This window comes from Pelophylax lessonae, assembly GCF_965119305.1.
Source record: "Pelophylax lessonae genome assembly, chromosome: 11".
NCBI lineage: Eukaryota > Metazoa > Chordata > Amphibia > Anura > Ranidae > Pelophylax > Pelophylax lessonae.
In genome coordinates this window covers 127,061,618-127,133,706 of record NC_138778.1, presented here as the reverse complement: position 1 = coordinate 127,133,706, position 72,089 = coordinate 127,061,618, and the positions used below count along the sequence as shown (strand labels likewise).

Genomic DNA, 72,089 nt, shown 5'->3' with positions numbered 1-72,089 from the left:
GTAAATTTATCGAACTGGGCTCTCGGAAGAAGAAAGAGAGGTCTCTCCTACTGAATGCCCTGCTGTCTGAGATCCGTAACTTAGAACGTAGTCATAAAGCATCTCTGTCTGGGGCAACTTTCCACACTTTAACACAGAAGAGAGAGGATCTTAAGACACTTCTATATGCACAACACAAACAGCTATATAAGCGTGTCTCTCAACGCCAATACGAATGGGGTAGTAAACCGGGTAGGCAACTGGCCAATTCCCTTAGAAAACAGAAATCTGCTTCTTTTATCCCTAAAATTAAGAGAGCCAATGATACACTGGCGCATGATTCCACTTCCATAGCCTCTGTGTTCCAGTCCTTTTACCAAACCCTATATAACGTTCCTAAAACTATTACTGATCAGGACCACCGCCGCTCCTTGATCGCAGAATATTTGGCCCAGGCTAATCTTCCTCAACTTTCAAACGTGGCCACTTCCTCCTTAGACCAAGATATCACTGTTTTAGAACTCAAAAATGCATTGTCTTCCATGCCCACGGGCAAGGCACCCGGCCCTGACGGGTTCTCTGTCTCTTACTATAAAAAACATATGCTGACACTCTGTTACCGCACCTGGCCTCGTACGTTAATCTTCTCCCTGATGGGGGGGGCGTCCTTCACCCAGAGACGTTGCATGCTCATGTTACCGTACTTCCCAAGGAGGGCAAAGATCCCAGTCTCTGTAGCAGTTACTGCCCCATCTCTCTCTTAAATATAGACGTAAAGGTCTACGCTAAAGCACTTGCGGCTAGACTGCTCCCATTTTTATCAGATCTTATTGACAAAAGCCAAACGGGTTTTGTTTCTGGCCGAGAGGCCAGAGATAATGTCTCCCGTACGCTTTCTCTGCTATCCCATGTTGGAGGGACCTCCTAGCCCACCCTACTGCTTTCCACAGATGCTGAGAAGGCGTTTGATAGGGTGGACTGGGAGTTTCTTATGTCCACTCTCCAGGTTATGGGCGTGGGCCCCAGACTCCTTCACATGATAGGTGCCCTTTACCGTTTCGCTACTGCACAGATCCGTGTGAATGGTTTTCTTAGTTCCCCTTTTACGTTATTTAATGGCACATGACAGGGATGCCCTTTATCTCCCATTCTTTTTGTTGTTTCTTGAGAACCCTTTCTGGCTCATATTTGAGCTAATCCCTCTGTTCATGGTATTATTATAGGACCTTCTGAACATAAATATGCGGCATATGCTGTTAATATTTTATTTTATGTTCAGTAGCCCCTTATTTCTCTCCCCAATCTCCTATCAGAACTTCATAGATATGGCGTCCTTTCTAATTTTAAGATGAATTTATCAAATCAGAGATATTGAACGTCTCTTCCCCATTCTGTGGTTGATAGACTCCGACCATCTTTTCCATTTGCGTGGCTATCTTGCTCCATTAAATATTTAGGTGTTCACCTCACTGCGAACATCTGGGATACCTCGGTGGCAAATTACGTTCCTCTCCTTAATGAAGTTAGGGCCGACCTGAATAAGTGGAATCATTTGGCGACCTCTTCGACTGGGAGAGTGAACGTGGTCAAGATGAACGTGCTACCCAGGGTGCTTTTTTTGTTTCAAATGTTACCTTTTAATGTTCCAAAGAATTTTGTGAAGTTGCTATCCTCCCTAGTGATGTCTTATATCTGGCGCCGATCAGCCCCCCGAATAGCTGGAAATATTTTGATGCGTGCCAAGCTGCATGGTGGACTGGCGGTACCAGATTTTGAGAAATATCTACAAGCATCTATTATGACCCGGATTCTAGACTGGAAATATAACTTAGGTACTAAGTTGTGGGTGCAGTTGGAATATGATCTTGCTGAGACTTCTTTGTATCGTCAACTTTGGATTCCTCCTAAGTGTAGGATTTACGCATCTGGAACGTCTCCCTTATCCACCTCTGTTTTCCATACCTGGGACACATGGCATAAACGTTTCAAGCTACACTACAATTCACCCTTGATGCCTCTCCTAGGCCATAATTATTTCATCCCGGGCCTACACGATCTATCTTTCCAACATTGGCTGCCGTATTCTATAAATACTTTGTTACACCATGTCTCCTCCTCTCAGGGTATACTCCCTGTATCCAATTTTCCTCGTTACTCTGCATCATCTTTTTGAGACCTGTGGCAATATAACCAACTGAGGCAGTTCATCAAAAGCCTTCCACAACCTCTACGTACGCTGAGCTCATTAAACCCGGTAGAAAAAGTCCTGGCCTCTGATCATTCTCAAAAAGGTGCTTTGTCCCAAATGTATAAAGCGCTTATTGCCATGGAGCCTATCCAACAGTTGCCCTCTTTGCAACGCTGGGAAACTGACTGGCAACTGCCACTTATGGACATCGTGATTAATTCTATACTTACCCTTTGCCAATCTTCTGCAATCTCTGCTAAAACAGCGGAGATGAATTACAAACTTCTAATGAGATGGCATTTATCCCCGATGAGATTGCATTTATCCCCTCTGTACTGGAGGGGTTGTGGACAGCCTGCCACCCATGTTCATATATGGTGGTCGTGCCCGATCATACGTACTTATTGGTCCTCGGTGTTAGCACTTATAGAAACTATCCAGGGTTTCCCTGTTGCAGCTGACCCTTGGTCTGTCCTATTTCATGGTACGACACTCCTGCCCCATAGGTATAGAAGGTCAATTACACCTCATCTCCTCAATGCGGCTAAGGCTCTTATTCCTTTATATTGGAAGAACCCAGTAGCTCCACCTATAGCTCTTTGGCTGCAGTCGGTTGACCATATGTACCGCCTGTAGGACATGACCTATGATTTCAGGGGTCATGCCCCTCAGGCTCATAAGATTTGGGCATGCTGGCTTGCCTTCACCCAGTCTAAGAATTACGCTAAGCTTGTAGACGAGTAGTCACGATTTGATATTTTGCCATGTTGCAACTTTTTGGTTACACCATGAGTCTTCCTTTTTTTTCCTATCCTTTCCCCTTTTCGTCCCTCCATTTTTTTTTTTTTTTTTTTTGTCGTTTGTTGTTTGTCCTGCCTGTGGTTGTGGTCTCTTTGTTCTTGGGCTTCTTAGTACCTCCTGTCATCTGTGTTGCCTGATGGGCAAACCATCTGATACATATAAACCTGGTTTATGCCGTTGCAGAGATTCAGGATCACGTAAGAGTTATTTGTTTGATATGGGCAATGTATGGCTGTTCGTCATTGGACGATGAAATTTTCATGGCCCGTAAATAATGGTTTTACTTGTTTCGTTTAAATGTTTTCTTATCTGGATGCTATTCTTGGTAGTTCATTGTGTATCAGATTTGTAAAATTTTCTAAAAAATCAGTTTTTCAATATGTAGGTTCCTATTGTTATTATTTATTTATTTGAAGACCATTCCCCTTCCCCCCCCTTCTTTTTTTTTTTTTCCCCCCTTTGCTTAGGAATTATTAAGATGCAGTAAAGCTGGTATTTGACACAGATGTATAGAGGTAGAGACCTAATTTTACTTGTCATTTGTTGTTCTTTTTTCTGATTTTTTTCCTTTCATGATTCTATGGATTGTCAAAAAATTTAATAAAAATATATATTTAAAAAAAACGGTAAATGGCACGGTGGACTGTGTTCACGGAAAATGTTTTCTGGAAGTATTCCTGAGCCCATGTTGTTATTTCCATTACAGTAGCATTCCTGTATGTGATGCAGTGCCGTCTAAGGGCCCGAAGATCACAGGCATCCAGTATGGTTTTCCGGCCTTGACCCTTACGCACAGAGATTGTTCCAGATTCTCTGAATCTTTGGATGATATTATGCATTGTAGATGATGATAACTTCAAACTCTTTGCAATTTTTCTCTGAGAAACTCCTTTCTGATATTGCTCCACTATTTTTCACCATAGCATTGGGGGAATTGGTGATCCTCTGCCCATCATGACTTCTGAGAGACACTGCCACTCTGAGAGGCTCTTTTTATATCATGTTGCCAATTGACTTAATAAGTTGCAAATTGGTCCTCCAGCTCTTCCATATATGTACATTTAACTTTTCCGGCCTCTTATTGCCACCCGTCCCAACTTTTTTGGAATGTGTAGCTCTCATGAAATCCAAAATGTGCCAATATTTGACATGACATTTCAAAATGTCTCACTTTCAACATTTGATATGTTATCTATATTATATTGTGACTAAAATACAAGTTTATGACATTTGTAAATTAGTCCATTCCTTTTTTACTCACAATTTGTACAGTGTCCCAACTTTTTTTGGAAATGGGTTTGTATTTCCTCGTCTTCTTGAACTCTACCCACTTAACCCACTTGTTTGAGAAACTCTCCATCTGGTCTTCCGGTCTGCTTCCCATGTATTCCATATTGTATAATCAACTCTTTTATACCAATCTCTAATTGTAAGACTTTTTAAGTTTTAGCCAATTTTTTGGAATTGCCCCCTTTGCTGCATTCAATAAATTGGGACTATCGTGCTTTTATACTGTTTTTTTTATTTACCAGTTTTGTGAAATAAGCAAACCTACGGGTCATTAGTAATATCTCCTAAAGCGGACGTCAACGGAGACAGATCTCCTGTCTCCGTTGACGTCTGCTTTAGGAGGAAACGCGTCAGAGAGGAGCGCCACATCGTCATCATTCATCGACGCGGACCGCGCTGCAGGCGGCCGCGGTTACCTCTCTTCGGTCCAGTTCCGATGTTTTGCTAAAGACGTTTTATGTAAGTGCACCCTTATTGTCTATTATTAAATGGTTGGAAGGTACTGCACTATTGTTTGGTCTTTATTTTATAAAACACCGTGAGACATTGAAAGGCACCAGAGTGGATACATCCAGACCTAGGCTGCCCAGGAAGGAGGCTATTCATCATCAGGAGAGTTTGTGAACAGCTCTATACCAATAATCATCTGGTAAGAGGCTTATCCTCCCTTCTGAGTGGTGGTTTTCAGCTGTTATCCTCACATGGGTAATCTCCTTCATCTGGATTCTATTACCTATACGCCCTTACATTTCCATTTTCTGGTAAGGAGCCAATCCAGACATGGTGGTGGGATCACCTGCACCTTAGTTGCTGTGAATCTGACACTGAGAAGTCACTGTATATCACATCATATCACGGACTTTGTTTGGATTTGTTTGCACCTTACTTGAATTGCTATTTATAATTTTTTTGTCATTTATATCAAAGTGTGATTCTATGTATTTTCACTGTTGATTTATATTTGGTCCTTTGAGGCTCAGTTATACTATTTAGTATTCATTGTGGCACCCCCTATTAGTTTTATCCAACAATCCTGTTATCACGTTATTGGTTTATCTCAACCTGAGTGGTTGACCTATACAGGGCCGTCTTTAACCACTTAAGCCCCGGAAGATTTTACCCCCTTCCTGACCAGGGTTTTTTTTGCGATTTTTTACTGCGTGACTTTAACGGACAATTGCGCGGTCGTGCGACGCTGTACCTAAACAAATTTCACGTCCTTTTTTTCCCACACACAGAGCTTTCTTTTGGTGGTATTTGATCACCTGTGCGATTTTTTGATCATGCGCTATAAACAAAAAAAGAGCATAATTTTTGCAAAAATAACAATATTTTTCACTTTTTTTATATGAAATTCCCCCCCCCCAAAAAAGTAAAATCAAAATGTTTTAACATTTTCAGCCAAATTGTTTTATGCTACATATGTTTGGTAAAAAAAAATCGCAAAAATCGTATTTTGATTGGTTTGCGCAAAAGTTATCGCGTTTACTAACAAAGGGAAAGATTTTTGTCATTTTTGGTGTTTATTTAACGAGTAATGGCGGCGATCTGCGATTTTTTTTGCGGTATTGCGACATTGCGGCGGACAGATCGGACCCTTGACTGACATTTTTGACACTTTTGGGGGTACCAGTGACATTACTGCAGTAATCAGTGCTATACATATGCACTGTTACTGTAAAAATGACACTGGCAGGGAAGGGGTTAACTGTATTGGACAGGGAGGGGTTAAGTGTGTCCTAGGGGCGTGATTCTAACTGTAGTGGGACATGGCTATTGGTGTAAAAACAGAGATCAACATAGTAGAACCGTCTGATCTGCATTTTTACACAGGGGAGAATGACAGGCGGCTTGTTTACATAAGCCGCTCTGCCTTTCTCCCGCTGTACCGACGATCGTAGTGTGACCGGCGGACATCGGGTCTGCCGGTCACACACCCGCACTCCTCCCTGAATGAGCCTCAGCGGGCGCGTGCTCACCCGCTATTGGCTCAAATCCCAGTGACAGGCGAGCGACATAGATCTACGTCACTCTGCCTGGCCGGGGCTGACTGCCGCAGTAAATATACTGTGCGCAGTCGGCAACCGGTTAATATTGATTGGACCCTGGGCAAACTTTATCTTGGGCCCCCCATGCAATTTCGCTCTCCACCTTCTCTAAGATATACAATAAACAGCAGCTAGACTCAAAATCAGTTTACTTAATCAGATCAGGCAGCAATTGCGATTGGTTGCCAGAGGTTACAGTGTATCATTACTGCTCACTGACCGACTGCTAGAGGTTACAGCACACACTATGGCTCACTGTTTATTTGGTCGAGGATACAGCACAGCACATGACTACTGCTTGTTGATTGGTTTCTAGAGATTACTGTACAATAATACTGCTCACTGATTGGTTGCTAGAGGTTACTGAACATCCTTACCACTCACTAATTGGTTACTAGAGGTTACTGCACATTATTACTGCTCACTGATTGGTTGCTAGAGGTTACTGCACATCCTTACCAATCAATAATTGGTTGCAAGAGGTTAGTGCACATCAATACTGCCCACTGATTGGTTGCTTGCCTGCACACCATGGACTGGGGAGGTGAGGGGACCCATCAATAGATTGAAAACTCTTAGGGATACTAGGACTCCTGGGATCAGTGGCATTGCTGGGGAAGGGGGGGTGATCAGTGGCAATGCTGAGGGGTAGATAGTGGCAGTGGTGGGGGGATGGGATTAGTCAGGAGTAGTGTTGAGCGAACACGGACTGTATTATTCGTGTTTGTACCGAATAATTGAATTTTTGTTACCCGAACACGGACACGGACACTTTACTGTATATTCGGGTAAAAATCCATGTTCGGTCGTTTTATTTCCGGGTTTTGCATGCTTTGGCGCGCTTTTCATGGCGGGCTTTCAACAGCCAATCAACAAGCGTTTAACTGGTGTGCCTAAGCCATCCCAGCCATGCCTGCAAATGTATCAGTAGCTGTGATTGGCCGCCTGAAGCATGTGACCAAGTCTTTATAAGTTCGAGGCAGCGCCGCAGCGGCGTCATTCTGCTGCTTAGATCAGGGAGAGAGCACACATCAACGTGCTGGCTGCTGATTAGGGACAGACAGGCAGGAAAAAAACATTTGTGTCCGGATAGAATTGAGGGACAGGTCGGGGTGTTTTAGGCAGGGCGAGTTGTAGGCATTTTAGGGAGAGGCTGCTGCTGATTTTTAGGGAAATTGTGTTCTACAAACTACAATCGATATTGCTGTGTGGGGTGGGGTCTGCACTTAGTCCTGATCTACGATCTCTTATCAATCCTGTTAGGGATAGAGTCTGCTGAATTTTAGGGAAAGTGTGTTCTACAAACTACAATCGATATTGCTGTGTGGGGTGGGGTCTGCACTTTGCACTCAGTCCCGATCTACGATCTCTTATCAATCCTGTTAGGGATAGAGTCTGCTGAATTTTAGGGAAAGTGTGTTCTACAAACTACAATCGATATTGCTGTGTGGGGTGGGGTCTGCACTCTGCACTCAGTCCCGATCTACGATCTCTTATCAATCCTGTTAGGGATAGAGTTTGCTGATTTTTAGGGAAAGTGTGTTCTACAAACTACAATCGATATTGCTGTGTGGTGTGGGATAGGAGATAGGCAGGTGTCAGTGATCCACATCCATTTTGCTGTGTGTGGGCTGCAGTGAGCACAATCTTTTTGGGGTGCAGTGAACACAATCTTTTTGGGGTGCAGTGAACACAATCTTGGTGCAGTGAACACAATCTTTTTGGGGTGCAGTGAACGAAATCCTTTTGGGGTGCAGTGAATACAATCTTTGTGGGGTGCAGTGAACACAATCTTTTTGGGGTGCAGTGAACAAAATCCTTTTGGGGTGCAGTGAACACAATCTTTGTGGGGTGCAGTGAACACAATCTTTTTGGGGTGCAGTGAACAAAATCCTTTTGGGGTGCAGTGAACACAATCTTTGTGGGGTGCAGTGAACACAATCTTTGTGGGGTGCAGTGAACAAAATCATTTTGGGGTGCAGTGAACACAATCTTTGTGGGGTGCAGTGAACACAATCTTTTTTGGGTACAGTGAACACAATCTTTGTGGGGTACAGTGAACACAATCTTTGTGGGGTGCAGTGAACAAAATCCCTTTGGGGTGCAGTGAACACAATCTTTGTGGGGTGCAGTGAACACAATCTTTTTGAGGTGCAGTGAACACAATCTTTGTGGGGTACAGTGAACACAATATTTGTGGGGTGCAGTGAACACAATCTTTTTGGGGTGCAGTGAACAAAATCCTTTTGGGGTGCAGTGAACACAATCTTTGTGGGGTGCAGTGAACACAATCTTTTTTGGGTGCAGTGAACACAATCTTTGTGGGGTACAGTGAACACAATCTTTGTGGGGTGCAGTGAACAAGATCCTTTTGGGGTGCAGTGAACACAATCTTTGTGGGGTGCAGTGAACAAAATCTTTGTGGGGTGCACTCCTCTTCCTCATCCTGCCTTTAGGGTACAAAAAATTGTAATCGGGGCCTAGTCTGTGTTTGTACGTGTGAGATACACTGTATTATAAAATTTTTCCTATTCCGCTATTCAATATACACCCTTTTGGAGTGTAAAAAATTAAATTACGGCATAGTCTGTATCGGTACGTGTGAGATACACCTTTTAAGTTAGTTTGGCGCATCTCCTTCCCCCGCCAAGGATTGCAGGGCGCTTCAGTTTGCCTCCTGTTCCCAACTCCTCCTACTCCTCTTCCTCATCCTCCCTTTAGGGTAGAAAAAAATTTAATCGGGCCTAGTCTGTGTTTGTACGTGTGAGATACACAGTTTTTTATCCTATTCCGCTATTCAATATACACCCTTTTGGTGTAAAAAACATTAAATTGCAGCATAGTTTGAATATTGGACTGTGAGATACACCCGTGCGATACTGTTGTTGTTTTCTTCCGCTATTCAATAAACACCTTTCTAGGGCAAGATCTTAAATTACAGAAATATGAGGAGACCGTCAAATAAGGGCCGTGGCCTGGGTCGTGGTGCTGCTGGTAGAGCTCCTGTTGCAAGGAGAGGACGTGGTCGATCTGTGCCAGCTACACGCACAAGTCAAACACCTTCCTCAAGTGTGAGTAGGCGACAGAACCTGCATCAGTATTTGGTAGGGCATCATACGCCACTAGAAGTGATGAGGCCAGAACACAGAGAGGCAATAGTAGATTGGTTTGCTGCTGACAGTGCCTCCAGTTCCTTCACATTGTCTCCCACCCAGTCTACTGCAGAAAGGTCAGAGTTGGCACCTGCAGCCGACGTCCAACCGTCTTTCACCTCACCCCCTAGCAAATCAGTCAAGCAGTCTGAGCCCCAAGCCATACAGCAGTCTCTTCTTCTTTTTGAGGACTCTGTCAGCAGGGTTTCCCAGGGCCATCCACCTAGCCCTGCCCCAGAAGTGGAAGAGATTGAGTGCAGCGATGCCCAACCACTTATTTCTCAAGATGAGTACATGCAAGGACCATCGCAGCACGTCTCCGATGATGACGAAACGCAGGTGCCAACTGCTGCGGGGTTCAGCATTGTGGAGACCGACAAGGAGGGCAGGGGTGAAGACTGGGTGGAAGATGATGTGGAGGACGATGAGGTCCTCGACCCCACATAGAATGAACGTCATGCAGGTGACCTGAGTAGTTTGGAGGAAGAGGCGGTGGTCGCACAGAGCCACCAGCACAGCAGAAGAGGGAGCAGGGTGCAGAAGCGGAGCGGCCGTGCCCTAGACACTACGCCTGCTACTGCCCAACGCAGCAAGGGAACGAGCGCACCAAAGTCAGCTCAAAGGAGTTCTCTAGCGTGGAAGTTCTTTAGAAAATGTGCTGATGACAGGACACGAGTGGTTTGCACCCTGTGCAATCAGAGCCTGAAGCGAGGCATAAACCTTCTCAACCTGAGCACAACCTGCATGATCAGGCATCTAAGTGCAAAGCATGAGCTGCAGTGGAGTACACACCTTCAAAACCAAGAAACGTCTCTGGCTCATCCTGCTTCCTCTTCTGCTGCAGTCTCGGCCACTCCAGCCACATCTGTAGTGATACCGGCACCTGCCACCCCGCAAACAGACGATCTGTCAGCAACACCACCACCTGGGTCACCAACAACCATCTCCACAATGTCCCGTGGAAGCGTTCAGCTTTCCATCTCCCAAAAACTTGAGAGGAAGAGGAAGTACCCCCCTACCCACCCGCGATCCCTGGCCCTGAATGCCAGCATTTCAAAATTATTGGCCTTTGAAATGCTGTCATTCCGTCTGGTGGAGACGCACAGTTTTAAAAACCTTATGTCGGTGGCTGTCCCACAGTACGTCGTGCCCAGCCGCCACTACTTTTCCAGGCAAGCCATCCCTTCCCTGCACAACCAAGTGGGGGAAAAAATCAGGTGTGCACTGCGCAACGCCATCTGTGCCAAGGTCCACCGAACTACCGATACGTGGACCAGTAAGCACGGTCAGGGGCGTTATATCTCCCTAACGGCACACTGGGTAAATGCAGTGGCGGATGGACCTGAGGCGGATAGCAATTTGGCGCATGTCCTTCCACCACCGAGGATTGCAGGGCGCTTCAGTTTGCCTCCTGTTCCTAACTCCTCCTACTCCGCTTCCTCATCCTCTACCACCTCCTCATCCGGACAGCGTAACACCTTCACCACCAACTTTAGCACGGCCAGGGGTAAACGACAGCAGGCAGTTTTACAACTTGCCTGTTTGGGGGACAAACCACACACCGCGCAGGAGTTGTGGAGGAGCATGTAACAGCAGACAAATGAGTGGTTGCTGCCAGCGAGCCTCAAGCCCGGCCTGGTGGTGTGCGATAACGGGCGAAATCTCATAGCAGCTCTGGGCCTAGCCGGTTTGACGCACATCCCTTGCCTGGCGCATGTGCTGAATTTGGTGGTGCAGAGGTTCCTTAAAAACTACCCCGATATGTCAGAGCTGCTGCAGAAAGTGCGGGCCATCTGTGCGCACTTTCGGCGTTCTCACCCTGCTGCTGCTCGCCTGTCAGCGCTGCAGCGTAACTTCGGCCTTCCCCCTCACCGCCTCATATGTGACGTGCCCACAAGGTGGAACTCCACCTTGCACATGCTGCAAAGACTGTGCGAGCAGCAGCAGGCCATAGTGGAGTTTCAGCTGCAGCACGCACGCGTGAGTCGCTCTGCGGAACAGCACCACTTCACCACCAATAACTGGGCCTCCATGCGAGACCTGTGTGCCTTGTTGCGCTGTTTTGAGTACTCCACCAACATGGCCAGTGGCGATGACGCCGTTCTAAGCTTAACTATCCCACTTCTATGCCTCCTTGAAAAAACAATTCGGGCGATGATGGAAGAGGATGTGGCACAGGATGAGGAGGAGGAGGAGGAGGAGGATGAACAGGTAACATTTCCAAGGCTTTCAGGGCAGTCATTCGCAAGGGGATCCGAGGGTGGGTTCCTGCACACACAAACGCCAGGGACACAATTGTCCAGCAGGGGCACAGTTCTGGAGGATGAGGAGGATGAGGAGGAGGAGGAGCTGGAGGAGGAGATGGAACCATGTTCACAGCAGGGTGGCACCCAGGCCAGCTCATGGCCATCACTGGTGCGTGGCTGGGGGGATACAGAGGACACGGATGATACACCTCCCACAGAGGGCAGCCTTTCGTTGCCTCTGGGCAGCCTGGCACACATGAGCGATTACATGCTGCAGTGTCTCCACAACGACCGCCGAGTTGCCCACATTCTAACTTGTGCTGATTACTGGGTGGCCACGCTGCTGGATCCCCGTTACAAGGACAACGTACCGTCCTTAATTCACTCACTGGAGCGCGATCGCAAGATGCGCGAGTACAAGCGCACGCTGGTAGACGCGATGCTGCTGGCATTACCATCTGACAGCGGGGCCACAGTGGAAGCACAAGGCAGAGGAGGAGGAGGAGGAGGTCGCCAACGCAACCAGGGCACCGCCAGCACCTCAGAAGGCAGGGTTAGCATGGCCGAAATGTGGAAAAGCTTTGTCAGCACGCCACAACAAACAGCAGCACCAGCAGCTCAGATGGAACGTCTTAGCAGGAGGCAGCATTTTACCAACATGGTGGAGCAGTATGTGTGCACACGCCTACATGTAGTGAATGACGGGTCTGCCCCCTTCAACTTCTGGGTCTCCAAATTGGGCACATGGCCTGAGCTTGCCCTTTACGCCTTGGAGGTGCTGGCGTGCCCTGCAGCCAGTGTATTATCTGAACGGGTATTTAGCACGGCTGGGGGCGTTATAACAGACAAGCGCAGCCGCCTGTCCAGAGACAATGTGGACAAGCTCACGTTCATTAAAATGAACCAGGCATGGATCCCACGGGACTTTTCCGTACCTTGTGCAGAATAGCAATGGATACCGACCTTACCCACCCATTGTTCCATTTTTGCTCTTTTTCACTCTTTTGGGGTGTACCCTCATTTAAAATTTGTGAAAAGAAGCAGTGTTGGCTACCTCGTCCTCCTCCTCCTCCACCACCGCTTCCACCTACACCGCCCATAGGTGTGCGCAGGCTATTGCATTAGGGTGTGCACCCCAAAGTTTAAATACACATGCATGTGTTTGCCTACATGCACATGGCCCGATACATTACTCTCCCTGCTGACAAAGAGAAATAGAGCAGAGCAGGTCCGAGGGAGATCTTTCCCATCTCCTCACTGGCAAACAGAGTGATAATGCTATGTGCCCTAGGTGATTAGGGTGTGCCCAGGCACACCCGGCACACCCTGTGCGCACGCCTATGACACCGCCACATCCACCACCACCTCAACCTCCCTCCTACTCCATATGAGCCTCGTCCTTCAGAGATGAAGAACATTGTTTTATTTTTCTGTTTTTTTTTTTGTTTTAAGTTATTTCCCTATCCACATTTGTTTGCAGAGCACTTGCCATGCTCTTAATTATGTTTTGCTGCCATTTGCAGCACTCTAGCCCTTTCCTTTGGTGTTTTAGAGCCATTTTAGTGCCTGAAAGTTCGGGTCCCCATTGACTTCAATGGGGTTCGGTGTCCGGGAAAAGTTCGGCAAAAGTCCGGGACACGGACCCGGACTTTTTTTTAAAGTTCGGCCGAACCCGTCGAACACGGACATCCAGGTGTCCGCTCAACTCTAGTCAGGAGGCAGTACACTGTGGCAAATTCTGAATCATGTTGAGCAAAGCAGGAAATCTTTGGCAAGTATATAGTGGGGGATTCTACACTGACCACCAATGTGAGGGGAGATTCTACACTAACCACCAATGTGAGGGGCAATTTGCACTGACCACAATGTAATGGGTGATTTTACGCCCCCCACCAATATAAAGAGGGATTTCTACACTGACACCAATGTAATAGGAGCATTTATACCAACCACCAGTGTAAGAGGGAATATACAATGACCTCCATGTAAGGGGGAGTTTACACTGACAACCATTGTTGAGGAGATTTGTACTGACCACCAATGTAAGGTGACACTTTTACACCGACCACCAATGTTAGGGGGGATTTACACTGACCACCAATGTAAGGGCAATTCTGCACTTACCACCACTGTAAAGGGAAATGTACACTGATCACCAATGTAATGAAGAGGTTACACTGACAACCAACGTAAGGGGGACATTTACACTGGCCACTAGTGTGAATGAAAGGATTTTTCACCAAGCCCCAATGTAATGAGAAGATTTACACTGACCACCAATGTAACTGAGACTTTAGGCTGCATTCACATTTCTTGTGTCAGGAAAACATGCAAAATTGCTTTCCTGACACCACAGAAATGAAATGACACCACAGGGTCTGCAGGTGAGTCATCTGTACATGGCAATAGGGCAGAGCTGGGCAGCTATGGGACTAAAACTTTAAGGGAATTTAAACAGGGATAGTTGGCAAGTATGAGGCAGCTGCTTTGGGCACCACAACAATGATGGGGCCCAGGGCAGCTGCCCATTTGGCCCTGCCTTAAAGACGGCCCTGGACCTATATGAGTTTAGCGCACCTGCTTTTCTATTTCACTATTATTATCCCAATTGGTTCTAAGGTTGCAGCTCTACTTTATTTATTTATCCAGCGCACTTTTTCTATATTAATTAGTAATATCTACAGATGTAATTTCCTCAATGTATTGTTGAACCTCCTGCCTTATCCCTATTAATAAAACACAGACCTGACCAGAGAGGTGAGGAGGATTCTGGGAGATCACATGACATCACAATTATCTCTATTAATAAAACACAGATCTGGCCCGATTCTCAGAAGATTCTTAGAAGGACACAAGGATCTCTATGAGGACGTCATGATGGAGAATCAGCCGCCCCTCACATCTCCGGGTAAGAGGAGACTTTATTGTAAAGGAGAGAGCAGTACGGAGGCTCCACCTAGATCCCTCATCATCTGATAAACACATAGAAACAATGTATTCAGTCAGTGTGTGTGTTTCCTACAGATGGATCCAGTAATGGGAACCCACCAGAGAGATGTCCCAGTCCTCTGTATTCCAGGGATTCCACACAGGAAGGTCCCACCATCCCTCACCATCATCAGGTAGGTGAAGATGAATGTCAAGATCGTAAAAGTGACCCGACTGTATGAATATATATTCCACTTTTAGGTATAAGGTTATTTGTGCTCACATTTTAAAGAAACCATTCCCTGCTATTTTTTTGTTTAGAATGAAAATTTTATGGATATAAAAGATGAGGTTAAAGAGGAAGAAGAGACGTATGTGATGGGTGATCAGCAGTTCAGGGAAGAGGTTGGGATGATGGACAAAGTTAAACAGGAGGAATTTTCTAAAGACATCAGCACAGGTGAGTGATGGCCACCTGTCACGATTCGCCACGCCAATGGCGACTAGCTAACCGAGACGTGGTAAACCGTGACTGGGGGGGTATACGGGAATAAGGGAAATTCCTACTGAGTAATAAGATACTTTCACAGCCCGCACTGCCTTTGGTCACCACTAGAGGGAGACTCCACTCCAATCCAGCTGGCTGACCACACACAGGCATATACAAATCTTACATACAATCTGGTGCACTCTAAGGGTTAGGGAGCAGTCTAGCAATTATCACACACTACTAGGATTCCTCCAGCTATCCTACAAGCTAGAACCCCTGTGTTAATCACTCTTCCCACTGTCCCCACACCACAAACGATAGCCTGCCACCACCCAACAGTTTGTCCGCCGACTGGTCTGCTGGGACACCACACACACACAGATCTCCGTCTGGTTTACAATCTGCATGCAATCTGCCAACACACAGTGCAATTGCATACAGATTGGCATGTAGCGTAGACCAAGCAATTAGGCACTAAAATGCAACAATCTCTCTAAAGATATGAGTCCTAGCTTAGTACACAGAAGTCACTTATTAATTTTATAATTTAATATCCCGAAAGTGGGCAGTGCATAAAAAATATATACAAAGCAAAAGCAGTTACCAAAATACAAAAAAGATAAAAAGACACACAATTGGCAATTTGCTATGAAAATAAAAAGGAATAAAACAGAAATAAACTTTACCAACGCTTATTCCGTTGGCAGAAGTATACCAGAAATCGTGCGGGAACTCCCCAGTTCAGAACTGGCTTCAAGGAAGAACAATGAACATATCTCAGGTGTCCCAATTTATTGGAATATTGATGTGGGCTGGACTTTAGCCCTTGACCAATCAACCTCAGGGGGTGTCCCCGGCTCAGCCCACACGATGTGGTTCTGAACTGACCAGAGTTGAATTGGCCCAGAACGGCGCTGACCGCTGGGTCAGGGATAGGAGTTCTGACACCAGCGTATCGGTCTGATCGCGACAGTACCAAACACTGCTTGCCTGTCACAATCAGGTGCCATACAACGGTTTTGTGCAATTCTCCAGGACCCCACACATGCAACAGACACAGATTTACATGTACTTGTAGCCCCACACGTGAGCCACAAGAAGGAATTATTTTCATCTCTCTGCCACTAATATTTTAACTTTTATGAGAGTTATAATACATTCCTTTAATCTGATGATTGCAATAACAGCTCGCAGATTGTTGGGAGCCTTCCACCACCCCCTGCGGATTTCCACAGACAAAATGATTTGAAGCTTCCCGGAAGGTGACAGTTTTTGTCCATATGTCTGGGAGGCTTCATTGGCATGTAGGTGTCAACTCTATCCTAGAGAATGGTCCTGTCTCTTTCAGATGCTAATAACAGGACATGTGTGTCTGACTGATACTACATACTACAATTCTTAATAACCCAAAATGACACTACATCTACAATTCACTATTTCCACAGATCACTTTATATTTCGCCAATGCAAAGCTACCCTATATCTGACATTAATGTTACACCACTAAATACAAAAACTGTTTGGGTGTATAGATTGATGTTTGAGGATCTGTAGAGCCATTTTTACAAGGACGTCATGATGGAGAATCAGCCGCTCCTCACATCAGCGAGTAAGAGTAGACTTTATTGTAAAGGAGAGAGCAACATGGAGGGTCCACCTAGATCCCCCATCATATGATAAACACATAGAAACAATGTATTCAGTCAGTGTGTGTGTTTCCTACAGATGGATCCAGCAATAGGAACCACCCAGAGAGATGTTCCCTTCCTCTGTATTCCCGAGATTCCACACAGGCCAACAATAAAGAAGAGATAAAAGAGGATGATGATGAGGATTATGTGGTGGAGGAGGCAGAGTTTCGAAAAGGACACAGGAAGCAGTACCGGGACACCATGGTGGAGTCATCCAGTTACAGAAATCCACCAGAGAGATGTCCCCGTCCTCTGTATTCCCGGGATTCCACACAGGAAGATCACACCATCCCTCACCATCAACAGGTAGATGAGAATGAGACTATGGGAAAGTGATCCCAAGCCCTAAGAGATCCAAAAATAAAAAAATAAAAATTATAATAGAAGAATGTTAATATTATTTCTGCCATTTTGTTGGTTTAGGATGAAGATCTGATAAATGTACAAATTGAGGTTATAAAGGAAAAGACGTATGTGAGGGGTGATCAGCAGTTTACAGAGGTTGTTGGGATGATGGACGCAGTTAAAAAGGAAGAAACGTCTCCAGCTATCAGCTTGGGTAATTATGCAAACATGGTTTAAAGTTTACTTAGTGATGTTTGGTTGGGTGGTATCATTGATCTGGTTAGTTGTCAAAGTTTGGTGTTGTGATTGCACCCAGTTCCACCACAGATCTCTTTTAAACTTTAAAATGCTCGACCAACATATATGACGTCTTGTGCCAGACAAACCAGGCGGAGATACTGTACACCATATGAAAGGTCCATCTATATTCCTCAATATAATGTCATGTTCCAACAAATGAGGAGATACAGAACACCATATGAAAGGTCCATCTCCATTCTTCAATATAACATTATGTTCCCAACAAATGAGGAGGAGATACTGTACACCATATGAAAGGTCCATCTCCATTCCTCAATATAGCGTAATTTTCCCAACAATTGAGGAAAAGATAACGTACACCATATGAACGGTCCATCTTCATTACTCAATTTAATGTCATGTTCCCAACAAATGAGGAGGAGCTACTGTACACCATATGAAAGGTCTATCTCCATTCCTCAATATAATACCATGTACCAACAAATGAGGAGATACTGTACACCATATGAAAGGTCCATCTACTAATCCTCAATATAACGTCATGTTCCCAACAAACGAGGAGGAGATACTGTACACCATATGAAAGGTCAATCTCCAATCCTCAATATAACATCATGTTCCAAACAATAAAATTGTCATAATTTCAATAGCATTTTTACTTAGTGATGTTTGGTTGGGTAAGGTTGTATCATTGATCCATGTCAGATCTCTTTTTTTTTTTCAATGCTTTTATTTATATGAAAGACAACTTCCAGGCATAATAAACAGTAACATTCCTTATAGAACATATGCTGAGACAGTGTATAACAACATTGAAGACGATTCAGTCATAAGGTTGAGATCTACATCAGTCGTAGAATAAGAGGTGTTCTACAATTCCTCTAATGGGAGGAGTTATGCAGGACTAGAAAGTAGAAAGTACCCGGAGTTGTCCGTTCCAGTTTCACATAACGTATAGAAGAAGAAGTAGTAAAGTGAATAAGTAGTGGAAAGAGAGAGGGAGGTAGAAGAAACCTAGAGAGAGGCAGAAGAGGATAAGTAGGTTGGATGAGGGGGAAGGGAAGGAGGGGTGGAGGGGGGGGGGTTAGCATTGATAAAGCTATGGCCCTACATCAGCAATACTTTCCACCAATATTATAGAGCTCCCCAAACTCAACATGAGGTCTCTTTAGTATTGCCACCCTTAATTAAAGAGCAGCCTTCATGAGATGGGACAAATATATTCCATTGACTCCAGGTTTTGGTATATAATTCGTGTTGGGGACGTGTCAAGAGAAAAAGGTTTTCCATTCTATTTATTTCTTCGACCTTTTTGAGCCACATGCCAACAGTCAGGGCCTGTGGGTTTTTCCATTTAAGAGGGATGCACATTTTAGAAGCATTTAGAAGGTGACAAATTACAGAATTTTTATAGGTCTGGGCCGGGATGTTAAAGGCATGGAGAAGGAAGAGAGCAGGGTCATTGGGGAGCGGTCGGTTTATAAACCTCTGAGACATTTCACGTACGGTCTTCCAGAACTCCGCTAGTTTAGGACATGACTAAAAATCATGTAGGAGTATCCCCCGACCCTTCCTGGCATCTCCAGCACTGATCAGTGAGTGTGGTGAAGAACTTGCTCAACCTTGACGGCGCGCGGTACCACCTTGTTAGGAGTTTGAAGTTGGTTTGTTGTATTTACGTGCAGATGGATGATGTAAATGTAAATGGAATGATGTGATTTTGTTGGTCTGGATTAAAGTTACAGTCTAAATCCCGTTCCCTCTTAGCTAAGAATGGGCGTTGGTAAGTCCCCTGGGGTGTGATCAGTAATGCATAGGTCATGGATAATACCTGTGTTAGTATTCTGTCTTGAGATCAATGTTCTTCAAAGGGTGTAAGTTGTGTGTTGCGTTCACTGGGAGGTGGCAATGAGTTTAAGAAATTATGGAGTCGCAATGCCCTCCAGAAATCTAGATGGTAGGGTCCCGAGAAGTCCATGAGGTCTTTGAGTGCAGGCCAACTAGATGATGTTGAAAAATGGGACGCTTGGAAATAGTCTGACACCATCAAGGTCCTGAATGTTTTATCTTGGTAGCCCAGGGTAAACTGGGGATTCCCCAGTATGGGTGTCAGTGGCGAGTGCGTTGGGGAAAGGTAAAGTTGTGTGAATAACATAGAGCAGGTTCTTATCATGTGACCTATGAGGGGATGGCGTCTTATGGAGTCTGGTAGTAAATGGTGGCACGAAGAAGCTCTATGGAGGGGTATGTCGCATTGGGCCAGTTCTAGTCTGGGCCAAAGCTTCGCTTCACCATGACGACACCAGTCTGAGTCTCCCCCATTATGTAGCCTGATAGTACTTGCATAAGTCCGGCACTGCCAGTCCACCTAGTCGTTTAGGAAGCAAGAGCAGTCTCCTACATAGCCCAGGTCGCTTATGTGCCCAGATAAAATCCACTAGTAGGGTGTCATCTTTAAAGTAATGTGAAGAAATGAATATTGGAAGTGCTTGAAAGAGGTATAGGAACTTAGGCAGTATGCACATTTTAATAATGTTGCATCTTCCAAACCATGAATGGAGACCAGAATTCAATTTATCTTTTAAAATGTGGACTTTGTTTAGGAGGGGAGAATGTTGAGCGTGAAGATGGGTGAAAATTTGAGTGGTATGAGAGTGCCAAGGTATTTCAGCGCTGAGTTCGTCCATTTAGCCTAAAGTTGGTGGAAGAGGGGGTTTGATAAGCCTACTCCCATAGCTTCAGATTTAGTAAAGATGATATTTAGATTTGACAGAGTGCCATATGCCTCAAACATGTGAAAAAAGATTCGGTAGAGAAATTATGGGATTTATGAGGGAAAATAATATGTCATCTGGATACGCTAAAATTTTCTGCTGGGTCGCCCCAACAGTCATGCCTTAAATATCCGGGTGGAGGCGTATTCTACATAAAAAGGATTCTAGTGATAATGCGAAGTGTAAAGGTGACAGAGGGCACCCCTGTCTTGTCCCATTCCTAATTGTGAAGTAGTCCTATAAGACACCGTTTGCCTTAACCTGGGCGGCAGGGGCAGAATAGATCTGTGAGATCCAATTTAGCATGGTGTCGCCGATGCCCACATGTCGAAGTACTGCAAACATAAAATGCCGATATACTCAATCAAAGGCCTTCTCTGTGTCTGTGCTTAGGAGGACACAGGGTGTGCGGGTCTTGGTGGCTACATGTAGGAGGTTGAGGACTATGGTTGTGTTATTTTATGCCTCACATGTAGGCACAAATCCAACTTGATCCAAATGGATCAGTTGCGTCAGATGTTGTTGGATCTTAGTTGCTAGGATTTTGGTGAACAGTTTAAGATCGACATTTAGCAAGGAAATGGGTCGGTAGCTACTACAGGAGGTGAGATCTTTTTCCCTCTTTAGGGATGACTGAAATGTGAGCTTGGAAAGTCTCCTTGGGGATATATGTCCCAGAGCCCCATGTATTAAACATGTCAGCCATAAACTGTCCAAGTGACGGCAAGAGTGTTTTATAATATTGGATGGTAAACCCATCCTGTCTTGGGGCCTTCCCTATTTTAGAACCACCTATGGCCTGTTTTAGTTCAGCCAAGGTGATGGGATTCTCTAGGGATTTACTGTCAGTGTTGGACAACCAGGGTATCCAGAAAGAGAGCAGGTATTCCTCTGTATGGGTCTGTTGGGGGTTGGGGTTTGTAAGTTATAGAGCGAGGCACAGAAGAATTTAAATTCTTGTGTGATATGTCTAGGTAACGTGGCTTTTTGACCTGTGCGGGAGATAATAGTTTTTTTCTTGGAGGGATCTAGCCAATAGTCTGCCACATTTATTTCCCGACTCATATGACATTTTACAACAAATTTACATGCCTGCCTTAGCTTTGTAAAGTAAAAGGTCATTAATTTGCTTACGTAGAGTCATAAGGTCTACCTCTGAGGATAGTGACAGAGCGTGTTTGTGATGGGACTCCAACGCATGTAAAGCTTGGAGTAAGGAGTCTAGTTGTGCTGTACGCTGTTTTTTGATCCAGGAGCCATGCTTTATGAGCACCCCATGAATCACTGCCTTGTGTGCCTCCAAAATGATTCCAGGGTCAGTATCTGCAATGGTGTTAGTCTGAAAGAAATGGTCTAATTCTCTACATCTGTCAAAACAGTCTCATCTTGGAGTAGGCTTTCATTTAGTCTCCAAATTTGGGTTCTGGACCTTCGAAAGTCTGCTAGTGCGTAAGAAAGTATAACAGGGGCATGGTCGGACCATGTAATAGAACCCAGAGGTGGGGGACTTGAGTCACATGACTTGACTTAAGTCAGACTTAAGTCACCAGTTTGAGGACTTGAGACTTGCTTGACTAAAATTAATAAAAGACTGGATTTGACTTTGACTTGGTATTCATGACTTGATACTTGATTTTGACTTGAGACATATGACTCAAAATGACTTTACTTTTTTAAGTTATTAAATATTTGCATTTTCTCAAGATGTTTTAAAGCAAAATTAATGTGCCTGTTATGTTTCTGACACCACAGTCACTTAAAACACCTCAGTGTGTTCTGATTTTTAGGACACTGGCTGTTTAACAATGGAAATACTTAACATGTTTTTAGTGAGTGTGGTGTTGAAACATGACCGGACGAAGGATTTTGAGCTGTTTAGGCATTCAAAGTGTTTCTTTTAATGCCAAGAAAAAAGCACTACCGTATATACTCGAGTATAAGCCGAGTTTTTCAGCATGTTTTTTTCATGCGGAAAATGCCCCCCTTGGCTTATACTCGAGTCACTGGCTTCACTGTGTTTTTTAAAATGGCGCCGCTCGGCACCAACGTGTCACTGTGCATGTGCGGCATGCCCGAGCATCGGCGGCGCATTTGCGGTGACTTAGTATTGGCGCCGGGCGGCACGATTTTTAAATCGAAAGCGGCTCACCGACAGGTAAGTGAGACTCCTCCACAGCCCCTGCATTTCCTCATGCAGTGCTGCAGGCATGGTACAGGACATTCTCCTGTACCATGCCCGCAGCACTGCATCTCCTGTGCCATGCCTGTACATACTGTGCCATGCCTGTACTTACTATGCCATGCCTATACCTACTGTGCCATGCCTATACCTACTGTGCCATGCTTGTACATACTGTGCCATGCCTGTACATACTGTGCAATGCCTGTACATACTGTACCATGCCTGTACTTACTGTGCCATGCTGATACCATCACCTGTACCATGACCTGTGCCATGCCTGTACCATGACCTGTGCCCTGACCTGTGCCATGCCCTTACCATGACCTGTGCAATGCCTATACTATGAACTGTACCATGGCCCCAGCCCCTGTTTTGTGTCTTGTAGTGGTCCAGTAGCAGCTGCATTTCCCATCCTAGGCTTATACTCGAGTCAATAAGTTTTCCCACTTTTTTTGTGGTAAAATTAGGGGTCTTGGCTTATATTCGGGCGGCTTATACTCGAGTATATACGGTAAGCAGTTTTGTTAATGTTGAAAATAAAACAAAACCTTTCCTGACCACTGACTTTTAACTAATTTAAAGGTGAAAATTGGGGTAGATCAGTATTTTGACTTGATTTGTGACTTGACCAAAATAAATGACTTGACTTGACTTGCTTGACTCCTAGCAGGGACTCGACTTGACTTGCTTGCTTTTCTCCACAGTAACTTGGGACTTGCTTGAGACTTGAAGGTTAAGACTTGAGACTTGCTTGTGACTATCCCATGTCTGATAGAACCTATTAAAGACTCACGTGTAATTTACAATGCGGCATCAAGAAATAGTCTATACGAGAGTATAGTTGGTGAGGTGAGGTGAGGAATAGAAAGAATAGTCACGTTCTCCGGGATGCATCAGGCGCCAAACATTTATCAATTGTGCACTATGGATGGACTTTGCAATACGTTTGCGGATGCCAGGGGGGAACAGAGGAGGATCCCAGAGATGTATCCTCTGAAGGAATCAAAGGGATATTAAAATCTCCCCAAATAATTAGTTGACCCTCAGAGAACTCCAGGAGCTTCTCCATAACTCTAGTAATGAACTCATCCTGCTGGCTGTTGGGAGCATAATAGGTGGTCAAAGTCACTCTGGCGTCACCAACATCGCTCTTCAGAAACAGAAATCGGCCATTGGGGTCTTTTAGAATATGCGCGCAGTGTCCATGGTACCGTACTAGAAAAAATGATAGAGGCTCTTTTTGATTTAGCCTCCGGGCTAGTAGAGTGGTAGGCCAAGGGGAAAAACCGGTTCTTAAAAAGTGGAAGCTTGTCATCCCTGAAGTGGGTCTCCTGTACAAAGGTGATATTAATTTTAGATCGTTTAAATCGTTCAACAAAATTTGCCTCTTTTCTGGGACGTTAAGTCCCTTAGCATTGATAGAGAGGATCCTGATGTTATCCATGTGTTAAGAAGGGCGAGGGGAAGGTTGGGAAGTGAGGTTAGGAAGAGGGAGGGGAGGGTATGAAGAGACTGGAGATAAAAAGAGGGGAGACAAAGATGGTATGAGAGAGAAAGAAAGGAAAGTCAGACAAGCAAAGAATATGAGAGAGTGAAAGAGAAGGGGGCAATCCCACAGAGAGAGGCCTCAATTTACTAAGAGATAGCAAAAAAACTGCTAAGACGCTCACCAGCAAGGAGCCGGATGAATGAGCGTGTGCCCATGTGGGGTTGTGGTTGGAAAGAGCCAAGGGACGGGCCCCGACACTAACCCCCCCAGCCCGGTGTTCCGTGAAAAAACCATACCCGTGAGAAAACCATACCCTCGTCACTTCCGGAGGGTATGGATTTCTGACGGTACTTTAACTTGCGGCGGTTACATTATAACAGCTCCTCTGCATCATGGCTCATGTCCGCTCCTTCCCCTGTCACTTCCCTGATCTCCGTTAATAAATATAAAAGCGGATCACGGAGCACAGATACACCCGCCGCCGCTTTCATATTTATTAGGGGAGATCAGGGAAGTGACAGGGAGAGGAGAGGAGATGATTGATGTTGCAGCAGAACTGTTTTAATGTTACCGCCGCAAGTATTAGTGCGGTTAACATATCATACCCTCCGAGCATGCGCACTTGTTAACTTCTTTCTTGTTCATTCACGTCTCCGGGGCTCTGAGCATGCGCTCTGCTGCGCTGCTCTGCTGTTTCAGACCGGAAGTGACGAGGGGTATGGTTTCTTCACGGGGTATGGTTTTTTAACGTTACACCGGCATCCTTCTTGAATAAATTATATAAATGAAAGGTATATAATGTGTAGCACTGCCCCCTAGAGGACTGCTGAATTTTAAGACTTTAAGGATTCCTTTGGGTTACCTGTAGACATGGCTACCCAGAATGCAGCAGGAAATCCCACACATGGGCAGTACTATGCTTTAGGCATAGTACAGGTTGCTATAGAGATGTCGGCTCAGGAGGAAGTTGCCACCCTCTATATCTCTTCCCCTCCTCCTGGAAGACACAAGAGAGAGAGAGAGTCAGATAGAAACACACTGCCAGCTCTTATGGTTAAGAAAGCTCTTGTCTGGCTGATGGGGAACTTTAATGTAACAGATGGATGGCAGCACTATGAATGGGGGCAGCATGGTTATTGTGGCAGCAACGCTGTGATGGAACCCTTTGATTTGGGGCAGCATTGTGGAAGTATGGCTGGATCGATGTAACACAGTGATGGGGGCAGGACAGTGATGGGGTCTGCAATGTGCATTGATGGATGGATGTCACACTTTTATGGGGTCAGCACTGTTGATGGATGGATGCATGTCACACTGTTATGGGGTCAGCACTGTGATGGGGTAAGCACTGTTGATGGATGGATGTCACACTGTAATGGGGTCAGCGCTGGGCATGGATGGATGGATGCATTTCACACTGTTATGGGGTCAGCACTTTGCATGGATGGATGCATGTCACACTGTTATGGGGTCAGCACTTTGCATGGATGGATGCATGTCACACTGTTATGGGGTCAGCACTTTGCATGGATGGATGGATGTCACACTGTTATGGGGTCAGCACTGTGATGGGGTCAGCACTGTTGATGGATGGATGTCACACTGTAATGGGGTCAGCATTGTGCATTCGTGCATGGATGGATGCATTTCACACTGTTATGGGGTCAGCACTTTGCATGGATGGATGGATGCATGTCACACTTTTATGGGGTCAGTGCTTTGCATGGATGGATGGATGCATGTCACACTGTTATGGGGTCAGCACTGTGATGGGGTCAGCACTGTTGATGGATGGATGTCACACTGTAATGAGGTCAGCACTGTGCATGCATGTATGGATGGATGCATGTCACACTGTTATGGGGTCAGCACTTTGCATGGATGGATGGATGCATTTCACACTGTTATGGGGTCAGCACTTTGCATGGATGGATGGATGCATGTCACACTGTTATGGGGTCAGCACTTTGCATGGATGGATGCATGTCACACTGTTATGGGGTCAGCACTGTGATGGGGTCAGCACTGTTGATGGATGGAAGTCACACTGTAATGGGGTCAGCACATGGTATGTGTGTGTATATATATATATATATATATATATATATATATATATATATATTATTTTTTTTGTGTAATATAGAGGAAGATTTTGAAGATATATATTAATTATTTGATAGCGTATTAAAAATGATGTAAGGTGAGCTATTATGGCTGTCATTCAAAATCTGTAATTTTTAAAAAGTATAATAAAAGTGTATATTTAAAAAAATTGCAATAAAAGTGCCCCCATCAGAGTTGCCCTCTAATTGCACGGACAAAAATGTTGCCATCACATTGCCCTAAATAGAATATCATCCACCACATTTCACCAATAATAAAGCCCCCATCACAGGTCTGCTTTCACAATGCTGCCATCACATTTCCCCCATCACAGTGCTGCTATGATATTGCCCACCATCACAGTGCGACATACACCCACCCACCCACAGTGATGCCACCAATAGCAGTGCCATCACATCGCTACCCCCTTTACCTTGTGTCCCCGTGCGGTGAGAGTGCCCCTTTACATTGTGTCCCCGTGCGGTGAGAGTGGCCCTTTACATTGTGTCCCTGTGCAGTGAGAGTTCCCCTTTACATTGTGTCCCTGTGCTGTGAGAGTTCCCCTTTACATTGTGTCTCCGTGCGGTGAGAGTGCCCCTTTACATTGTGTCCCCGGGCGGTGAGAGTTCCCCTTTACATTGTGTCCCCGTGCTGTGAGAGTGCCCCTTTACATTGTGTTCCCGTGCGGTGAGAGTGCCCCTTTACATTGTGTCCCTGTGCGGTGAGAGTGCCCCTTTACATTGTGTCCCCTGTGCGGTGAGAGTGCCCCTTTACATTGTGTCCCCTGTTCAGTGAGAGTTCCCCTTTACATTGTGTCCCCTTTGCGGTGAGAATGCCCCTTTAATTTGTCCCCTGTGCGGTGAGAGTTCCCCTTTACATTGTGTCCCCTGCGCAATGAAATTGCCCCTTTAATTTGTCCCCTGTGCGGTGAGAGTTCCCCTTTACATTGTGTCCCCGTGCGGTGAGTGTGCCCCTTTACATTGTGTTCCCGTGCGGTGAGAGTGCCCCTTTACATTGTGTCCCCGTGCGGTGAGAGTGCCCCTTCACATTGTGTCCCCTGTGCGGTGAGAGTGCCCCTTTACATTGTGTCCCCTGTGCGGTGAGAGTTCCCCTTTACATTGTGTCCCCTGTGTGGTGAGAGTGCCCCTTTAATTTGTCCCCTGTGCGGTGAGAGTTCCCCTTTACATTGTGTCCCCTGCGCAATGAAATTGCCCCTTTAATTTGTCCCCTGTGCGGTGAGAGTTCCCCTTTACATTGTGTCCCCGTGCGGTGAGTGTGCCCCTTTACAATGTGTCCCCGTGCAGTGAGAGTGCCACTTTACATTGTGTCCCCGTGCGGTGAGAGTGCCCCTTTACATTGTGTCCCCGTGCGGTGAGAGTGCCCCTTTACATTGTGTCCCCGTGCGGTGAGAGTGCCCCTTTACATTGTGTCCCCTGTGCGGTGAGAGTGCCCATTTACATTGTGTCCCCTGTGCGGTGAGAGTTCCCCTTTACATTGTGTCCCCTGTGCGGTGAGAGTTCCCCTTTACATTGTGTCCCCTGTGCGGTGAGAGTGCCCCTTTAATTTGTCCCCTGTGCGGTGAGAGTTACCCTTTACATTGTGTCCCCTGTGCGATGAGATTGCCCCTTTAATTTGTCCCCTGTGCGGTGAGAGTTCCCCTTTACATTGTGTCCCCTGTGATTTGAGAGTGCCCCTTTACATTGTGTCTCCTGTGCGGTGAGAGTGCCCCTTTACATTGTGTCCCCCGTGCGGTGAGAGTGCCCCTTTACATTGTGTCCCCCGTGCGGTGAGAGTGCCCCTTTACATTGTGTTCCCTGTGCGGTGAGAGTTCCCCTTTACATTGTGTCCCCTGTGCGGTGAGAGTTCCCCTTTAATTTGTCCCCTGTTCGGTGAGAGTGCCCCTTTAATTTGTCCCCTGTGCGGTGAGAGTGCCCCTTTAATTTGTCCCCTGTGCGGTGAGAGTGCCCCTTTAATGTGTCCCCTGTGCAGTGAGAGTGCCCCTTTACATTGTGTCCCCGTGCGGTGAGAGTGCCCCTTTACATTGTGTCCCCGTGCGGTGAGAGTGCCCCTTTACATTGTGTCCCCTGTGCGGTGAGAGTGCCCTTTAATTTGTCCCCTGTGCGGTGAGAGTGCCCCTTTAATGTGTCCCCTGTGCAGTGAGAGTGCCCCTTTACATTGTGTCCCCATGCGGTGAGAGTGCCCCTTTACATTGTGTCCCCGTGCGGTGAGAGTGCCCCTTTACATTGTGTCCCCGTGCTGTGAGAGTTCCCCTTTGCATTGTGTCCCCGTGCTGTGAGAGTTCCCCTTTACATTGTGTCCCCGTGCGGTGAGAGTGCCCCTTTACATTGTGTCCCCGTGCAGTGAGAGTGCCCCTTTACATTGTGTCCCCATGCGGTGAGAGTTCGCCTTTACATTGTGTCCCCGTGCTGTGAGAGTTCCCCTTTACATTGTGTGCCCGTGCGGTGAGAGTGCCCCTTTACATTGTGTCCCCGTGCGGTGAGATTGCCCCTTTACTTTGTGTCCCCTGTGCGGTGAGAGTGCCCCTTTACATTGTGTCCCCTGTGCGGTGAGAGTTCCCCTTTACATTGTGTCCCCTGTGCGGTGAGAGTGCCCCTTTAATTTGTCTCCTGTGCGGTGAGAGTGCCCCTTTACATTGTGTCCCCGTGCGGTGAGAGTGCCCCTTTATATTGTGTCCCCGTGCGGTGAGAGTGCCCCTTTACATTGTGTCCCCTGTGCGGTGAGAGTGCCCCTTTACATTGTGCCCCCTGTGTGGTGAGAGTTCCCCTTTACATTGTGTCCCCTGTGCAGTGAGATTGCCCCTTTAATTTGTCCCCTGTGCGGTGAGAGTTCCCCTTTAATTTGTCCCCTGAGCGGTTAGAGTGCCCCTTTACATTGTGTCCCCTGTGCGGTGAGAGTGCCCCTTTACATTGTGTCCCCTGTGCGGTGAGAGTGCCCCTTTACATTGTGTCCCCGTGCTGTGAGAGTTCCCCTTTACATTGTGTCCCCGTGCTGTGAGAGTTCCCCTTTACATTGTGTCTCCGTGCGGTGAGAGTGCCCCTTTACATTGTGTCCCCGTGCGGTGAGAGTGCCCCTTTACATTGTGTCCCCGTGCGTTGAGATTGCCACTTTACATTGTGTCCCCGTGCGGTGAGAGTTCCCATTTACATTGTGTCCCCGTGCGGTGAGAGTGCCCCTTTACATTGTGTCCCCGTGCGGTGAGAGTGCCCCTTTACATTGTGTCCCCTGTGCGGTGAGAGTGCCCCTTTACATTGTGTCCCCGTGCGGTGAGAGTGCCCCTTTACATTGTGTCCCCTGTGCGGTGAGAGTGCCCCTTTACATTGTGTCCCCTGTGCGGTGAGAGTTCCCCTTTACATTGTGTCCCCTGTGCGGTGAGAGTGCCCCTTTAATTTGTCCCCTGTGCGGTGAGAGTTACCCTTTACATTGTGTCCCCTGTGCGATGAGATTGCCCCTTTACTTTGTCCCCTGTGCGGTGAGAGTTCCCCTTTACATTGTGTCCCCTGTGCGGTGAGAGTGCCCCTTTACATTGTGTCCCCTGTGCGGTGAGAGTGCCCCTTTACATTGTGTCCCCCGTGCGGTGAGAGTTCCCCTTAACTTGTGTCCCCTGTGCGGTGAGAGTTCCCCTTTAATTTATCCCCTGTTTGGTGAGAGTACCCCTTTAATTTGTCCCCTGTGCGGTGAGAGTGCCCCTTTACATTGTGTCCCCGTGCGGTGAGAGTGCCCCTTTACATTGTGTCCCCTGTGCGGTGAGAGTGCCCTTTAATTTGTCCCCTGTGCGGTGAGAGTGCCCCTTTAATGTGTCCCCTGTGCAGTGAGAGTGCCCCTTTACATTGTGTCCCCGTGCGGTGAGAGTGCCCCTTTACATTGTGTCCCCGTGCTGTGAGAGTTCCCTTTTACATTGTGTCCCCGTGCTGTGAGAGTTCCCCTTTACATTGTGTCTCCGTGCGGTGAGAGTGCCCCTTTACATTGTGTCCCCTGTGCGGTGAGAGTTCCCCTTTACATTGTGTCCCCTGTGCGGTGAGAGTTCCCCTTTACATTGTGTCCCCTGTGCGGTGAGAGTGCCCATTTAATTTGTCCCCTGTGCGGTGAGAGTTACCCTTTACATTGTGTCCCCTGTGTGATGAGATTGCCCCTTTAATTTGTCCCCTGTGCGGTGAGAGTTCCCCTTTACATTGTGTCCCCTGTGCGGTGAGAGTGCCCCTTTACATTGTGTCTCCTGTGCGGTGAGAGTTCCCCTTTACATTGTGTCCCCTGTGCGGTGAGAGTTCCCCTTTACATTGTGTCCCCTGTGCGGTGAGAGTTCCCCTTTACATTGTGTCCCCTGTGCGGTGAGAGTGCCCATTTAATTTGTCCCCTGTGCGGTGAGAGTTACCCTTTACATTGTGTCCCCTGTGCGATGAGATTGCCCCTTTAATTTGTCCCCTGTGCGGTGAGAGTTCCCCTTTACATTGTGTCCCCGTGCGGTGAGAGTGCCCCTTTACATTGTGTCCCCGTGCGGTGAGAGTGCCCCTTTACATTGTGTCCCCTGTGCGGTGAGAGTGCCCATTTACATTGTGTCCCCTGTGCGGTGAGAGTTCCCCTTTACATTGTGTCCCCTGTGCGGTGAGAGTTCCCCTTTACATTGTGTCCCCTGTGCGGTGAGAGTGCCCCTTTAATTTGTCCCCTGTGCGGTGAGAGTTACCCTTTACATTGTGTCCCCTGTGCGATGAGATTGCCCCTTTAATTTGTCCCCTGTGCGGTGAGAGTTCCCCTTTACATTGTGTCCCCTGTGATTTGAGAGTGCCCCTTTACATTGTGTCTCCTGTGCGGTGAGAGTGCCCCTTTACATTGTGTCCCCCGTGCGGTGAGAGTGCCCCTTTACATTGTGTCCCCCGTGCGGTGAGAGTGCCCCTTTACATTGTGTTCCCTGTGCGGTGAGAGTTCCCCTTTACATTGTGTCCCCTGTGCGGTGAGAGTTCCCCTTTAATTTGTCCCCTGTTCGGTGAGAGTGCCCCTTTAATTTGTCCCCTGTGCGGTGAGAGTGCCCCTTTAATTTGTCCCCTGTGCGGTGAGAGTGCCCCTTTAATGTGTCCCCTGTGCAGTGAGAGTGCCCCTTTACATTGTGTCCCCGTGCGGTGAGAGTGCCCCTTTACATTGTGTCCCCGTGCGGTGAGAGTGCCCCTTTACATTGTGTCCCCTGTGCGGTGAGAGTGCCCTTTAATTTGTCCCCTGTGCGGTGAGAGTGCCCCTTTAATGTGTCCCCTGTGCAGTGAGAGTGCCCCTTTACATTGTGTCCCCATGCGGTGAGAGTGCCCCTTTACATTGTGTCCCCGTGCGGTGAGAGTGCCCCTTTACATTGTGTCCCCGTGCTGTGAGAGTTCCCCTTTGCATTGTGTCCCCGTGCTGTGAGAGTTCCCCTTTACATTGTGTCCCCGTGCGGTGAGAGTGCCCCTTTACATTGTGTCCCCGTGCAGTGAGAGTGCCCCTTTACATTGTGTCCCCATGCGGTGAGAGTTCGCCTTTACATTGTGTCCCCGTGCTGTGAGAGTTCCCCTTTACATTGTGTGCCCGTGCGGTGAGAGTGCCCCTTTACATTGTGTCCCCGTGCGGTGAGATTGCCCCTTTACTTTGTGTCCCCTGTGCGGTGAGAGTGCCCCTTTACATTGTGTCCCCTGTGCGGTGAGAGTTCCCCTTTACATTGTGTCCCCTGTGCGGTGAGAGTGCCCCTTTAATTTGTCTCCTGTGCGGTGAGAGTGCCCCTTTACATTGTGTCCCCGTGCGGTGAGAGTGCCCCTTTATATTGTGTCCCCGTGCGGTGAGAGTGCCCCTTTACATTGTGTCCCCTGTGCGGTGAGAGTGCCCCTTTACATTGTGCCCCCTGTGTGGTGAGAGTTCCCCTTTACATTGTGTCCCCTGTGCAGTGAGATTGCCCCTTTAATTTGTCCCCTGTGCGGTGAGAGTTCCCCTTTAATTTGTCCCCTGAGCGGTTAGAGTGCCCCTTTACATTGTGTCCCCTGTGCGGTGAGAGTGCCCCTTTACATTGTGTCCCCTGTGCGGTGAGAGTGCCCCTTTACATTGTGTCCCCGTGCTGTGAGAGTTCCCCTTTACATTGTGTCCCCGTGCTGTGAGAGTTCCCCTTTACATTGTGTCTCCGTGCGGTGAGAGTGCCCCTTTACATTGTGTCCCCGTGCGGTGAGAGTGCCCCTTTACATTGTGTCCCCGTGCGTTGAGATTGCCACTTTACATTGTGTCCCCGTGCGGTGAGAGTTCCCATTTACATTGTGTCCCCGTGCGGTGAGAGTGCCCCTTTACATTGTGTCCCCGTGCGGTGAGAGTGCCCCTTTACATTGTGTCCCCTGTGCGGTGAGAGTGCCCCTTTACATTGTGTCCCCGTGCGGTGAGAGTGCCCCTTTACATTGTGTCCCCTGTGCGGTGAGAGTGCCCCTTTACATTGTGTCCCCTGTGCGGTGAGAGTTCCCCTTTACATTGTGTCCCCTGTGCGGTGAGAGTGCCCCTTTAATTTGTCCCCTGTGCGGTGAGAGTTACCCTTTACATTGTGTCCCCTGTGCGATGAGATTGCCCCTTTACTTTGTCCCCTGTGCGGTGAGAGTTCCCCTTTACATTGTGTCCCCTGTGCGGTGAGAGTGCCCCTTTACATTGTGTCCCCTGTGCGGTGAGAGTGCCCCTTTACATTGTGTCCCCCGTGCGGTGAGAGTTCCCCTTAACTTGTGTCCCCTGTGCGGTGAGAGTTCCCCTTTAATTTATCCCCTGTTTGGTGAGAGTACCCCTTTAATTTGTCCCCTGTGCGGTGAGAGTGCCCCTTTACATTGTGTCCCCGTGCGGTGAGAGTGCCCCTTTACATTGTGTCCCCTGTGCGGTGAGAGTGCCCTTTAATTTGTCCCCTGTGCGGTGAGAGTGCCCCTTTAATGTGTCCCCTGTGCAGTGAGAGTGCCCCTTTACATTGTGTCCCCGTGCGGTGAGAGTGCCCCTTTACATTGTGTCCCCGTGCTGTGAGAGTTCCCTTTTACATTGTGTCCCCGTGCTGTGAGAGTTCCCCTTTACATTGTGTCTCCGTGCGGTGAGAGTGCCCCTTTACATTGTGTCCCCTGTGCGGTGAGAGTTCCCCTTTACATTGTGTCCCCTGTGCGGTGAGAGTTCCCCTTTACATTGTGTCCCCTGTGCGGTGAGAGTGCCCATTTAATTTGTCCCCTGTGCGGTGAGAGTTACCCTTTACATTGTGTCCCCTGTGTGATGAGATTGCCCCTTTAATTTGTCCCCTGTGCGGTGAGAGTTCCCCTTTACATTGTGTCCCCTGTGCGGTGAGAGTGCCCCTTTACATTGTGTCTCCTGTGCGGTGAGAGTTCCCCTTTACATTGTGTCCCCTGTGCGGTGAGAGTTCCCCTTTACATTGTGTCCCCTGTGCGGTGAGAGTTCCCCTTTACATTGTGTCCCCTGTGCGGTGAGAGTGCCCATTTAATTTGTCCCCTGTGCGGTGAGAGTTACCCTTTACATTGTGTCCCCTGTGCGATGAGATTGCCCCTTTAATTTGTCCCCTGTGCGGTGAGAGTTCCCCTTTACATTGTGTCCCCTGTGCGGTGAGAGTGCCCCTTTACATTGTGTCTCCTGTGCGGTGAGAGTGCCCCTTTACATTGTGTCCCCCGTGCGGTGAGAGTTCCCCTTTACATTGTGTTCCCTGTGCGGTGAGAGTTCCCCTTTACCTTGTGTCCCCTGTGCGGTGAGAGTTCCCCTTTAATTTGTCCCCTGTTTGGTGAGAGTGCCCCTTTAATTTGTCCCCTGTGCGGTGAGAGTGCCCCTTTAATTTGTCCCCTGTGCAGTGAGAGTGCCCCTTTAATGTGTCCCCTGTGCGGTGAGAGTGCCACTTTAATGTCCCCCGAGCTGTGTGACTGCTCTGTAATCAGATAATATTCCTCCATTTCTCACTATGAAAAACACAGAATAAGCCGTTCCGTCCCCATAGAATAGTGCAGAGAGCGAGGCAGAATCTGACATTATATTCTCTCCCCTCTGCTCTCTGACTATCCTTGGATAATACATCGGACACACTGCCCCGCCCCACCCCGCCTCCGCCCCGCCTCCTCTCAGTGAGTTCTAGGGATGTAATGCTTTCAGCCACTGAGAGGAGGCGGGGCGGAGGCGGGGCGGAGGCGGGGCAAAGCACGGACTGAATGTAATACATCCCTGAGCCCTGGAAATCACACGAGATTTCGTCACTAGGCGAATTGCAAGGGCTGCTGGGATACAATGTCCCAGGAGACCTTGCGAATCGCCGAGTGACGTAATCGCCGAAAGCATCAGGACCAGGAAGTGCAGATGAATACAGAAGATAAAAGGTATTTCCTTAACTACTTCCGATCCGTGCTATAGCCGAAGTATGGCTACAGCGCGGACTCGAATTTCTGGGAGGCCGTCTTTAAACGGCCTCCCAGAGACAGGCTCCCCGCGCGCTCCCGCGAGCGCGCATCGGGGAAAATCTGTGTCGGCCGTGTCCCTTGGACACAGCCAATCACAGATTGTGGTAAATGGCCAATCACAGCGGCCATTTACCACATGATTGGCCCATGCAATGAGAGATGATCTCATATGTAAACATATGAGATCATCTCTCATCGCCAGCTCTCCTTCCTCACACAGAGACTGCGTGTGAGGAAGGAGCAGAGCCGATCAGCCGTTCGGGGACACAGAGGAATGTAATCAGGGCACTGATCACCAGTGCCCTGATTACACAAGGTAAATAAAATACACTAAGTTCCCACCATCAGTGCCCACAGTGCCCGCCAACAGTGCCCCCCATCAGTGCCCACAATCAGTGCCTATAGTGCTGCCAGTCAGTGCCCATCAGTGCCTGCTCATCTAGGCACTGATGAGCACTGACTGGCAGCAATATGGGCACTGAGTGTGGGCACTGATGGTGCTGCCCATCAGTGCTCATCAGTGCCACCTCTCAGTGCCCAGCAGTGCCACCTATCAGTGCTCATCAGTGCCGCCTATCAGTGCTCATCAGTGCCGCCTATCAGTGCGGCATATTAGTACCTCCTCATCAGTGCCACCTCATCAGTGCCCATAAGTGCCACCTCATCAGTGCCCATAAGTGCCACTTCATCAGTGCCCATCAGTGCAGCCTATCAGTGCCCATCAGTGCCACCTCATCAGCGCACATCAGTGAAGGAAAAAAATTTATTTAGTTTCAAGATTTACTCGCAGAAAATAAGAAAACGTTTTTTTTTTCAAAATTTTCTGTCTTTTTTCTTTTTTCTTTGTAAGAAATAAAAAACCCAGAGATGATTAAATACCACCAAAAGAAAGCTCTATTTGTGGGAAAAAAAGGATAAAAATTTCATATGGGTACAGTGTAGCATGACCGCGCAATTGTCATTCAAAGCGTGAGAGCGCTGAAAGCTGAAAATTGGCCTGGATAGGAAGGGGGTGAAAGTGCCCGGTAGGCAAGTGGTTAAAAAAAATAAATAAATAGTTTACATTGGTATTAGCATATTTAAAGGGGATTGCATACAGCTCAACTTGCAAAAATGGGTGGAACTCCACTTTAATGAGATGTTGGGGTGGAGTCAGTGGAGGTGGCGAATGGGAACATACAGGATTGACTATACAGTATATGAAGGTTACGATCGCTGTGTCTATGACTGTACAAAGCGGAAATATTGTGTACGGAATGGGATGGACTTTTCTTTCTTTATATTAAAACTTTTTCTGATTTAAAAGAAAAAAACACTCAGAAAAGATGAGTAGGGAAAAATGTCAGTGGCCTCTGTAATGGTATTGTGCGTTGGCACCCTAGTTTGTCAGGCCGCCATTTCGTTCAAACGCTGTCGCAAGCATCCATCTTGTGTTGCGAGCTTAGCTGATAGTGTTGAAAATGGTCATTCTTAACAGCCTCATCCCCCCAACCTTTTGGCAGTGTAATGACCCCCTGGGTCACTGAATGCCAGGTTCCTGCACAGCTGACATTTTTCACACCTTTAATATACACAAGCAGATTGACAGCACAGACATCTCCTCATGCTCTAGAGTGCATTGTTAATCTGAACACAGCATATGGCTCCTAGGTCATTCGAAAATGACAAAGTTAACCACAAAACTTCCTAACTTTATACCCAAGCAAGATATGTCTCTAGAAAGTAGATATTTGGGTGCCACATAAAATACAGAGCGAATTAATATCAAACATTAACACCCTCATGCCTAGGGGAGACAAGCTAGCGATCAGATGCCTTACAGGTCAGAGGTTATTCCAAGATAACCCATGTTTAGTGTCTAAAGATAGGACATTCAAAACCGGACCATAAAATATCGGTTTCAAGCATGTAACCATTTCCTAACTCAAGATATGAGTGCTTTTATTAATCTGTCAAACTGGGAGGTCCCTTAGCAGTTTATAGACTCAGAGCCTATTGGCTAAGTACTTCTGGTGACACCCCCTGGAGGGTCAGAGAAAAAGGACAGGAACTGATAGAGAGCAGTTCTCATCCTACCATCGAAGCCATAACATCGCCCAAGGGCAACCAATCATACCTGTTCAGCTTCTGAAACTAAGGTAATACCAGGACCGTTTTAATGCAAATATTTTCATTCTTTATTCTCATTTTTTCTAAATTGCTGTATTGTGTCTCTATTTCTTTGTAACCCATTTTTCTGTAAATATTTTTATTCGCACCAATTTTAACCTTTCTTATAATTAAACCTTGTTTTAAAAAGTGTTAACTTTGTCTCTAAGCTCTTGAACGCAAACTGACCCAAAGAACCTGTCTCCTGAAAGAACGCTACTGTATAGGCTAACCTATCTGAAACATTCTTGTCTGAGGTGACAGTGTGTGTTACAGACGGTTATTCTAAAGTCATAATTGATATTTGCAAAATCACGAGCGTCCTCTAGGCTCATCATAACGTAGAGGTGGTGGCAGAGAAAGGGTTAATCGTTTAATTAACCCGTGACAATCGCTCTCAGTCTGCTGGCATCTAGATTGTGGTCCCGCAAGTTGGACAATCTGTGTGCAGGGTGCAAATGAGAGTGGCATTGTTATGCAAGTGTTGGCAGGGTGTGAGATTGCTTGGTCTTTGGTCACGAGGTGGATGAGAAGGCTAGGGGTCTGATACCCGCCACCGTCACAGCCTCCACCTGTAAAACCATTCCTGTTTTGGAGGTCGTCTCATTGTTGCCCATCTAGTGCACCTGTTGGTAACAACCCCCTCTGCTATTTGACTGACCAGATGAATATCCCAGGAGTTTCCCTGACTTGATGCTATACTCTGATTATAAAGTGTTGAGCAGTGTATATGAGTGTGGAAAACTCTTGGTAATTTTTCTTGTCTTCTGACAGACGGACTCTGTGGTGGGAATAGAAGGACATCGGAGGAAGATGTGACTACAGAAGATAATGACATGGCATCTTCTCCAGAAGTAAATCCCGTTCCTCATAATATACATGACAGACCTCACCATTGGAGGAGATCATTGGATATGTCTAATTCTCAGGAATCTCCTGATACTTCACAAAGTCCTCTAATATCTTACAGTGCCGACGGGTGCGGAAAATCTCATCTCAGGGAATCTTCTTTATACCATAAAGGGGTTCATACAGGAGAGAATTCATTGTCATGTTCAGAGTGCGGGAAATGTTTTAAATACAAAAAAAGCCTCCTTAGCCATCAGAGAATACACACAGGTGACCTTCCCTATTCATGTTCAGAGTGCGGGAAATGTTTTAGTCACAAAGGACATTTTCTTCAGCACCAGAAAATTCACACAGGGGAGCAACCTTTTTCATGTTCAGAGTGCGGGAAATGTTTTAAATACAAAAAAAGCCTCCTTAGCCATCAAAGAATACACACAGGTGAGCGTCCCTATTCATGTTCAGAGTGCAGGAAATGTTTTATTCAAAAAGATCACCTTCTTCAGCACCAGAGACTTCACACAGGGGAGCATCCCTATTCATGTTCAGAGTGTGGGAAATGTTTTAAATACAAAAAAAGGCTTCTTAGCCATCAGAGAATACACACAGGAGAGCATCCCTATACATGTTCAGAGTGCGGGAAAAGTTTTAATCATAAAGTAAGCCTTCTTATCCATCAGAGAAAACACACAGGTGAGCTTCCCTATTCATGTTCAGAGTGCGGGAAATGTTTTACTGAGAAAGGAAGCCTTCTTAGCCATCAGAGAATACACACAGATGAGCGTCCCTATTCATGTTCAGAGTGCGGTAAATGTTTTAATCAAAAAGGAAACCTTCTTAGCCATCAGAGAATACACACAGGTGAGCGTCCCTATTCATGTTCAGAGTGCGGGAAATGTTTTAATGAGAAAGGAACCCTTCTTAGCCATCAGAGAATACACACAGGTGAGCGTCCCTATTCATGTTCAGAGTGCGGGAAAAGTTTTAATCATAAAGTAAGCCTTCTTAATCATCAGAGAATACACACAGGTGAGCGTCCCTATACATGTTCAGTGTGCAGGAAACGTTTTAATCATAAAGGAAGCCTTCTTATCCATCAGAGAATACACACAGGGGAGCGTCCCTATTCATGTTCGGTGTGTGGGAAATGTTTTACTGAGAAAAAAAGCCTTCTTAGCCATCAGAGAATACACACAGGTGAGCGTCCCTATTCATGTTCCGAGTGCGGGAAATGTTTCAAACATAAAGGAAGCATTCTTATCCATCAGAGAATACACACAGGTGAGCTTCCCTATTCATGTTCAGAGTGCGGGAAATGTTTTACTGAGAAAAGAAGCCTTCTTAGCCATCAGAGAATACACACAGGGGAGCGTCCCTATTCATGTTCAGAGTGCGGTAAAAGTTTTAATCATAAAGTAAGCCTTCTTAGCCATCAGAGAATACACACAGGGGAGCGTCCCTATTCATGTTCAGAGTGCGGTAAAAGTTTTAATCATAAAGTAAGCCTTCTTAGCCATCAGAGAATACACACAGGTGAGCTTCCCTATTCATGTTCAGAGTGCGGGAAATGTTTTACTGAGAAAAGAAGCCTTCTTAGCCATCAAAGCATACACACAGGGGAGTGTCCCTATTCATGTTCAGAGTGCGGGAAATGTTTTACTGAGAAAAGAAGCCTTCTTATCCATCAGAGAATACACACAGGGGAGCGTCCCTTTTCATGTTCAGAGTGCGGGAAATGTTTTACTGAGAAAAGAAGCCTTCTTATCCATCAGAGAATACACACAGGTGAGCGTCCCTATTCATGTTCAGAGTGCGGGAAATGTTTTAATCAGAAAGGAACCCTTCTTTGCCATCAGAGAATACACACAGGGGAGCGTCCCTATTCATGTTCAGAGTGCGGGAAATGTTTTAATGAGAAAGGAACCCTTCTTAGGCATCAGAGAATACACACAGGTGAGCGTCCCTATTCATGTTTAGAGTGTGGGAAATGTTTTACTCATGAAGTAAGCCTTCTTACCCATCAAAAGAATACATGCTGTTGAACGTCCCTATTCATGTGCCAGGTTTGGGAAATGTTTTAATCACAAAAGAAACCTTCTTAGCCATCAGAAAATGCACAGGGGTGAGCTTACCTGTTAATGTTCAGAGTGTGGGAAATGTTTTAATCATAAAGGATACCTTCTTAGCCTTTAGAGAATACAAACGGGTGAGCTTCCCTATTCATGTTCAGAGGGCGGGAAATGTTTTGCGTTCAAATGTTTACTTGTTAGACACCGGAAAGTTCATGCAGGCGAGCGTCTCTAATCTTGTGCAGAGTGCGGGAAATGTTTATCTAAGAAAGAATACCTAGAAACCAGAAAGTTCATATGGGCGAGCGTCCTATTTCATGTTAAGAGTGCAGGAAAGTTTAAAAATAAAGGAAATATAATGAAACATCAGAGTGCACCCCCTGCTGGTACTACGGGAAATGGACGCTGGATTGTAACGGGTGGAATTGTTTAGTCCATAAACAAATGTGAAACCACCACAGTCCACTCGGGGTTGGTTTACACCCGCATCGCCCTCTGACCCGCTGTGGGGTTGGCAGGCAACTGGGAGCCCTTATGTTAACCCTGTAAAGCCCACGCCAGTACGCCGCAACCGTATACATCGGGGCTGTTGCGGTACAACCCCATTCAGTTGAATAGCATTGCCCAATGTGACCGGGAGGTGCGAGGTTTGCAGCAGCCGCAAATTGCAATGCCATGTGTAACCGCCCCATCCGGCTGCCATTTAAGCTTAAGGGGGTGGTAAAATCATGACTCAACTGTCTACCTTTACCGATCCCTCCCCACATGAGACAACAGGTGGGGAACCATGACAATACATGGGGCAACAAGTGAGCAATTAAGACAAAACATGGGGCAACAAGTGAGCAATTAAGACAAAACATGGGGCAACAGGTGGGCAATCCGCACAATACATGGGATAATAAGTGGGCAATCCTGACAATATATGGGCCATAAAACCAATGAAAATGGTCGCACTCCAACAGGTTATAGCGATGATATTTATTGCAGACAGTCAATACGGGATACAGAAAGGTGGACGCGTTTTAACACGTAATATCGTGCTTGTTCCCCATCGTGTGCGCACCTGTTGGTAATACATGGGGGCAACATGGGGCAATACATGGGGCAGCAGACAAACAATTCTGACAATACATTCTTTTTGTGTTCTACGTATAAATATGTATATAGATCTAACCTACTGGATGGAAAAAGATCACTGTAACATGCATTAACCCACAGCATCCAATCAGGATTTATCTTTCACTGGTGAACCTTCTTAGAAGGGGGATGAGTTGAGACCTTGCATTGATTATAGGGTCCTCAATCGCATCACGGTCAAGAATGCATACCTGATGATTGGCTGCTTAATTTTTTTGCTCCTTTTGATTTATTGAAGTAGCTGGCTTTTTATTGGTCCAATCAATGTATGATTATTAATACATTTGACACATTTGTTAATTCTATTATAAAAGATTTAAGCTTTATTTTATTCATATCATTTACTGTGTGGTAATCGCTTATTCTGATCTTGTACAATAAAAACGCTTCGTACAATATTCTGTGCCGAATCTTCTTTTTTACCAATGATTAGATGATCGGTGATTGGAATGTGATCAGTTCATAGAGAGTCATCCATTGGGGTTTTATTAGTGAGATGGAGAGTGGAGAAGGCACCACATTGACAAGCCATTGGAGGCCCTTTCTAAAGCCCTAAACTTTTTGGCAACCTGTCTATGACATTATTCTTCCAAACTCTATCTCACTGAGCTAAGGCCAGAAGAGGTCCAGGAGTTCTTCTCTGTCCACAGTTCCCAAACCAAAAGGAGACATCCACCACATCTTCAATCTTAAGGTCCTAAATGTCCTCAGCTGGGCACAGGAGTTCCGCATGTAATCCACCAGGTCATAGCCTCTCTCTTTATCAGGGAGATTTTTTTCTTTGACTGCCCCACACACATCTACTGCGGTGGGGCGGCCGTTCTGCACAAAATCACGTACCTGTCCGTCATCTGCTTTTCCGGGTCTGGGGCGTGCACACGCGCCGCCGGTGGCCAATCAGCGGATCCGGCGGACACGGTGTCCGTTAGTACCCAGTAATCCTTCCTGAGAGAGGCGGAACAGTTGTCGGCCAATGTAAACAAGGCAGATCGCCGTTCTGTTAGTAGGGAAGATAGAGATCCTGTGTTTCTGCTAATGGAGGAAGGAGATACTGGTGCACAGATTATATACATGTAGCGCGCCCCCCACAGGGGCTGCTGAGTATGTTTGTTTCCTCCACACTCCCTTGACTCTAAGGCACCTCCAACCCGCTTGACATTATGGGTTCTGACATGGTAGTTCAGAGAAACAACAATGACACTTGAATAACAATATATCAGTTTACTGACTTAAGGAAATGAACAGATATAGTTTCTACACAACAGGAAATATGAGTGTATAGAACCAAAGTGACATTCTGAATCCTAAAGTCCCAGAATCACTGAGTGGCCCAAGACTCAGAATCTCATACACCAATAATGTCAGCTACAACTAGATATAACAATATCTAACTGAAGAAGTATATGAATATGAATATAATAATGATTCAATTCCTCTTATAAATGTGTTAGAGTGACAAATCAGACGTTTGTCTCTATATTAACTGTGGATAAAACAGTTAGAACTGACTAACTCAGCTGCATGGATACATCTCAAGAGAATCCATATCAATCTTAAATATAACTTGAAAGAGTGCACTCTATCACCTATAGGGGGCCCCCTTTCCTATGAATTAAATGAGTCTCTTCCTGGGCATGGCCTTGCTAATCTTCGTCAGTAGAGTTGAGCGGACACCTGGATGTCCGTGTTCGGCGGGTTCGGCCGAACTTGAAAAAAAAGTCCGAACTTTACCCGGACACCGAACCCCATTGAAGTCAATGGGGACCCAAACTTTCAGGCACTAAAATGGCTCTAAAAAAACAATGGAAAGGGCTAGAGTGCTGCAAATGGCAGCAAAATGTAGTTAAGAGCATGGCAAGTGCTCTGCAAACAAATGTGGACAGGGAAATAACTTAAAACAACAAATAAAACAGAAAAATAAAAAAATTTTCTTCATCTGTGAAGGACGAGGCTCATTTGGAGTAGGAGGGAGGTTGAGGTGGCGGTGGATGTGGCGGTGTAGGTTAAAGAGGCGGTGGAGGGGGACGAGGTAGCCAACACTGCTTTTTTTTAGTCATATTAAATTAGGGTACACCCCAAAAGAGTGAGAAAGATCAAAAATATAACAATGGCTGGGTAAGGTCGTTATTCATCTCTATTCTGCACAAGGTACGGAAAAGTCCTGTGGGATCCATGCCTGGTTCATTTTAATGAACGTGAGCTTTTCCACATTGTCTCTGGACAGGCGGCTGCGCTTGTCTGTGATAACGCCCTCAGCCGTGCTAAATACACGTTCAGATAATACACTGGCTGCAGGGCACGCCAGCACCTCCAAGGCGTAAATGGCAAGCTCAGGCCATGTGCCCAATTTGGAGACCCAGAAGTTGAAGGGGGCAGACCCGTCATTCACTACATGTAGGCGTGTGCACACATACTGCTCCACCATGTTGGTGAAATGCTGCCTCCTGCTAAGATGCTGGTGCTGCTGTTTGTTGTGGCGTGCTGACAAAGCTTTTCCACATTTCGGCCATGCTAACCCTGCCCTCTGAGGTGCTGGCGGTGCCCTGGTTGCGTTGGCGACCTCTTCCTCCTCCTCCTCCTCTGCCTTGGCCTTGTGCTTCAACAGTGGCCCCGCTGTCAGGTGGGAATGCCAGCAGCATCGCGTCTACCAGCGTGCGCTTGTACTCGCGCATCTTGCGATCACGCTCCAGTGAGTGAATTAAGGACGGTACGTTGTCCTTGTAACGGGGATCCAGCAGCGTGGCCACCCAGTAATCAGCACAAGTTAGAATGTGGGCAACTCGGCGGTCGTTGTGGAGACACTGCAGCATGTAATCGCTCATGTGTGCCAGGCTGCCCAGAGGCAACGAAAGGCTGTCCTCTGTGGGAGGTGAACCGTCTGTGTCCTCTGTATCCCCCCAGCCACGCACCAGTGATGGCCATGAGCTGGCCTGGGTGCCACCCTGCTGTGAACACGGTTCCATCTCCTCCTCCTCCCCAACCTCCTCATCCTCCAGAACTGTGCCCCTGCTGGACAATTGTGTACCTGGCGTTTGTGGGTGCAGGAACCCACCCTCGGAGCCACTTGTGAATGACTGACCTGAAAGCCTTGGAAATGATCCCTCTTCCTCCTCCTCCTGTGCCACATCCTCTTCCATCATCGCCCAAATCGTTTTTTGAAGGAGGCATAGAAGTGGGATAGTTAAGCTTACAACGGCGTCATCGGCACTGGCCATTTTGGTGGAGTACTCAAAACTCAAAACAGCTGTGCTGTGCTGAAGTTGGTGGTGAAGGTGTTACGTTGACCGGATGAGAAGGCAGTAGAGGATGAGGAAGCGGAGTAGGAGGAGTTAGGAACAGGAGGCAAACTGAAGCGCCCTGCAATCCTCGGTGGTGGAAGGACATGCGCCAAATTGCTATCTGCCTCAGGCCCAGCCTCCACTGCATTTACCCAGTGTGCCGTTAGGGAGATATAACGCCCCTGACCGTGCTTACTGGTCCACATATCGGTAGCTAGGTGGACCTTGCCACAGATGGCGTTGCGCAGTGCACACCTGATTTTTTTCCCCCACTTGGTTGTGCAGGGAAGGGATGGCTTGCCTGGAAAAGTAGTGGCAGCTGGGCACGACGTACTGTGGGACAGCCACCAACATAAGGCTTTTAAAACTGTGCGACTCCACCAGACGGAATGACAGCATTTCTTTTGTTAACAAAAGTTTTTATTTGAAAGTCATATACAAAAGAAAAAGGAAAAAATGTACATACAGGTTAAATACAATACCATGTACCAGAGCAGGCCATGAAATCATACTGAACAACCAGGGGTTAATATATTTCACAGCAATACTTCAAGTTAGGATGTTGCAGATAATAAAAATAGTAATTCAAACAGGTCGTATCTGTGGTCAGATAATAGGGCGGAGATTGATTGCAAAATCTATTCACCCTGAGGGGAAGTGATAAAGTTCCACACACAGTCAGTGGTTGGCCAGATCCCATGGATCCCATTTAACATGGTAGGCTGGCATAGAGCAGTGTATGGAATGGAACACTTTTTCTGAGAGTTTAATACTGTCCATTCTGGATAATACCTGAGACCATAAAAGAGTTTCTGACCTCCAGTTCAGGGCAATCATCCACTGGATATAGGACATCAGAGTGTGAAATAATCTGGACTTGTGTAAGGGGACCCCGGTAACACGTGAGTAAATAAGGCAAGTTTTTGGGGATAGTGTAGTGTCTGGAGCGGCTATAACCGGAAGAAGCTTCTTAACGTTCTCCCATATGGGACGCAGGAGACTACAGTCCCAGAAGAGGTGCAGGAAGGTGCCCTCCTCCGTGCAGCCCCTAAAGCAAAGGGGGGACACTTCATCATAAAAAGTGTGCAATTGAGAGGGGGTCAGGTACCATCTAGTGAACAGTTTCAGGGGAGATTCCCTACTAGCGTTGGATCTTGTACTTTTGCGTAAATTACTCAACATACCTCGCCACTCTGGAATAGAAAATGTGCATCCCAATTCATCCTCCCATTTTAACATATATTTATGTTTATCAGGCGTAGTATAACTATTTAAATGGTTGTATAGTAGTGAAATCAATCACTTACCCCTGGGGGAAGAGCAACATATATTTTCTAATGGAGTGTAAGGGGGTTGTAATGATAAGGAATATTGAGACTGAAAAAATTCTTTTATAACATTATAGTGGTGAGCTTCTGAGGAAGGGAGTTTGTGAATGTTTCTGAGTTGGTCGAATGAACCAAAAGAGTTACATACCGAGAGGGCCTTAAGGGAGACCAGGCCTCTAGAGAGCCAGGGGTGCAGTTCCTCTTTGCTCAAAGGGAGGGCGTGGGTACCAGCATGAGCCAGATATGAGGCAAGGGGGGGGGGACCTGAGACATTAAGCCCAATGAGTACCTATACTTCCACCATAATTGGAGCAAATGTCTAATAATCTTGTTAGATTGAGAAACATGTGATTGAGTGATTCCTTTGTTCCATAGAGTGGTTTGAAGATAGTATGGGGTAACTGAATCACACTCAAATGCTAGCCAGGGCAACTCCTCCCCCTCAGAATACCATTGGGCTACTTGTATGAACTTTACGGCCAGATAATAAGACCAAAGGTCAGGGATGCCCAGGCCACCAGATACTTGTGAAGAATAAAGGACATGTCTATTGCACCTGGGCTTCTTACCATTCCATATGAATTTTGATAATTCACGTTGGAATGAGATAATGTGCGATTTTGGCATATTTATAGGAAGGGCTCTAAAAAGGAAGAGCAACTTGGGGAGAATAACCATTTTTACAGCTGTGATTCTGCCCAGAAGAGATATATAGTATGAGGCCCATAACTTGAGGAGGAGGCTCAATTTTTTGAAAATTGGAGGGACGTTAGAGATATAAAGGGAATCATAATGAGGAGTGATCTGTACACCTAGGTATCTAAAAGATTTCGTGCACCATGAGAATGAGAAACATTCCCTAATAGACGTTTGCATCCAACCTGGCAGATTCAGTGGCATAAGGGAGCATTTGGATATATTTACTCCCAGACCAGAGATAGAGCGAAACCCATCTAATTCAATCAGCAGCTGTGGTAAGGATAGGTGAGGGTCCGTAAGGAATAACAGGACATCGTCTGCGTATAAACTCAACTTATATTCTCTCCCACCCTTACAGTAACCTTTTATCTTGTCATTAGATCTAATAGCGCATGCCAAAGGTTCGATGGCCAGGGCAAAAAGCAGGGGGGAAAGAGGACACCCCTGCCTGGTGCCCCTTTTAATTTGAAAGAAATCTGAGCTACAACCCGGCAACCTGACCCTTGTCTGGGGGGAGTCATACAGGGCCCCGAAGCCGTGGATGAACCCATCACCCAATCCAAACCTAGGCAGCAAGTTTTCAATGTATATCCAGCTGACACTATCGAAAGCCTTGTGAATGTCTAGGCTAACAAGGCAAGCTGGAATTTTTGAAGAGTTTGCATCCTGAAGTATATTGGCCACCAGTCTGATGTTATCAGTGATCTGTCTGCACGGAATAAATCCTGTCTGATCTGGATGTATTAGCTGCGTAATGTTTACTGCCAACCTGTTGGCCAGAAGGCGGCCAAATAGCTTGAGGTCATTGTTCATGACCGATATGGGTCTATAATTTTGGGGAAGTGAGTGGTCTTTATCGGGTTTGGGGATAAGGGACATATTTGCGAGCAACATCTCGCTTGGAAAGCTACCTCCCTGGAGTATCCAATTGAAAAGTTTCGTTAGTCTAGGGATGAGGAGAGAATGTTTGGTAATAGGTTGCGGAAAAGCCATCTGGGCCTGGGGCTGTAGAAGTTTTTAGTGATTTAAAGACATGGGGATAAGGGACATATTTGCGAGCAACATCTCGCTTGGAAAGCTACCTCCTTGGAGTATCCAATTGAAAAGTTTCGTTAGTCTAGGGATGAGGAGAGAATGTTTGGTAATAGGTCGCGGAAAAGCCATCTGGGCCTGGGGCTGTAGAAGTTTTTAGTGATTTAATAATTGTACTGAGCTCTTCTTCTGAAGACTATTTCTTTGCTCTAATGTAAGACTAGGGAGGTGTATTTTATCGAGCCATGCATCTATAAAGGAGTGAGGTGTAGAAGAGGGCTCTGATAGGAGAGATTTGTAGAAGTTTGAGAAAATCTCTAACACTTTTTCAGGGTGGGAGACCATTTTTCCATCATGTCTTCTAAGTTTATAGACATGAGTGGGTCTAACTGCATTATTGAGTTTCTTGGCGAACATTGAAGAAGTTGAGTTGCTATTCAGAATAAATTTGGCTTTTGACCATCTTAGTGCTTTTTCTGTATCAGCGGAGAGGATTTCATTTAAGGCTTTACGTTTAGTGGAAATCTGGTCTAGTAGTGTGGGGGATGGGGAATTGTTAATTTGGTTATAGAGACTGTCCAAATCCCTAGTCAGGGATCTGATGTCAGCCAACCTAGATCTATTCCGTGCAGAGGCCAATGCAATGAACCGACCCCTGATTACTGCTTTATGTGCAGTCCAGATTGTGGAAATTGGAGTTTCCCCAACTTCATTAAGTCTAAAATATTCCTCTAAGGAGGAGGATATTTGGGCTACCAATGCAGGGTCATTAAGTAGGGAGTCATTCAACCTCCAATTAAAGGACGATCCACTCAACCCTATCTTATTAACTTCAAAAGAGACTATCTGGTGATCGGACCATGGACATGTGTGGATCCGGGCATCCGACGAGTTTGCCAGAAGGATTGGTGTGCAAAAGATATAATCCAGTCTTGCAAAGCTGTCATGAGGGTGGGAATAAAATGTGTAAGACCTAATACCAGTGTTGTGGGCCCTCCAAGCATCAACCAGTTGAGAGTCACTAAGTGCCCGAGATAAGCTCTTGGGGAAAGCCTTGGAGGATGCCACCACCCTACATAGAAAAGGGTGGGAGGTCAGGTTAAAATCTCCCCCAACAATCATGTGGGGAGATTCAAATCTGCTTAGAGTAGCAAAAAAATGGTTAAAAAAAGAAGTCTGGGCATCATTAGGAGCATATAGAGATGCAATAGTAATCTTTTTTCCACATATATTACCCTTGAGTATCAAAAATCTGCTGTCAGGGTCGCAATAAGAGGAGGAAATATCGAACATAACATTATTCCGAATGACAATTGCAACACCTCTGGTATTGTTGTTATATGTGGAACATTTGTATTGTTGAAATGATTTATTAAAGAATTTCGGATGTTTATCCGTGGCAAAATGCGTTTCCTGGAGAAGGACTATGTCTGTCCCAAGTCGCTTATATTGCCTAAACGCTTTATGTCTTTTGTTAGGGGAATTAAAACCCTGGACATTGAGTGTTATAATTTTAAGCCCCATTTTGGAATTTTAGGGAGCAAACATTGTCCTTGACGGGGTAGTGGTCTGGAAGCAAATGCAAAAGCAGAGGTAGTGTGACAGCAGATTGGGATAATCGAGGATATAGTACCCTAGAATGCATACTTCTCACACCCAAAGATCCATCATTAACATTGGGTACATGCCCAGTTGTGACCAGGTTGATAGACTCTGGGTGTGAATGGTAAGGTATTATATTGTATTGTGTAAATGACTTTCTTTTTACTGTAATTTTTGTTTTAAAAAACCAATAACGAAGTGTGGTTAAACAGATAACAAACGTTATCGAAATTTTTAACGTAATGTGGGGGATGGGTAAAAGAAACAGACCCATCCAAAAAAACATGGACAAATGGACCAAAATGTCCATTACCCGCTCGCGGGAATCCGCAGCCCAACCGTGACACTGCCTATAGCTCGCGTTGAGCCCAAGCATGGCCAGGATGCGAATCGGCGCGAACAGATCTGCGGGTACAAACCAGCGGGGGGGAGAGAGAGGAGCAAGAAAACATTCAAATTAGGAGCATGCCATAAAGTTCAAACATGATGAGACTGAAAAAAAAGAAAACAACAAAAAAAAAAATTGATGACTCTAGATGCCCAAGGTGAAGATGCCTGTAACATTGTTGAATATAAGAGGTTCGATGATGTGCCGGTCGGCCGACCGAGATTGGGCATGGGACAAAAAATGTGCGTCAATATGCAATGATAGGTATCAATAGGCAAAAGGCAGTCAAAAGCATCAGTCACTTTAGGCCAAGATGCTAAGTGTAACTCCCATAAACTGGGCTATTGGCAGAGTTAAGATGAAAGTGTAAATCTTTAAATGGAGCCATTTCTGAAGGGGTTACGCCATCTGCGTTGATCTCTTCTAGTGGCAGGTGTAGACCAAATTGGCGAAGGCCTAGGAGTCCCCTGCTGCCTGGGTTCAGGATCAGCTGCAAGAAGGCCCAGCTTGATAAGCAGTTCCTTACCCTCAGCCACATTATATACCACATATACTGAGCCATTGTGGGGGACAGTGAGCTTAAATGGAAAGCCCCATCTGTATCTGATCCTTGCTGCTTGGAGAACTGAAGTTACTTCTTTCATCTTACAGCGTTTTTCCAAGGTGGCCTGGGAAATATCCGGGAATATTTGGATCCTATTCCCTTCCAGCAGCATGTTAGGGGTATTCCTAGAAGCACGGAGAATGTCTTCCTTCACCAGAAAGTCTTTGAGACACAGAATTACATCCCTGGGGGGGGCTTATCTGGTGGAGGCTTGGGACGTAGGGCTCTGTGGATCCTGTCGCACAGAAATGCTGACTCAGGTTTGTCAGGGAGAAGATCTTTAAATAGCTTGTTAACTGCAGGAGTGAGTTCAGCTATGGACTCGGGTAATCCCCTGAGACGCAGGTTATTCCTGCGATTGCGATTGTCCAAATCTTCCACTTGAGATTGGAGCAGGTTATAATTTTCTGACAAAAGCTCAAAATCTTTCCTGAGGTCATTGTGAGCTAATGACAGTTCATCATGTTTCGCCTCACGGTCTCCTGTAGTGGCTGTGGTAGCGGGAGGTGGAGAGGGCGAATCCTCCGGTGGCGTGGAGTGTGTCTGGGCGCCATCTTTGGTCATTCTTGTGACCTCCTTGGTGCGGAGCAAGTATGTTGTCAGGGAATGCTGTGGCGGGCATCCCCGATTCTTCTTTTTAGCTGACGGCATGCACGGAGGGTTCCTACAGGGGTGCGGGCGGAAAAAAGTTTAATAAAAGTCGTTTTGGCCCCGTGGAACTAGCTTCTCTCTCTCCCCTCCGCCGGAGCTGAGACCTTAGCTTCCGTCCAGCTTCGCGCCGCGCATGCGCCCCCTCGAATGACAGCATTTCAAAGGCCAAGAATTTTGAAATGCTGGCATTCAGGGCCAGGGATCGCGGGTGGGTAGGGGGGTACTTCCTCTTCCTCTGAAGTGTTTGGGAGATGGAAAGCTGAACGCTTCCACGGGACATTGTGGAGATGGTTGGCGATTCAGGTGGTGGTGTTGCTGACAGATCCTCTGTTTGCGGGGTGGCAGGTGCCGGTATCACTACAGAGGTGGATGAAGAGGCCGAGACTGCAGCAGAAGAGGAAGCAGGAGGAGCCAGAGACCTTTCTTGGTTTTGAAGGTGTCTACTCCACTGCAGCTCATGCTTTGCACTTAGATGCCTGATCATGCAGGTTGTGCTCAGGTTGAGATGGTTTATGCCTCGCTTCAGGCTCTGATTCCACAGCATGCAAACCACTTGTGTCCTGTCATCAGCACATTGTCTGAATAACTTCCACGCTAGAGAACTACTTTGACCTGGCTTTGGTGCGCTCGTTCCCTTGCTGCGTTGGGCAGTAGCAGGCGTAGTGTCTAGGGCACGACCGCTCCACTTCTGCACCCTGCTCCCTCTTCTGCTGTGCTGGTGGCTCTGTGCGACCACCGCCTCTTCCTCCAAACTACTCAGGTCACCTGCATGACCTTCATTCCATGTGGGGTCGAGGACCTCATCGTCCTCCACATCATCTTCCACCCAGTCTTCACCCCTGCCCTCCTTGTCGGTCTCCACAATTCTGAGTGCCGCAGCAGTTCCATGTACTCATCTTGAGAAATAAGTGGTTGGGCATTGCTGCACTCAATCTCTTCCACTTCTGGGGCAGGGCTAGGTGGATGGCCCTGGGAAACCCTGCTGACAGAGTCATCAAAAAGAAGAAGAGACTGCTGCATGACTTGGGGCTCAGACTGCTTGCCTGATTTGCAAGGGGGTGAGGTGAAAGACGGTTGGACATCGGCTGCAGGTGCCAACTCTGACCTTTCTGCAGTAGACTGAGTGGGAGACAATGTGAAGGAACTGTGCGTGTAGCTGGCACAGATCGACCACGCCCTCTCCTTGCAACAGGAGCTCTACCAGCAGCACCACGACCCAGGCCACGGCCCCTATTTGACAGTCTCCTCATATTTCTGAAATTTATGATCTTGCCCTAGAAAGGTGTTTATTGAATAGCGGAACAAAACAACAACAGTATCGCATGGGTGTATCTCACAGTCAAACACGCAAATTAAATTTTTTTTACCCCAAAAAGGGTGTTTATTAAATAGCGGAATAGAAAAACAGTATACAAATACAACGGGTGTACCTCACAATCAAATATGCAAAGTATGCCGCAATTTAATTTTTTTCACCCCAAAAGGGTGTATATTGAATAGTGGAATAGAAAAAAGGATATAAAACGGTGTATCTCACACGTATAAACACAGACTAGGCCCCGATTACAATTTTTTGTACCCTAAAAGGAGGATGAGGAAGAGGAGTAGGAGGAGTTTGGAACAGGAGGCAAACTGAAGCGCCCTGCAATGCTCGGCGGTGGAAGGAGATGCGCCAAAAAAATTTAAAAGGTGTATCTCACACGTGCCGATACAGACTATGCCGTAATTAAATTTTTTACACTCCAAAAGGGTGTATATTGAATAGCGGAATAGAAAAAAAATTATAAAAAGGTGTATATCATATGTACAAACACAGACTAGGCCCCGATTACAATTTTTTGTACCCTAAAGGCAGGATGAGGATGAGGAGTAGGAGGAGTTAGGAACAGGAGGCAAACTGAAGCACCCTGCAATCCTCTGCGGTGGAAGATGCGCCCCAAAAATTTGGAAGGTGTATCTCACACGTACCGATACAGACTATGCCGCAATTTAATTCTTTTTACCCCAAAGGGTGTAGATTGAATAGCGGAATAGAAAATATGATATAAAAAGGTGTATCTCACACGTACAGACCCAGACTAGGCCCCAATTACAATTTTTTGTACCCTAAAGGCAGGATGAGGAGTAGGAGGAGTTCGGAACAGGAGGAAAACTGAAGCACCCTGCAATCCTCGGCGGTGGAAGATGCGCCCCAAAAATTTGGAAGGTGTATCTCACACGTACCGATACAGACTATGCCGCAATTTAATTCTTTTTACCCCAAAGGGTGTAGATTGAATAGCGGAATAGAAAATATGATATAAAAAGGTGCATCTCACACGTACAGACCCAGACTAGGCCCCGATTACAATTTTTTGTACCCTAAAGGCAGGATGAAGAGTAGGAGGAGTTCGGAACAGGAGGCAAACTGAAGCACCCTGCAATCCTCGGCGGTGGAAGATGCGCCCCAAAAATTTGGAAGGTGTATCTCACACGTACCGATACAGACTATGCCGCAATTTAATTCTTTTTACCCCAAATGGTGTAGATTGAATAGCGGAATAGAAAAAAATGTATAAAACGGTGCATCTCACACGTACAAACACAGATGAGGCCCCGATTACAATTTTTTGTACCCTGAAGGCAGGATGAGGATGAGGAGTAGGAGGAGTTTGGAACAGGAGGCAAACTGAAGCACCCTGCAATCCTTGGCGGTGGAAGATGCGCCCCAAAAATTTGGAAGGTGTATCTCACACGTACCGATACAGACTATGCTGCAATTTAATTATTTTTACCCCAAAGGGTGTAGATTTAATAGCGGAATAGAAAATAAGATATAACACGGTGTATCTCACACGTACTGATACAGACTATGCTGCAATTTAATTATTTTTACCCCAAAGGGTGTAGATTTAATAGCGGAATAGAAAATAAGATATAACACGGTGTATCTCACATGTACAGACCCAGACTAGGCCCCGATTACAATTTTTTGTACCCTAAAGGCAGGATGAGGAGTAGGAGGAGTTCGGAACAGGAGGCAAACTGAAGCACCCTGCAATCCTCGGGGTGGAAGATGCGCCCCAAAAATTTAGAAGGTGTATCTCACACGTACCGATACATACTATGCCGCAATTTAATTCTTTTTACCCCAAAAGGGTGTAGATTGAATAGCGGAATAGAAAAAAGTATATAAAATTGAAAATCACTCAATAGCACATGTGAACACAGCAGTGTCTTATGTCACGGTCAGCTCTGCAGCAGGCTATGAAGGGGAAAAAAAAATTCCCCTTTAACTTTGTAATTTTTAAATAGCAGATTAGAACAGCAATCTGTAGTAAAATATAGCTGAACGCTGCACACAACATACTGATAAAAATATATTTGTTTCTCCCTCCTCCTCCTCCTCAGTGGGCTCAAGTGAGGGCAAAAAGATCGTTCTCTGCACCACCCCCCACACTGCAAAATCGATGTAGAGCGCTAACGGACGATTGTCCTGTCCCTGCCTAATCTCTCCAGCCTGTCCCTAAAATGCTCAAATAACTTTCCCTGCCTACACTCCGACCTGTCCCTGCATTCTTTTCAGGCACAATTTTTCACTGTCTGTCCCTAATCAGCAGCAGCACGTATGATGTGTGCTCTGTCCCTACACTACAGCAGAATGACGCACCACGCTGTGCCTCTCGAACTTATAAAGACATGGATCACATGCTTCAGATGGCCAATCACAGCTACTAATACATTTGTAGGCATGGCTGTGATGGCTTAAGGCACACCAGTTAAACGCTTTTTTATTGGCTGTTGAAAGCCTGCCATTAAAAGTGCGCCATTACATACAAAACAGGAAATAAAAGTACCGAACACGGATTTTAAACCCGAACATACAGTAAAGTATTCGGGTCCGTGTCTGGGTAGCAAAAATCCAATTATCCGGTACGGACCCGAGTAATACAGTCCGCGTTCGCTCAACACTAGTTGTGTTATATTAGTGCGGGAGGGGGGGGGAGGAGAGGGCAGCGGGGGGGGGGGGGGCAGAGCACCACTTCCCTAAAATTAGTTTTTGCAGGTTGGGATGCCTGTCTGTATATAAAGACAAATGAATCAAATCATTCTTCACACCCCTCCCCCACTCCCTCTCCTTCACACCCCTCCCCCACTCCCTCTTCTTCACACCCCTCCCCCACTCCTCTCCTGTCACCTGATCCCTATATGTAGAGGGGAAGTATAATATGGATAAATGGGAAATGCAGTACAGATGCAGTGGCGTAGTGTGGGGGGGGGGGCAGAGGGCACGGTGGCCCCGGGTGCAACATTTAGGGGGGCACATCCCATGCCTGTCATCGACAAGGTCACTGTCCACCCTTCTTTAATCAAGTAATGTCCCATCCAGTCACCCACCTGCCCTTTTCCCCACTTGGACTGCGATCCGTGACCCCCGCTTTGTGATGGATGAGCCGCTGATTGGCTGAAATTGCCACGTGTGGCCATGGGGCGGGGCTGGCTCATGGGTGAAGATCGCAGTCGGTGATTGTGCAGCGCCGCTTCCAGAGTATTGCTTCACTGTCCGGCCGCCTCTACACTGGCACGCTGTGTCTCTCCTCCGCTCCGGATCACCTCCTCCAGTCCTCATTGTGGCAGTGTCTGGACACAGAAAGAGGTGAGTGAGTCTGTGAGTGATGTGCTGTCTGCCCCCAGGGCCCAGGGAAGTGGACATGGTCAGGAGAGGGGGGTCAGTGTAGGGGGCCAGTGTAGGGGGCCAGTGTAGGGGGCCAGTGAAGGGGGCCAGTGAAGGGGGTCAGTGAAGGGGTCAGTGAAGGGGTCAGTGAAGGGGTCAGTATAGGGGATCAGTGTAGGGGGGGCAGTGTAGGGTGGTCAGTGAAGGTGTCAGTATAGGGGATCAGTGAAGGGGCAGTATAGGGGATCAGTGAAGGGGGCAGTATAGGGGGGGCAGTGTAGGGGGGGCAGTGAAGGTGTCAGTGAAGGTGTCAGTGAAGGTGTCAGTATAGGGGATCAGTGAAGGTGTCAGTATAGGGGATCAGTGAAGGTGTCAGTATAGGGGATCAGTGTAGGGGGTCAGTGTAGTATCCAGAGTAGTATCCAGTGTAGGGGTCAGTGTAGGGCTCAGTGAAGGTGCCAGTGTAGGGGCCAGTGAAGGTGTCAGTATAGGGGATCAGTGAAGGTGTCAGTATAGGGGATCAGTGAAGGTGTCAGTATAGGGGATCAGTGAAGGGGTCAGTGTAGGGGGTCAGTGTAGGGGTCAGTGTAGTATCCAGTGTAGGGGGTCAGTGTAGGGGGTCAGTGTAATAATAAGGTAGGTCAGTGTAGTGGTCTGTGTAGTGGTCAGGTAGGTCTGTGTAGGGGGCGCACATTACTTACCTTCCCCCGGGTGCTGACAGCCCCCCCACTACACTACTGTACAGACCTCTGTTCTTTATATAAAGACAAATGAATCAAATCACCCCTCCCTCTCCTTCACACCCCTCCCCCACTCCCTCTCCTTCACACCCCTCCCCCGCTCCCTCTTCTTCACACCCCTCCCCCACTCCCTCTCCTTCACACCCCTCCCCCGCTCCCTCTTCTTCACACCCCTCCCCCACTCCTCTCCTTCATACCCCTCCCCCACTCCTCTCCTTCACACCCCTCCCCCACTCCCTCTCCTTCACACCCCTCCCCCACTCCTTCACACCCCTCCCCCACTCCCTCTCCTGTCACCTGATCCCTATATGTAGAGGGAAAATGGTTTTTTTCTTCCCCTCCCCCACTCCCATTGCTTCAACTTCACTCCCCTGTTTAGAGAGAAGATATGACATGTCCCCTTCCCCATTCACTCTGCTGTAACTTCCCTTCTTCATGTAGAAAACAGCTGACATGCCCCGCCCCCTCTGCTGCGAGCTGACTCCTCTGTAGGAAGACCCCTCCCCCCATTGTTTATCGGAGAAGTGTTACCATGGCCCCTCCCTCATCTTCTCTGCTGTAAGCTGAGTCCTCAATGTAAAAACTGCTGACACTCCCCCTTCACTTTCACCCCTCCCCCCCCAATGTTTTATCTGAATCCCCTGTGTAGAGAAATGCTGACATGACTCCTCCCCTTACACCGCCCACTTTGCACTGAGCTGAGTCCTGTGTGTAGAGAAGTGATGGCATGCCCCTCCCCATGCACTGCCCACTCTCCCTGAACTGCCCCCTCCCCCTGCACCGCCCACTCTGCATTGAGCTGAGTCCTCTGTATGTAGAAATGTTGGTACACCCCTCCCCCCGCCCCCTCTGCTATGAACTGATTCCTATATTGTATGTAGAGGGGAAATTCTCTCTTTCATCCCCTCCCCCACTCCCATTGCTTCAAGCTGAGTTCACTGTTTATGGAAGAAGTAATGACCGACCCCTCCCCCATTATCTCTGCTCTGACCTGACCCCTCCCCCATTCTCTCTGCTTTGAGCTGAGTCCTCAATGTGGAAACTACTGACACGCCCCTCCCCCTGCCCCGCCCCCTCTGCTGTGAGCAGACTCCTCTGTGTAGAGAAGAACTGACATGCCCCCTCCCCTGCCCCGCCCCCTCTGCTGTGAGCAGACTCCTCTGTGTAGAGAAATGTTGGCATGTAGAATTTTATGAGACTTCTAATATTTTAGTGCCTTTCAGCGGTTATGTAAATAATTCCATAGCCAGGCTGACTTATAAGAAAGTGTGATTTTATTAGATTACACAATCAGCATCAACGTAAAATGAATACAAAATGTAAAACTAATTACAGCTCAGTGTAGGAACTACAAAAATAGAAGAAATAAAAACTGGAGTTATAAAAATGTAGAAAGTTTTAGAAACAATTCAGCTTCTTGTCTGTTCTGTTGGAAAGAAGTAAGATGAGAAGTTTAAGCTTAAGAAAAGAATAAAAATATGAAAAAAAAATTCTGACATTGTTCAATCACACCAAAAAAGCAATGTAAAAAAATGTATTAAAAAATGTAAAAGTAAAAAAAATAACAAAATTCGTTTTTTTTTTAATGTTTTATTATTTTTTAACATTTTCTGACCAAGTCCAATCCGCCCAAAAAAATGCATTGTGAAAAAAATTATGAAAAAATTAAATTATAAAAAATAATAATAAAATAAAATTTAAAGAAACTACTGACACTGTCCATTGCTCTACTGACACTGTTGACTGTCTAAAGCCCCGTACACACGTACCGAATGTCCGTCTTTTGTCCGGTGCTGTCCTGTCGGTTGAAAAGTGCTAAAGACTGCGTACGAATTTTGTCAGCCAACAACAAGCAACTGCAGAAGTGATGTCATGTGATGGTTAACTTTCCTGTGTTTTTTCTTCTCTGAGCATGCCCAGTCTTGCTCATCTGCTGTTTGTCGGCCGAATTCTGTACTGACTGGCGAACAATCGGCCGTTCTGGTGACGGCCAACAAAAATTTTAGAGCCTGCACACCCGATTCTGTTCGGCCGAAAAGTCGCAGTCGGTTGTCGGAAGCATCATACTAACAAGCCGACAATCGGCCGATCGTTCGGCGGCCGAATATTTACGGCCGACAATCGCTACGTGTGTACGGGGCTTTACTGAAACCATCCACTGATCCCTCCCAGAAGCATTGTAAACAAAATTGTTAAATATAAAGAAATAATAATACTAAAAAACTACTGACATCTAATCCCCCCCCCCCCACAAATTAAACATAGTAAAAAAAAAAAAAAATGATTAAACATAAAATTAAAAAAACTAAAATAAAAAAAAAAATAAAAACTGCTGACCACTGCCTTACTGCCATGAAACACAGCCCTAACAAAAAAAAAATTTAAAAGTGAAAAAATACATTTGTAAAATAAAAAAAATAAAAATAAATTAAAACTACTGACACCATGCACTGCTCTGCTGACAAGATCATCTGCCCCCCCTTCCTCGGAAGCACTGTGAAAACAATATTTAAAAGAAATTTAAAGAAATAATAATCAAAGTTGTAAAAAAAAAAAAATGTTAAAATACATTTGTAAAAAATAATTAAATAAAAATAAAAAATACTGACACCACAAACTGCTCTACTGACACTGTACACTGCCCTACCAAGACTATCAACTGCCTCCCTCCCAGAGACACGGTGAATAAATGTATTGAAAAATAAATGAAAATAAATTCAGACACTGTCCATTGCACTACTGACACTGCCCTCTGCCCTACTGACATCATCCACTGGCCCCCAAAAGCTTTTTTTATAAATTAAAAAAAATATATATTTAATTGTAAAAAAAGAAAAAATCAAAATCGTAACATAAAAATTAAAAAATGAAATTGTAGAAAAAAATAAATAAAAAGATCCACAGCCCTAACAAAAAAAATTAATAAAAAAAAAAATGTGTAAAATAAAAAAATACTGACACCATCCACTGCTCTACTAACAATGCTCACTGCCCAAATGATCCCATCTATTGCGCCCCTCCCAGAGGCACTATAAAAATGAATAATAAAAAAAATAAATAAAAAAAAATAAATAAATTGTAATAAATATTACAAAACAAAATTATACTGACACTGCTTAGTGCCCTACTGACACCATGCACTTCGTGACCCCCATAGCACTGTGAAAAAAAATGATAAAATAATAAAAAATGTAAAAAAAATAAGAAAGAGAGAGAGAGAGAGAGAGAGGATAAAGACAGACTAGTAAGAAGCGCATTGTTACAAATAGGAGACTCAAAACTTGACAATAAGGAAAAACGTTTCACTAATCCACTCAGGTTGGAACGTCCTATACAGCAGTTATATGTTCTACTTGAAAGTGATAAAAGACACTTGGAAGTTGAGAACCTGGTAGAAAATTCCCCAAATTCATGTTCAAATCCTACTATAGAGAACATAGAATTATAGGTAATTTTGGTGGGAGTGTAGCTGGCCAGCTAAAACATGTCCTAGGTTGCAATAATGACTCACATGTATATACAGCTAGACCTGTTAATAACCTTAATACAGTGCATATGGTTATATGTGAGAGACAAGAGCAGTTATTTACTGTGATTTTATGTTGGGATGTCATATAACAGTTGTATATTGTGTTCACAGAAGGAAAGGAAAAAAATGCCTTTAAGATTCATTTATATGCCTGCAAGGTAAGCTCAGACACAGCAGAATTGAAACCAGAAAACACAGAGTTAAAGTTTATTACTCATCAGGAGTTTGTGACCAATCACAGCCAATCTCACACTCAGCAAGAGTCTTTGCCAATCACAGCCAGCCTTACACCCATTTTTGTCTAAAAGTTCCATGCACACAGCCAGCATTCTCATTCCACCAGAGAGAGGAGATCTGTACAGACACAGATCCACAGAGCAGTTTTATAGAAGCAAGTGGCCAAAAATAGGTAATTAATACATATACATGTTCCTATTGTTAGTAATGTGATTAGAACTGTATAATGAACTAGTTATGTGTTCACTTGTAGTTCCACCGAACACAAACTCAAACAAACCAGATCAAACAAGCAAACAAACTTCAAACGTTATAGCAAATAGTGATGGACGAACATCGGCGGGGGCGGTTCACGAACATCAGCCGCAAATTTTCTCAAAAGTCCGCGAACCGCAAGTTTGCGGCGGGCCCCATTGACTTTAATAGGAGGAAAACTTTAAAAACCTTTAGGTCATATTTGCAGCCACAAAAGACGTACTAGCTGTGCACAAATAGTCCCAATACATGGACAATGTCATAACAGAAGTATTGCAATTGGAAAAGTTGCCCTAAATTTTTTATTTTATTTTTTTTATAGCAAAGTTTTTTTTTTTTTTTTTCATAAATCAGCCAGAACTGACAGCAGCCGGTAAATACATGTCAAATACATATAGGGTCCATTCACACATCTGTAAAATGGGTCCGCATCCATTCCACAATTTGGTGGAACCTTTACAGACCCATTGATTTTCAATTCCAGTCTGAAAAATTAGGCATTCACGGGATAAAGAAGTGTCGGCCATTCCAGGCCCCAAAAATTAGCCTACATGTGTTTACCTGACAGCTAAGAACATTGTATTCTGTGGCTGAAGGTACATTAGGCATTCACAGGATAAAGAAGAAAGTGTCGGCCATTCCAGGCCCCAAAAATTAGCCCACGTGCGTTTACCTGACAGCTATGAAAGTAGTATTCTGTGGCTGAAGGTAAATTAGGCATTCACAGGATACAGAACTAAGTGTCGGCCAGTATTGGCCCCAAAAATTAGCCCACATGCGTTTACCTGACAGCTAAGAACGTAGTATTCTGTGGCTGAAGGTACATTAGGCATTCACAGGATAAAGAAGTAAGTGTCGGCCATTCCATGCCCCAAAAATTAGCCCACATGCGTTTACCTGACAGCTAAGAATGTAGTATTCTGTGGCTGAAGGTACATTAGGCATTCACAGGATACAGAAGTAAATGTCGGCCAGTATAGGCCCCAATAAATTAGCCCACATGGGTTTAACTGACAGCTAAGAACGTAGTATTCTGTGGCTTAAGGTTCATTAGGCATTCACAGGATACAGAAGTAAGTGTCGGCCTGTATAGGCCCCAAAAATTAGCCCACATGGGTTTACCTGACAGCTAAGAACATAGTATTTGGTGGCTGGAGGTACATTAGGCATTCACAGGATACAGAAGTAAGTTTCGGCCAGTATAGGCCCCCAAAATTAGCCCACATGGGTTTACCTGACAGCTAAGACGTAGTATGTGGTGGCTGGAGGTACATTAGGCATTCACAGGATAAAGAAGTAAGTGTCAGCCTGTATAGGCCCCAAAAATTAGCCCACATGGGTTTACCTGACAGCAAAGAAAGTTGTATTCTGTGGCTGGAGATACATTAGGCATTCACAGAAAAAATAATTGTCGGCCCTGAAAGGCCCCAAAATTTGCCATTCAATAGACATGAAATGCCTTTTATGCCACTGTATGTAGCGAAGCCAAGGACCAGGAATTGCTGTGGGTGGATGGCGGTCTGGCGGATATTTGTGGCCTGGCATGAGGAATTTCAATGAAACATGGTCTACTGGTCACATGTGTTGTATTCCTCAGAGATCCATGCCTCATTCATTTTTATAAATGTGAGGTAGTCTAGACTGTCATGAGCTAGGCGAATGCGCTTATCGGTCAGGATCCCCCCTGCTGCGCTGAATGTCCTTTCGGACAGGACACTGGACGGGGCAAGCCATCATTTCCATTGCAAATTGTGCAAGCTCTGGCCAGAGGTCAAGCCTGCCCACCCAGTAGTCCAGGGGTTCATCACTCCTCAGAGCGTCCACATCGGCCGTTAACCCGATGTAGTTGGACACCTGTCGGTCTAGGCGTTCCCTCATGCTTGATCCGGAGTACAGCTGTCGATGGTTCGGCTGAAAGAAGGATCTCATATCTGAAGTGACCAAGACATCTTCAAACCACCCTCTTCTTGCAGGCGCTGTGGGATTGCTACCGGCAACTGTCTCTCTGTGACTGGAAATTCCTCTGCCAGCGCACACACAAAAGCAGAATGCAGCATTTTCCTCAGCAAGGCCTGGAAGTGCTGCATTCTCACCGCCCTCTGTGATTGTGGTAACATTTCTGCCTTTTTTGTTTGTACCGGGGGTCTAAGTACGTTGCCACCCAGTACTGGTCCTTGGCCTTTATGCTTTTTATACGGGAGTCCCCCTTAAAACAACGGAGCATGAAGGCCCCCATTCGCACTAAACTGGAAGCAGTGTAGTGGCCTGCTTCCAGCTCATTATCCAGGATAATGTCGTCCTCGTTCTTCCCCCCCCAATCCATGGATAACACCAGGGATCCCAGAAATGTTTAAAGCATGCTCTTCTTGCTCCTCCTCATCCCCCCCCCCCCCGTACCATCCTCCTCTGACTCATCTTCAGACTCCTGCTGTTGACTTGTCTCAGATGGAGTAGCACCTACTGGGAATTCATCCAACATTGTGACTTACTCATCTTCCTGCTCCTGCTCCTCGACGGCTTGATCAATGACACAACGCAATGCACACTCCAGAAAGAAGGCGTAAGGTACGATGTCACTGATGGCGCCCTGGCCGTGACTGACCAGTTTGGTGATCTCATCGAATGGCCGCAGAAGTCTGCATGTGTCCCGCATGAGCAGCCACTGGCGAGGTGAAAAAAAAACAAAGCTCCCCAGAACCTGTCCTGCCGCAGAGTTCATACAAGTAGTCGTTAACTGCACGTTTCTGCTGGAGCGGCCTATCAAGCATATGCAACATTGAGTTCCATCATGTCGGGCAGTCACAAATAAGATGACTGACGGGCAGGTTGTGTCGATGCTGAATGTCAGCAAGGCAAGCCATAGCTGTGTAAGATCTTCTGAAATGGCCCGAGATTTTCCTGGCCTGCACGCAAGACGTCCTGGACCCCAGGGTATTTGGCAATGAATCGCTGCACCACCAAGTTCAGGACGTGTGCCATGCATGGCACGTGTGTTATTTTGCCCTATTTCAGCACGCTCAGCAGATTGGCACCGTTGTCGCACACCACTTTACCAACTGTCAAATTCAGCGGTGTCAGCCACTGATCTGCCTGTGAACGCAAAGCTGAAAGGAGTGCAGGACCAGTGTGGCTCTTGGCTTCCAGGCACAACAGACACAGCACAACATGACAACGTCTCACCTGGCATGTGGAATAGATTCTGGGGATCTTTGGCGGTGCAGCAGAAAAGACGGTAGCAGCGGAAAAGCAGGAGTCAGCCGAGGAGGAGAGGGAGGATGGAGGAGGAGGAGTAGGAGAAGAAGAGGCAAGCCTGCATGCAATCTGTGGCGGTACAACCAAATCTACACGGGTGCCACGAGTTACATGCTTGACGGCCATCAGAAGGTTCACCCAGTGGGCAGTAAAAGTGATATACCTTCCCTGACCGTGTTTGCTAGACCATGTGTCTGTGGTCAGATGTATCTTGGCACCAACACTGTGTGCCAGAGATATATTCACTTGCCGCTGAACAGCAGCTTCTGAATGCCCTTCTGCGAGAAATATGTCCTGCCTGTACCTTCCATTGTGGTGTTCCAATGGTCACAAATTTACGAAAGGCCTCCGAGTCCACCAGTTGATATGGCAGTAGCTGACGGGCTATCAGTTCCGACAAACCAGCAGTCAAACGTTGGGCAAGAGGGTTATCCGGCGTCATCATTTTTTACGCTCCAACATTTGGGCCACAGAAGCCTGCCTTTTTCCAGAACAATGTGACGACGGCATCATGGAATGTGGAGTGGAGGACAAATGTGAGGAGAGAGGAGGAGGAGAAGAGGCTGGACGGTGAGAGCCTGGAGTGTGGCTTTGTGGGTTCTGACGGTGTTGCTCCCACTGGGCTCGGTGATGGGAGTTTAGGTGCCTTCTTAAGGCGGTTGTCCCTAGGTGAGTGTTGAGCTTATCTGTAACGCTCCTGCGTTTTTGTTATAGTGAGCTGGATTTGCAGCTGCAGAATCTCCACTCAGTAGTCATGTAGAGATGTGTTGAATTACCAGATCCAACTCTCCAGACTCATCACTGTGGACCCGCCTGCTTCAGCATACAAATATACATACACTCAATAAGATGTTCCTGGAGTGATAGGATGTATATGACAGTATAGAGGTGATGTGCTGAAGGGACAGGCGTGAGCAGTGATAGCAATGATAAGCACTTGATAGTAATGTTCAGGAGAGTGGTAGATGGTAATAGGTAGAATGCAGATAGGTTAGTTATCATGTATAGTAACAGGTGGTAAGGACAGCAGATGACATATACAGGAGAGACTAACCCAGTGCAAGGATAGATGGTAGTAGACTCAAGAGCTAGCAATCTATGTAACAGTGCAGATGATAGGATTAGTAATGCATAGATAGTAACAGTCCTTAATGTGCAGAAGTAGATAGTGTAAGTTTGTTATAAAGGAATCCCCTGTGGGGTACTTATCACTAGTGATGTTAGTAAGTAGAAGGGTCCGGTAGTAAGGGAGTGATCCGGTAGCGAGATACGGGATCAGTAGCGAGGTTCCGGTCTGTTCCAGGTAAAGAGAATAGCTGGAGGCTCCGGCAGCATAAGACAAGGCTGTTAAGCATGCAGTTTGAACGAACAACCTGTGAGAGAAAGCCGGCGATTGAAATAGCCGCTCAGAGCGGCGCTCAGTGATGATGTCATGCGGCTTAAAGGTATATGCGTTCCACCTAACTGAAAAGGTGGGACGCAATATGCAACGAAAAATGGGCAATAAGGGTACCAAAGGTACCAGAATCTTACAGTACCCCCCCCCCCCTTAAGGCCGGCTCCAGAAGGCCTATAGCACTGGTTTCTCCGGGTATTTAGAGTGAAACCTTCGTATAAGCCTGGGTGCGTGAACATCAGAAGTATCCAACCAGGTGTCGTCTTGGGGTCCATAGTTCTTCCATCTTATGAGATATTGGAGTTTTCCTCTGTGGATACGAGAATCCAAAATCTCCCCAATCTCAAATTCTTCTCCGCCTTCAACTTGTACTGGAGGTGGAGGCAAGATGGTAGGCCTTATTCCTTGGTTAGGAACATGTGGTTTCAGTAGCGACACATGAAAGATGGGATGTATTCTGAGATCTGCCGGTAAAGTGAGTTGCACTGCAGCTTTTCCAATGAGTTTCTTAATTGGGAAGGGTCCCAGAAATAAAGGTCCAAGCTTTTTGCTAGGGATCTTTAACCTTAAATTTTTCGTCGATAGCCAAACGAGGTCCCCAATAGCATATTGAGGAGAGGGTTTCCTACGAAGGTCGTAATACCTTTTTTGTTGACTATGAGCGTGTGAGATGGTGGTATTAAGTAAACCCAGAGAGTCTTTTATTAGGGTAAGATAATCCGAGGCTACTGGGTTACTTGATGGTAGGATGCGTGGTGGAAGAAGTGTGGGATGAAACCCATAGTTTAAGTAGAACGGACTTTGCTTGGTAGTGCTGTGGGTTGCGTTGTTATAAGCAAATTCCGCCAGAGGGAGGAGGTCCACCCAATCATCCTGTAGGTATGAGGTGTAGCAACGTAGATATTGTTCAATGCACTGGTTGACTCTTTCAGTCTGTCCGTTGGTTTGAGGGTGGTAAGGAGAAGTGAGCTTTCGCTCAATCTGTAGTATATGACATAGAGCTTGCCAAAACTTGGAGATGAACTGTGAACCACGGTCGGATAAAAGAGTCTTTGGAATTCCATGTAACTTGAACACATGTTTCATTAGTAATTCCGCTGTTTGCTTAGATGAAGGTAGTCTGGGAATAGAAATGAAATGTGCCATCTTTGTCAGATGGTCCACTGACACTAGAATGGTATTAAATCCTTTGGAAGGTGGTAGTTCTACTATAAAGTCTAAGGACACAACTTCCCATGGAACCTGGGGTATTGGTAGACTGCAAAGTAGACCAGATGGTTTTGTAGTGTCAATTTTGGACCTTGCACAGATGTCACATGAAGAAACAAATTTTTGTACAGACGTCTTCATATCAGGCCACCAAAACTGCCTGGTAAGCAAATTAAGGGTTTTAGTCATACCCATATATCCTGCCATAGGCACATCATGTGACAATTCCAAGATCTTGGTGCGCATAGTAGGGGGTATGTAGAGTTTGTCGTTGTAGTAGAGGAAGCCTTCTGCATCAGTACTTAGTTGTGGTGAAGGTGAATCCAGTCCTATACTGTGCAAAATCTCTTCCTTCAGGGAACGAACAACACCAATAATACGTTCATAGGGTATTATATGAATAGAAGGGATTTCGGCGCAGTTATCTTCGGTTAATCGTGATAGCGCATCCGCTTTTTTGTTTTTGTCTGCAGGCGTGTAGGTCACTAGGAAGTTGAATCTTAGGAAGAATAATGACCATCGTACCTGCCGGTGGGAAAGAGTTTTGTTAGTCTGAAGGTATTGAAGATTTTTATGATCTGTATATATGAGTATTGGTAATCGGGTACCTTCAAGTAGATGTCGCCAATTCTCTAGTGCCAGTTTTATGGCAAGCAACTCTTTTTCACCCACTGGGTAATTCACCTCTGGGCTGCTTAGTGATTTAGAGAAGAAAGCAACTGGGTGAAGTGGTGAAGTATTTGTTGGTCGTTGGGAGAGAACTGCTCCTACTGCCATGTTTGACGCACCTCCAGGATATATTGGAGGGATGGGTCTGGATGGCGTAGTATGGGAGCAGAAGTAAAGCTTGATTTTAACAAGCGGAAAGCTCCATTTGCTTCTTCTGACCATTTGAATGGTTTCTTTATACTTGTAAGTTGTGTGAGAGGTCTCACAATAGCAGAGAAGTTCTTGATGAACTTCCTATAGAAGTTTGAAAATCCGAGGAATCGCTGTAATGCCTTACGAGTTGTTGGTATAGGCCAATCCAGAATACACGATATCTTGCTCATATCCATCTTGATTCCGGTTTTAGATATGATGTATCCTAGGAATAATATTTCTTCTTTATGAAATAGGCATTTTTTTTAATTTCACGTATAGATTGTGTGCGAGTAATCTGGATAACACAAGTCTTACATGTTTTATATGTTCAGACAAAGATCGAGAATAGATAAGTTTATCGTCCAGATATACCACGACACAGACATCAAGTAAGTCTCTGAAGATGTCATTTATGAATCGTTGGAAAGCTGCGGGAGCATTACATAACCCGAAAGGCATCACAAGATATTCGAATAATCCGTATCTGGTTCTGAATGCTGTCTTCCACTCATCTCCGTCACGGATTCGGATTAGGTTGTATGCCCCTTTTAGGTCCAATTTAGAAAAGTAGGTAGCCCCACGCACTTGTTCAATGAGTTCAGGGATGAGCGGTAAAGGATAGCGATCCTTTATCGTAATGGTATTTAATTGCCTATAGTCAATAATAGGCCTAAGACTTGAATCCTTATTGCGGACAAAGAAAAGTCCTGCAGCTGTGGAAGAAGTAGAGGGTCTGATGAACCCTTTCGCCAAATTCTCATCCAAGTATTCCTTGAGATGAGAAAGTTCATCCTGTGAAAGAGGATAAACATGACCGAAAGGCAATTTGCTATTAGGGAGTAGATCGATAGAACAATCATAGTCCCTATGGGGAGGCAACACTTGAGCATTTTTCTCAAGGAAGACTTCGGACAGATCCTGGTAGCATAGTGGTGTAATCTCATCTGACACCACAGACAGGATCTTTCCATAAGATGGGAGGTTACACGTGATCTCGCAATAGTGAGAAGGGAAGGTTAGAGTCCGTGTTTTCCAATCTATGGTTGGTTGATGTATGTGTAACCAGGGGAGTCCCAAAATAATGGGAAAATGTGTTGAAGGTAGTACATCAAAAGTGGTGGTCTCCATATGGGACTCGTTAGCAGTGACAAGGAGTGCTTGTGTCTGATTGGTGATTGGACCAGAAGATAACGGAATACCGTTAATGAAACTAACAGAGACAGGTTTAGGTTTTGAAATAATAGGTATTTTATTTAAAGTAACAAAACGTGTATCGATATAGTTCCCACAAGATCCTGTGTCGATCATAGCCTTGGTGGTGATCCTAGTTTGGTCCCACTGTAATGTCAAATGAATAAAGAGATAGGGATTAGAAAAGGAAGTCGTTAATCCCCCTAGAAAGACATGTGAACACTCACCCTCTTTTTTGCGGACAAGGGGACAGACGCTTATCAAATGATCCGGGGAGGCGCAGTACATGCAGAGATTTCTGGATCTTCTCCTGGCTCGTTCAGTAGTCGATAAAGGTGGGCGTATGGTTCCTACCTCCATAGGAGTAGGGTCAACGGCTGAAATCCGAGAAGGACTGGACGATGGCATTCCCATCTTCTCAGCCTTTCTTTCTCGCAGTCGCCTGTCAATGTTGATACTGAGTTGTATTAAGGCATCCAAAGTGCCAGGTAAATCCGCTCGGGCGAGCTCGTCTTTAACGGCTTCTGACAACCCAAGTCTGAACTGAGTTCGCAGAGATGTATCATTCCACCCTGAATCAAGGGTCCATCTTTTGAACTCAGCTACAAAGTCTTCAACAGGTCTCCTTCCTTGTTTTAAAGCCCTTAAAGCGGAGTTCCGGGCACAAAATCAGTATTTTTTTTTTGTGCCCCTCCGCTAGCTACACATAACCTGAAAAGGAATTGGATAGTTATTTTTTTTTTTTTGTACACTCACCTTGTAATCGAAGATCATAAATACTCACCTCAGGGTACTTCCTCCTCCAGCTCCGCGGCTCACCCCGTCACTTCCTGCCTCGCGATGATTCCTGGGAGCTGAACGTCATCGCTCCCAGGAATCAATGCGACGGCACCGGCCCCGCACGTCACTTCCGGGCGACGCCGCATTCCCCTGCTAAACAGCTTCTGGGCATGCCCAGAAGCTGTTTAGGAATGCGGCCCTGCACCGGAAGTGACGAGAGGGGCCGGTGCGGCGCATTCTGGGAGAAGAAGACGCGGAAGAAGACACCGAAGAGGACCGCGCCGGCTTCAGCTGCCCACAAGAGAGATGGAAACGCTGTGGAAGAAATTTTCAAAGTAAGTATTTCTTCTTGCAGGTAAGTGCGAACCGGAACAGATCAGAGGCTAGCCATTGTGGAATGTGCTAGCCCTGACTGTCCCGGGGGTATGTTCATCAAAAAATGAGATCTGTGCCCGGAACTCCGCTTTAATTGGATATCAGCAGTACTCTGCCTATTGGGGTCTTCATATATATAAGCTAGCGAGTTCCGCTAGGAATAAAGGATAGGAGTTGAGAAGAGGATCATCTTTCTCAAAGAGAGAGTCTGCCCAGGCCCGTGGATCACCCGTCAAATAAGAAATAGTGGTACAGACTTTAATTTGATCAGTAGGGTAAGTACGAGGTTTTAGCAAAAAAAGCAATTGACATGCGTTTTTGAATTCACTAAATTTTTTCCGATCACCTGTAAACACTAGAGGAGGGTTTATTTTAGGTTCAGGGGGCTGAGCAGCAGTAAGCTGTGAAAGACGGGCTATCTGCTGTCTCAGAGTCTGATTTTCATCTTTTACTTCAGTAAGAGCAAGTATTAATGCATTTACTTTTTGTGTTAATTGTATCACTTGAGTGGGTAATTCTGCTGAATCAATTTTTTGGGTTCGTTCAATCTGTAACGCTCCTGTGTTTTTGTTATAGTGAGCTGGATTTGCAGCTGCAGAATCTCCACTCAGTAGTCATGTAGAGATGTGTTGAATTACCAGATCCAACTCTCCAGACTCATCACTGTGGACCCGCCTGCTTCAGCATACAAATATACATACACTCAATAAGATGTTCCTGGAGTGATAGGATGTATATGACAGTATAGAGGTGATGTGCTGAAGGGACAGGCGTGAGCAGTGATAGCAATGATAAGCACTTGATAGTAATGTTCAGGAGAGTGGTAGATGGTAATAGGTAGAATGCAGATAGGTTAGTTATCATGTATAGTAACAGGTGGTAAGGACAGCAGATGACATATACAGGAGAGACTAACCCAGTGCAAGGATAGATGGTAGTAGACTCAAGAGCTAGCAATCTATGTAACAGTGCAGATGATAGGATTAGTAATGCATAGATAGTAACAGTCCTTAATGTGCAGAAGTAGATAGTGTAAGTTTGTTATAAAGGAATCCCCTGTGGGGTACTTATCACTAGTGAGGTTAGTAAGTAGAAGGGTCCGGTAGTAAGGGAGTGATCCGGTAGCGAGATACGGGATCAGAAGCGAGGTTCCGGTCTGTTCCAGGTAAAGAGAATAGCTGGAGGCTCCGGCAGCATAAGACAAGGCTGTTAAGCATGCGGTTTGAACGAACAACCTGTGAGAGAAAGCCGGCGATTGAAATAGCCGCTCAGAGCGGCGCTCAGTGATGATGTCATGTGGCTTAAAGGTATATGCGTTCCACCTAACTGAAAAGGTGGGACGCAATATGCAACGAAAAATGGGCAATAAGGGTACCAAAGGTACCAGAATCTTACATTATCGCGATTTATGGGTTGACTGCAATGGCTGCAGATGGCAACACTGTTGTCAGCAACGGACACATGAAAAAAAGCCCACACTGCGGAGCCATGTTCCGGCGTCCTGGTAGCGCCAGATGTGACTGTACATGGTGGATGGCTCGCTCCTGATACATTTGCAATCTGCTTTCTACCTCTTGTGCAATGCAAGTTCTGCCTGCCTCTCCTCCCTATCTGCTGGTCCGTCTCTCCCTCTGAACTCCCCTCCTCTTCCTCTCTTGTGGGCACCCACATGATGTCCATAGACACATCATCATCCACGTCACCTCCCCCACCACTAACAATCGAGATCTCGGAGTAGGCAGCAACAGTGGGGACCAACCTCCTTGGGCTGATCTGGGTACTGTCGTCAGACTGCTGAGTGGCGGCTGTTGCTACCTCCTCTTCCTGATCCGATGCCAACAATGGCTGCGCATCGCAAATGTCTAGTGATGGATCGGAAAATAATTCCAGTAACTCAAGTGGAGGGTATGTGGTGGTGGTGTTTGTGGTAGTGTCTTTGGGGGTGCACACAGCAGAGAGTGAAGAGGGTGCAGATAGAGAGGATGAGGAGGTTGCAGAAGAGGAAGGCTGAGTGAGCCACTCAACCATGTCTGGTGTGTCCTTTGACGTAATCGAACGCGCCTTCTGAAACTTCACATTTTGGCTCCGGCCTACTGCTCCTGCCCTACCCCTACCACCCCTGCGTAAGTGTCTGCCTCTTCCTCTGCCTGTCATGTTTTTAAATTACCCTGTGACAAAAGTCTCTAGAGAATCGCAGTATATCTGGAAAAGGGTATATAACACCCCGCTTCAATCTGTGGTATTGGGGGGCCACAGGTTTATCACACCAGTTCTACAAATAATTGGCGAGTAACTGTTGTCATTGTGTGTAGCACAGTTAACACAGCATAAGAGGCCAAATTTTTGCAGGACTAAAATACAATCTTAGAAAAGTATACTGTTAAATAGCACCCCACTTCAATATATGATATTGGGGGTCCACAGTTTTATCACACCAGTTCTACAAATAATTGGCCAATAACTGTTGTCACTGTGTGTAGCACAGTTAACACAGCAAAAGTGGCCACATTTTTGCAGGACTAAAATACACTTTTAGAAAAGTATAATGTTAAATAACACCCCACTTCAATATGTGGTATTGGGGGGCCACTGGTTTATCACACCAGTTGTTCAAAAAATTGGCCAGTGAGTTTGGCACTGTGTGTATCAGAATTAACACAGCAAAATAGGCAATATTGTTGCAGGGCACAAATACACTTATGAAAGTATACTCAGATAACACCCCACTTCAATATGTGGTATTGGGGGGCCACTGGTTTATCACACCAGTTGTTCAAAAAATTGGCCAGTGAGTTTGGCACTGTGTGTATCAGAATTAACACAGCAAAAGAGGCAATATTGTTGCAGGACACAACTACACTTATGAAAGTATACTCAGATAACACCCCACTTCAATATGTGGTATTGGGGGGCCACTGGTTTATCACACCAGTTGTTCAAAAAATTAGCCAGTGAGTTTGGCACTGTGTGTAGCACAGTTAACACAGAAAAAGAGGCAATATTTTCGCAGGACACAAATACACTTGTAAAAGTATACTCAGATAATACCCCACTTCAATATGTGGTATTGGGGGGCCACTGGTTTATCACACCAGTTGTTCAAAAAATTGGCCAGTGAGTTTGGCACTGTGTGTATCAGAATTAACACAGCAAAAGAGGCAATATTGTTGCAGGACACAAATACACTTATGAAAGTATACTCAGATAACACCCCACTTCAATAGGTGGTATTGGGGGGCCACTGGTTTATCACACCAGTTGTTCAAAAAATTGGCCAGTGTGTTTGGCACTGTGTGTATCAGAATTAACACAGCAAAAGGGGCAATAGTGTTGCAGGACACAAATACACTTATGAAAGTATACTCAGATAACACCCCACTTCAATATGTGGTATTGGGGGGCCACTGGTTTATCACACCAGTTGTT

General features: G+C 46.1%; 1 protein-coding gene across 1 annotated transcript; it reads left to right on the top strand.

Moving 5' to 3' along the window:
- Window positions 1-20,046: 20,046 nt before the first annotated feature.
- On the top strand, window positions 20,047-39,432 carry LOC309567414 (uncharacterized protein; the record flags this gene model as incomplete). The annotated part of the gene is made up of 2 exons (XM_082272814.1): window positions 20,047-20,065; window positions 37,604-39,432. The coding sequence occupies 2 exons, from the start codon at window positions 20,047-20,049 to the stop codon at window positions 39,430-39,432; spliced, it is 1,848 nt and encodes a 615-aa protein (XP_082128940.1).
- Between the last annotated feature and the right edge of the window lie 32,657 nt (window positions 39,433-72,089).